Below are 72,089 nucleotides of genomic sequence, written 5' to 3'. Positions count from 1 at the left end.
TGGAATCTCTAGTGGTTGTAACAATCCACCTGGTCTTTGATGTTCAATCTTTACTTGTTGGCATACGGCACACTCCGATACGTACACCGCGACATCTCTTTTCATTCCGGACCACCAATAATCTCTTTTCAAATCTTGATACATTTTTGAAGAACCCGGATGTATAGTGAAAGCACCCTTGTGAGCTTCATCCAAAATCCTTCTTTTCAATAGCGCATCGTCCGGAACACAAATCCTCTGATTAAACATAATCACTCCATCCGTAGCTCGAGTAAACCCTGGTTGAACCAACACCTCTTGTAACTTAGCATCTGACACTTGTGCTTGTTGAACGTCATTTCTCAAAATAGAATTAACATTCAAGTTCCCCATCAATACTCCATTTTGGGTCCAAACAAATTGAAGGTTTAGATCTCGAAATTTTTCCAATAATGCATACTCTAACATCATCAATTCGGCCCTCTTTAACACCTTCCGACTCAAAGCATCCGCCACTTTATTCGCCTTGCCTGGATGATACTTCAAGTCAAAATCATAATCCTTCAAGTATTCCATCCACCGCCTCTGACGCATATTCAACTCCTTCTGATCGAATAGGTACTTTAAACTCTTGTGGTCACTGAACATTTCAAAATGAACTCCATACAAGTAATGACGCCACACCTTTAGGGTAAAAACAACCGCAGCCAATTCTAAATCATGAGTTGGATAATTCTCTTCGTGAACCTTTAACTGTCGAGATGTGTATGCTACCACCTGACCATCCTGCATCAATACTCCTCCTAACCCTTTCTTGGAAGCATCGCAAAATACTTCATAGGACTTATTTGGATCAGGAACAATTAAAACATGAGCAGTCGTCAACCTTTCCTTCAAACCCATGAAACTCTGTTCACACCCCGAATCCCAATCATAAGGACACTCCTTCCGCGTAAGTCTAGTCATTGGTAAAGCCAATTGAGAAAACCCTTTTATAAGTCTTCTGTAGTAGCCGGCTAAGCCCAAGAAACTTCGGACTTCTGAGACATTGCTCGGTCTCTCCCAATTAATTACTGCTTCAATTTTTGACGGGTCCACTGCCACACCTCCTTGAGATATGACATGACCAAGAAATCTTACCTCCGTCATCCAAAACTCACACTTGCTTAACTTAGCAAACAATTGATTTTCTAGCAATACCGACAGAACAATCCTCAGGTGTTCTTCATGCTCTTGTGGAGTACGAGAATAAATAAGAATGTCATCAATAAAGACTACCACAAATTGATCTAAGTAAGGCTGGAATATCCGATTCATATAATCCATGAAAACATCTGGAGCATTTGTAACACCGAAAGGCATTACCAAGAATTCATAATGACCATAACGGGTTCTAAATGCAGTCTTTGGCACATCTGAGCTCTTCACACGGATTTGGTGATAACCTGATCGCAAATCAATCTTCGAGAACACACAGGCTCCTTTCAATTGATCTAACAAGTCGTTTATCCTTGGCAAAGGGTATTTGTTCTTGATGGTTGCCTTATTCAACCGACGGTAATCAATACATAGCCTCATCCCACCATCCTTCTTCTTTACTAACAACACTGGAGCTCCCCATGGTGAGACACTAGGTCGCACAAAATGTTTAGCCATCAGTTCCTCCAATTTCCCCTTCAATTCTCTTAATTCAAGCGGTGCCATCCGATACGGAGAAACGGATATAGGAGCCGTTCCCGGTATCAGGTCAATAGAGAATTCCACTTCCCTTTCCGGGGGAAGAGAAGTGACATCCTCGGGAAAAACATCAGGGAATTCTCTAACAACAGCAATTTGCGAAACCTCTAACTTGTCACCCGTCTCCTCAGTGAGAACCAACAGAACAGACTTCTCTTTCTCAAACAAGAAATTAATCATACCTACCGTACCTTCTAGTATAGTAGTCAACACATCCTTCGGAGTAGCTTCTTCAGATGGAATAATGATTAACTTCTCTTCACACCCAATGAACACCGAATTAGCAGAAAGCCAATCCATTCCCAATACAACATCTACCTTCTTAAGTGGTAAGCAAACAAGATCAATCTGAAAATTCCTACCACCCACAGATAACACACAATTTTCACACACCAACGGTGTCTCTACCATCTCATCCATAGCAGTAGTAACCGCCATAGGAGGAAATAAAGGAGTGGCTTGCAACCCAAGTCGCTTCATACATTGCAATGACACAAAAGAGTGTGTTGCTCCACAATCAAATAGAACAAAACAAGAATGCCCATTAATGAAACACGTACCCGCAATCAAAGAGTTATCACTCTTGGTCTTCTTAGCATCCAAGGTATAAACTCTACCAGTACCCCTTCCTTGCACTTGATTCCTATTCTGAGGACAATTCCTAGCCATATGTCCTTCTTGATGACAATGAAAACATTTCACCCCTTCAAAGGTACACCTTCCAAGGTGATTCTTACCACAACTACGACACACCGGAGGTGCACTAGACCGAGAACCTTGCACTTGCTTCCCTTTGAAAGCTTGTGGCCTAGGTCGAAATTGTTGGCTTGGCCTTCCCCTCTCATGTTGATTCTTCTTCTTCAAATCTTCCTCAGCTTGAACTTTCTTCAAACTGGTCTCAGCCACATAACATTGTCGCAACAACTCCGTATAAGTAGTGAACTCCCTCTGGGACACACTATGTGAAATATCAGCCCTTAAACCAAACAGAAACTGGTCCACCTTCCAACCCTCATCAAGAGCATACGCGGTCTGCCTAGAGTAAGCAGCCAAAATTTTAAACTTCTCAGCATAAGTAGCCACTGACATATTGTCCTGCCTTAACTGTTGGAACTCCAACTCCTTCTTAGTCCTCAGTGAACTAGGAAAGTATTTCTCCATAAAAGTGGTCTTGAAATTATCTCATTCCTTAGGTACTCCCTGAGTAGTCATCAAAGCAGAAGCACCCTTCCACCACCTCATAGCTGGACCTTTCAGCGAATGAGAAGCAAACACCACCTTGTCCTCTTCACTACAATGCACGATCTCAAAGATTCCCTCTACATTGGCCACCCACTCATGCGCCTTTATAGGATCTAATCCACCATGAAATTCTGGAGGATTCATGCGAATGAAATCCCTATAAGTCCCACCTACAGCTTCGGGCACAACCACTGGAACATTATGACCGCCATTCATCTGTTACGTCATCTGCAGCATGAACTGATTCTGCTGCTGTTGCATCTGTTGCATGAACTGGGGCCATGGAACATTCGCACCGCCATCCGGTGGATTCACTTGTGGAGGTCGTGTGGGGGGTCGACCACGAGTCCTGCGTCCGTCCGCCATGTTCCTGGAGGTCATCAAAATGGGATTAAGTTGATCAGGCTCAATACCATAGTCATAACACAACAAAACTCATGGGAACACAACACATCTTGGACAGAAAGAAACACTTAAAATATCTCATGGCTAGGTCGAGGATACGACCTGCTCTGATACCAACTGTAACACCCATATATAAATACATACATCAAAGCATATAGGTATACATGAATCCAAGTATTTGGTACTGAAAATACTTATAAGTTCCTAGTCAACACATTATACATATTAATGCCCCAAATACAAAGTTCTAACAACGGCATAATACATACAAGATGTTCAAAACAAAATACTAAGAACTAGATCAACAATGATCACAAAAGAAAAATCCACAACGGAAGCTTCGCCATGTCCAAAATAAGCATAAGGAATAAGGAATCAAACTGCTTTCTCCTTACCCTTCGCGGAACCTGTAGTACCTGAAATCAATATATAGTGGGGTGAGATAAAATATCTCAGTGAGTTCCCTATCCTATGGATCCTCTCGGCTTTACAAGGTTCTAACCTATAAGTCTCAAGTCATAAAAGAAACTAGACCTTGAGTTCTCACGCTAACATTATATGGAATCATACTTAGAGTTCAACAACTCAAACACAAGATTACTAATCGGAAACCAATACCAAGGCATCCCCATATTCCCGTCCCCTTCTACGTCTAGGAGGTGGCACGAGTCATGGATCCTTTGGAAAATCTTGACATACGAAATGGATTCGGACTCATGAGCCTTTCCCCATGAATCGTCACTTCACATGGCCCGTACACCATCACAAGTCTCTACCCGTAGGTTCCATTCGTACACAAAAGCGGGAATCAAACCTGCCAAGATTATGTGCCTCTCTGCACAGTGCCTCTCTGCACGAAGAATGCCTGTTAGCATTCAAAGGAAAAAAAATAAAGAAATAAAGAAATACAACGGTTCCGATTAATACATCAACAATGGTGATCGCTTCCGCAAACCACTAGGCCTGTTAGCCTTTCCTCATAAGATTCCAACGCGTATGTTCCATATAATGTCTCATCCTAGGTTTCTTCGTTAAGCTACATAACCTAACAATTCCTAGTTTCCTCACTTAACCTTTACTCATATACAATGAAATTATTCAACCCTCTTTGATATAACATATATATATATATATATATATATATAACAAAGGTAATTTATCACAATTATAGAGTACACAAGCATCATACCAAAAGTATAGCGTTCACATGATTCCGAACGATAACCAACCACAGTAATCAAGCAAATTCCCGACTTTCGATTAAATAATTCTCCCCTTTTTCCCAAAACCTACACTACTAGAAAGTACACGTTTCTAGCTTCCTACCACTTCGAACGACGATTAAAACAGAATCACGATTCAAAAGTTATGGTCGAAACAATTTCTCATTTAAGCTAAAGAATTGGTTAAGAAAAGCTTCAGTTCGCGCCGCGCGACAGCTAGGTCGCGCCGCGAACCCTCTGGCAGAAGCAAACCCTCATAATTCTCAACAAGGTTCGCGCCGCTAACTGATGTTTGCGCCGCCAACCTCTGGCAGTGGCAAGTCTCTAAGGATTCCCAATATGTTCGCGCCGCGAACCCCTGTACGCGCCACGTACTGAAGGCAGAAACAAAACCCCAAAAAAACCTGCATAGTTCGCGCCGCGCAGCCCCGTTCGCGCCGCGAAGCGCGCGAAAACTGGGTTCTCAGCTCTGTTCTTCACACAACATTCATGGCTCAAATCCAACTAGAACTACCCAAACTTAATCCAGATCATACTAAAGCATAGAAACCACCTATATATGATATATTCATGGATTGTAAACACTTATTCATAATCATAGATGAATTTGGTCCAAAACCTAGGTTTGCATAAAAACCCCAAACCAAACTAAGATTCACATCCATAACAATCTATAAGTTTCTAACTAGAACCCACCTCGATTACGAGTCGTTGATGACAAGGATGAGTCGATTTGGCGGAGAAGTGATGAAGATCCAAGCTTTTCCTCTTCACAAGTTTCTCTTCCTCTTCTCTTCCTTCTCTCTACTTTATCTCTCTATCTTTCACTTCTTGTTGCAATGTGAGGAAAGAATTGGAAAAAGATATAAGTAAAGTATCATTAAGTCAGTACCGCTAACTTAACCGTCCAAAACGTCTATAATGCACCAATTAATAAAACCTCAGTGTCAGCTAATAACATTAGAGCATTTAATTTATTACGGGGTATTACATCCGGTGAGAACTAATATTTATGTGAGAAACGAGAACTATTAATATCAATCGTTGGATTTCATTAACGATTAAGATTTAAAATTTTTAATATGAAGATCACCTCACTGAATTTTATCTCTTATGCTCAATATTTAAACTTTCCATATGAAGAGATTCTTACTGAAAATAATTCTACTTGATGAATTAATCATTATTAAAATAATTTTTATAAATATACTTAATTTTATGATATAAATATAAAATATAATTTCAATATATTTAGTATTTTTATTTGAAATTAAAATTATTTAAAACTATAAATATTTTTCAAGACCAAAAACATAATCCCATAATAATTTTTAAAAATAAAATTATTTTTAAAATAATCATAAACATAAACTTTATACTCATCTTACTAGTATTAAAATTATTTTTAAATAAATATGTCATAAAATTCTTTAAAAGTATTAACTCTTAAAAATTAAAAAAAATTATTTTAAAGCTATATCTTGCATATTATAAAATTATATTTTTATAATTTATTTTGATAAATTAATTGTTGTAGACTTATTTTGAAAACCAAATAAGCCTCCCAATGTTTTAATAACAATTTAATCATCGTAAGAAAATTTACTAAAATTTCTTTTACAATAATCACTTAGCTCATTCCTGAAATTATTCCAAAAGAAAAAATCTAAAAAATAAAATTAGTTTTAAAATAATCAAAAACATAAATTGTTTACTTATCTTACTAGTATTTAAATTATTTTTAAATAAAACTATGTCATATAAATTTCTTTTAAAATATTAACTCTTTAAAATTAGTTTAATTTAAAAAAATAAAAAATTATATAGTGCATATTATAGAATTTTACTTTAATAATATATTTTGATAAATTAATTTCTTACTTCATAATATTTATTAAATTTTATACGATGATTAAATTGGTATTAAAATATTGGAGACTTGTTTGGTTTTCAAAGTAAGTCTACAACAATTAATTTATGAAAATAAATTATAAAAATATAATTTTATAACATGCAATATACACCTTTAAAATAGTTTTTTTAATTTAATTAAATTTTAAGAGTTAAGATTTTTAAAGAAATTTATGACATATTTATTTAAAAATAATTTTAATACTAGTAAGACGGGTATACAGTTTATGTTTATGATTATTTTAAAAATAATTTTGTTTTAAAAAAAATTATTTTGGAATTATGGTTTTAGTCTTGAAAAATATTTATAGTTTTAGATAATTTTAATTTCAAAAAAAATACTAAATATATTTAAATTATATTTTTTATTTATATCCTAAAATTAAGTATATTTATAAAAATTATTTTAATAATGATTAATTCATCAAGTAGAATTATTTTCAGAATCTCTTCATATGGAAAGTTTAAATATTGAGCATAAGAGATAAAATTCAGTGAGGTGTTCTTCATATTAAAAACTTTAAATCTTAATCGTTAATAAAATCCAACAATTGATATTAATAGTTCTCGTTTCTCACATAAATATTAGTTCTCACCGGATACGCTCCCATATATATATATATATATATATATATATATATATATATATATATATAGGGGTGGCAAACGGGCATGCCCGCCCCGTTTAGGCCCGCCCCGCAAAAGCCCGCGAAAAAACGGGGCGGGGCGGTGCGGGCTTTTTTAAGAGCGCGGGTCTAAAATCTTGCCCCGCCCCGCAAAAAAGTGAGGGCGGGGCGGGGAAAGCCCGCGGGCATTCGGCTTTTTAGGCCTAAAAATAGTAAAATCTATGAAAAAACAAATGCCCGCAAAAGCCCACAAAAAAACAGGGCGGGGCGGGGCGGGCACATTAAAGAGAGCGGGCCTAAAACCTTGCCTATATATATATATATATATATATATATATATATATATATATATATATATATATATATATATATATATATATATATATATATATATGGTGTAGTTAGTAAATTTTACTTCTTTTTGTAAAAGAAAATAAAGTGTCATGTTATTCTTCCATTATGCAATGGATGCAAAACTCATTTCAATTATTGATGACAATGAATCGTGAAAACTATCACCATGTTGATAAGTGTAGCATTCTGAGTTTGAATCCCACTCATAAGAAAATTTGGATAGTTACAAATCATTCTTTCAAGGGTAGTAATGTTGAGCTTATAGATGACACAACTGTCCAATAGGGAACCTTCAAAGCTGAAAAGGAATATATAGAATGTCTTTACAGTGAGTCACAACTAACTACAGTGACACCAAGGATTATTTTTTATTGCATTAAATTTCAAACTACCTCTTAAATATGGTGGTCCATCAAGCTAATAATTCATTTCTCTAATTGATTTAAGAAACCATGTGTGGTAGTAAGAGAATTAAAATTATTATATAGTTTAAAAATAAATATTTAAATCAATATATAAAATGGATAATTGAATTTATTGGCCGATAACAGTAAGACCCTAGGATTGGGTAAAGCTTTTGAGTAGCCAAGTTATTCTCTAAATTGCCTAAAGTGGAATTGTCGGCATTGAATATTTGTCTGGGTCATATTCTAGTGTACAATATCTTCATTAAAAGCTAAGAAAATATCTAAGGTACATGTTCCTATATAGAAGACGACAACGACCTATTCCCCGTTTCAAACCTCAATCACATATTCTTGCCATAGATTAAAGGGGGTATTTAGACTGTGAGTTAATGATTTAGATATGGCATAATGTTTAATATAAGATGGAATCTAGCAAGAGTGGCAAGAAGTTAAAAAAGAAGAAACAAAAGATCGCATGTAATATTAACATACATACATCTGGCAAATATGCATATTAGAAGAATCTTTGAATAAAAGAAAAAGCTGAATATTAATTAATCGGTTGAAAACATCAGAGAAAAACTGAATGCTATACCCTTCAGTGATGGACTAGGTGACTAATAACTGAGATAAAAACGGAAAGGTAACTAACCAAAATAGTTGGACAAGGAATTAAGAAAATTATACCCCGTACTCCTACATTTATCCCAATACCCCTACAATTTTAAAAAAATTCTAATTTTATCATTTTTTAACTTTTAACTTTTTATTTTTATTTTTATTTTTTTTTTCATTACTACTGTTTTACGGATGGAAACTGTTACGTTGCTTAAATCGGATATTCAAAAATGCAGAATTCCGGTTAGTAAAATCCAAAACCGGACAACCCAGGGGTGGGTGTTCCGGTTCCTCTTTTTTTTTCAATTTTCCTCAACCGGATATCACAGTAATGGGTATTCCGGTTTGTTGTGTGTCTCAACTGGATATCCCCTTTGTGGGTATTCCGGTTCTTTTTTTTTTTAATTTTTTTTTTCGTTTTTTATTTTAAAATTTTTTTTAATTTTTTTTTTAATTTTTTTAATTATATATTAAACTAAATTAATTTTATATATTTAGGTGTGGATCCTCCTTTGATGAAATACGATGTAACTCAAACATGTGTGGATACAACTGATGTTTTTGTAACTGGTCAAAAATTTGCTACAAGAGAAGAGGCGATAAGTTGGATTTAGGAGGTTGGAATCAGGAATAAAGTGACAGTTATAATAACTCGTTCAGATACCAAAACAGGCAAGAGAGGAAGAAGTGATAAATTAGTATTTGGTTGTGATAGAGGTAGAAAATACAAAAAAACAGATAGTGAAACCCAAAGTTCTAGTAAGAGATGTGGCTGTCCTTTCAATATTAGGTCAACACCGTCGAAAGATGGTTCTGGATGGAAGATCGATGTAAAATGCGGAGTACACAACCACGGCTTACCTGATAGATTTGAAGGTCATGCTTTCGTAAGTCGACTAAATACCGATGATAAGCAACATACTGTTGATTTGACAAAACGCCATGTTCCACCAAGAGACATATTATTGTCATTGCAAGAGCGTGACCCGGAGAATGTCACTCGGATCACGCAAATATACAAACATAAGAGTAAGATACAAAAAGACATAAGGGGTCCCAGAACAGAAATGCAACAATTGCTCAAGTTGGTTGAAGAATCGGGTTATGTTTACTGGAGTAGGAAAAAGGATGAGTCAGAAGTTGTGAGAGATACTTTTTGGGCTCATCCATAATCAGTGAAGCTGTTGAATATATTTCCTATTGTATTGATTATGGACTACACATACAAGACAAACAAGTACAGACAACCGTTGTTTGAAATAGTTGGTATGACATCAACTAAATTAACATTTGCTGTTGCATTTGCCTATATGGAATTTGAGCAGACAGAGACTTTTTGTTGGGTATTGGATAAGTTGAAACAGTTGTTTATCAAGCAGGATGATTGTCCTCAGGTAATCTTGACTGATAGAGATCTTGCTTTAATGAAAGCCAATGAAATAGTATTTCCAAAGATAACTAATTTGCTTTGCCGATTTCACATCAACAAAAACGTGAAATCAAAGTGTAAGGAACATGTTGTGGATGATATGCGAGAAAATGTGGAGAAAATGTGGTTTGAACTTACAAGGGCTAGTGATGAGATGGAGTACCATCAAAGGTTGAAACAACTTGAGGATGCATGTGTTGACTCCAAAGGTTTTATTGATTATGTGAATGACACATGGTTGACACCTCATAGACATCGATTTGTCGAAGCATGGATCAATCAAGTGTTACATTTGGGCAACACCACAACAAATAGGTATGTTTATGTGATTTTATCGACATTGTTTCTTTATATTAATATTACAGATAATTAGTTGTTTTGTTTTATTTAAAGGGTGGAGTCTGCGCATTGGAAACTTAAGCAAACGTTAGAGAATAGCTTAGGTGATTTATGCAAATGTTGGGAGGCTATGAATGACAATATCAAGATACAAGTGGGCAACATTAGAGCTTCATTTCAGAAGAGTTTTTATGAAGTTGAGCATGCACACACTAGTCCTTTTTATTCAAATTTGCGTGGTTCAGTATCAAGAGCTGCATTGAGGCAGATTGCTGAAGAGTGGTTGAGGATTGACATGGTAGGTACCGATACGCAAAAGTGCGGATGTACTCATAGAAAAGTATATGGGTTACCATGTGCTTGTGAGTTAGGGAGATATACATTGAGTGGTGATGCGATACCAATTGAGGCTATTCATATTCATTGGAGGAAACTAAGTATGGAAGGAAATCTATATATAGATGCAGATGATGGATCAGAAATAGGTATGACAAATGCAATCGATGAAATTTGGAAAAGGTGGAAGTCATTAGATTTTGTAGGAAAAAGAGCATTAAAAAGCAGAGTGTGTGAGATTGCTTATCCGACTACAACAAAGATGTGTCCACCGCCTGAAAAAATTTAAACCAAAGGAGGGGTTAAGAAGAAAGGGAAGATACTTGTGGGATATGATGTTTATCGTGACCCTTCAAGATATGAGTATGTTGATCAAGCACATTCGAGTTCTCAAAAATCTTCAAAGAGGTTATATTCACAACTATCCCAAACCTCAAAAAATAGAGAATTTGATAAATACATTGTACAATTTCCAGATTACATCAGACCATTTATTGATGACATTGTTGATGTAAGAGATGATGGAAATTGTGGGTTTAGAGCCATTGCATCTTTGCATGGTTATGGCACAGATGGATGGTCAATGGTTTGTCAGGATTTGGAGAAAGAAATTATAGGTCCTAGAAGTAAGTTGTATGAGGATTTATTTGGTAAACGCCTTCCAACAGTGAGATCATCGTTGGTGATAGAAACTTTAGGACAACAACCACCAAATAAATGGATGACGTTACCTGAGTTGGGCTATATATTAGCTAATCGGTATAACGTTGTTCTCGTCTCTTTAGGTCACCTTAGTTTGAGTTACTTTCCTATGACGAGTGCACATTCACCTAATGCATCCATTTACTGCATCGGATTTGTCAATGGAAATCATTGGGTTCAGGTAATTAGAAACACAATTTTGGTACATTCAATCCTTATTTGAGTTTTTCTGATATTTATTTTGTGTGCAGGTAAACATGAATGAAGGATTCCCGTTGCCACCTGTCACAACTGATTGGACGAAATATCGCACAAAAGATGCAACTTCTTGGATGGTAGGATTTGCCGGGCGGTTACAACATTGGCAACGGCTTATGCCTATACTACCAAAATATGTCAGCTTAGATTGATTTTATGATATTACAACATTGGCACTATTTAGTTTGATTTTATGATATTAAAACATTGGTACTATTTAGTATGATTTTATGATATTGGATTTTAATATATTGACAAATGGATTATAAATAGTTAATCTCAAACTATAAGTCTTAAATAAATATAAACATAAAATGTGACATCAATCTAAAACTATAAGTCATAACAATACATAAGTCTCAAACTAAAACATAAATATAAACATAAAATGTGACATCAATCAGACTCATTGTCATAAGTAATTGGACCTTCCCTAGGTAATGGTCCGCCTTGTGCAAGTCTGAGTGCTCTAAATATCTCCAGAAACTGTTCGTCTTCAGGAACAGCCTGATGACGCTGTAAGTAATGATGAAGCTCATGAGATATATATGATAATCTCGGGTCTGAAGGTCCTTCGTCATAGACAGGCACTGGTACCTCCATCGGCTGATCATCCTGTGGTGCTCTCAAACGAGGATGTGACACCGTATAATACCACGGCAAATAATCATCGTCTGTCTCATATGGCATGGTGGCAAACGCAGCTGGGGGATCATCGTGGGATCGGATCACCTGCAACATACTCTGCATATATGTAGCCCACTCAACATCCACATCAAGTGTGTCTACACTAGGAGGAGCAGTCGGTATGTACTGTCTGTATCCAAACTGACGCATGCATTTGTCAGGTAAATATAGAACTACAGTACCATACCACTTCAAACCACCCCGGTACAAACAGATATCATCAAAAGGACGGTGCACCCTATGATCCTCAAAAGGGCGCCAAACGATATCGTGAGGAGTCAACTGATCTAACACAGCTCGGATGTCAGCCACTTTTTGCGTCCCCTGCCTATATTCCCATTTCATCGCCCTAGCCATCGGACTATCAATGCCACATAATCCAGAAGTACCTCTCTTTCCAACAGTTGGAAAATACTCATGAATCCAACACTGTAACAAAACATTACTATTATAAATTAAACTAAATTATAATAAACAAAATTAAACTAAAATAATAGATATTAAGTATAACTAAATCATAAGTAAAATTTTGTACCTGAAGAAGAGAGGCATAACCGCTAAGCTGCTTGCATGAGTAAAATGAGGCGTCCCCTAAGTATCTGTACAGAGTAACCAGTGCAGCTGCCCCCCAGCAATATCTTCCACAAGTACTCAAATCTCTAAACAGTGGTAGATATTTTGCCTCGACAAGAGTAAAAGTCTTGTCGGCAAGAATAGTACAACCTAATAGCAACATCATGTAGGCTCTCATAGCACCCGTAAAGTTATTTGCCGCTCTTTGTTGCTCAAAAATTTGCTTCAACCAATCCAATTTATAGTAAGGATCCCTAACAGTAGAAGCCTCCGTAGTTACATCACTCAGTGAAACACCAAACAACTCAACAACTAGATGGATAGCATCATAATCGGTGACAACAACATCGGGGTCAACCAGCTCGCCCCTAATCGGTACATGAAGAAGACATGAAACATCATCTAGCGTGATGATCATCTCGCCGAACGGCATATGAAATGACGATGTTTCAGGATGCCATCTCTCAACAAAAGCAGATAACAAATGTGTATCTACCTTGGCCAAACTAGTATGCTGCAAAGATGACAGACCAGATGCAACTAGCCAATCATTCATCTGCCTTGGGAGCATTGGCGGAACCCATCCTATTAATTTCTTGCCATGTGCAGCAACCTTTAAGGTTGGCTTTGGTCGTCTCTCCTGAAAATAATTTGTAATATATGTTAATATATAAGTACATGTAATTTAAAAAAACATTTAAGAAAACATTTACGTACCTTGCCCAACCATAAATGATAGGCAACATGACTCTGATATCTAACCAATAAAGACGTATCAGTAGGTCCTCCGGGAAATGCCGGATGCTGCGGACCAACCTTGGGTGTAGCTCCCTGCTGTCCCTCGCCATCAGCGTCTCGACGTTGTCTTCCTCTTTGACGTATTCCGTCGATCGCACCTCCTCTTCTTCGAACCACTAAAAAAAATAGTTAACAATTAAATAAAATGTTATTAAAAATTAAATATAATATTAAAAACAAAAAAAAAACTAAAAATGAAAAAAAAAATAGGAAACGGATACCCCAAGGGGGGGTTATCCGGCTGAAGGAAACAAGAACCGGAAACCCCATCACTGGGTTATCCGGCTGGTAACGAAAGGAACCGGAAACCCCATCACTGGGTTATCCGACTGGTAACGAAAGGAACTGGAAACCCCATCGTTGGGTTATCCGGCTGAGAAAATTTTTGGAAAAACTCACTATTTGCTTGAAATAAGAACCGGAACTGCAGAGACTGGGATATCCGGTTTTGGCTGAAAAATTTTTTCTTCTCTCCACTGCTAACGGAACGGTAAGAATGAGGGAAAAAGTTAAAACTTTTGGAATTTTTACTATTTATACAGGGGTAAATTTGTCTGAAATTTTTTTTGTAGGGGTATTGGGATAAACGTAGGGGTATGGGGTATAATTTTCAGGAATTAAACTCAATAAACTAGGTGAATTCTTATCTACCCAACTCAAAAAGTTGGGTAAAATTACCTCCTTTATAAAATGCTTTGAAAACAACAAACATTTTTAGTATTTTAATAAATAATTAAATGTGTTAAATGAGATGGAATCATGTGATTGGTTGGAGGTAAACTACCCAACTTTTTGTGATGGGTAGAGAAGTTGTCCCCAATAAACTATAACACTTGTAGTTTAATATATAACACCAATCAACTATTATTAGAGTTTCTAGAGAGAGAGAAAGTCTCACTTCTCTCTAAAAATTTAGCGTGTTATCCCTCTTTTCCAATCTAATCTAGGATTTGGGTTTCTTAGTTTTATCTAGTTTCTCATCTAAAATCTTTAGTTCTTCATCTTTTCTCTAGTAGGAGTCTTTTGGTTTTTTGATTCATCTATGTGGCGCTGAAGTTTCTGTTTGCAATAGATAAATGAAAACACAACAAGAAAATTGTGTTTTAGTGTCGCCTAAAATCCGTTGCTAAAAAGCAAAAAATCGACGCTACAACACGTTAGCAACAACTTAGCGTTGGGGTCGGGGAGGAAACCCTTAAGGTGGAAACAAAGCATAATGATGAGTCGTCACTACATGTAACAGCGACTTAAGGAACGCTAGAGAGACGCTATAATAACAAAACGATGTTAAAGTATAATAATTTTTGTATATTGTCGCCCATGATCGACGTTAACGTTTACGTAGTGGCGTTTTAAATGGTCACTTTAATAATATATATTTTTTACATAGCATCGATTTTTATCGACGGTGCCTTCCATGTAGTGCCTGTTTATAGCATCACTTAAATATCATCTTCAATGTGTTAGCATCAGTATTTTGGGACACTCTAGTGTTGCCTACATTGAGTTAGTGTTGGCTTTGTTAAACGCTACACACCTAAACCTAAAGTCGTCCAATATGGTGTTGCTGAACACCGACGCTAATGGATTTTTATTTTAAATCAGCAATCTACACTAATTCAAACAACTCAACATAACACACAGATTAATCAACTCATTCTTTTAGGATCGATATGTAAAAAAAAATCTAACATGAACTATAAGATAGCATAAAATAAGCATCAAGTCTTTAAAATAGTTTGAGGTCCCTTCCTGTAAGCATAAAAGCAATGTAAAAAGAAAAAATATGTTGTCACAGACATGACTAATGGTGTACAAAGAATTGAGTTCTTTGCTTTTTCTTTTTCTCTCTAAGTGAACTTAAATAAATCTCAACAAGCCTTATAGAAAAAAGAAAAGTTGAAACGATTTATACTACCATGACTAAACTATAAGTAGTTTTGTAGTTTTTATAATTTTTTCTTGTTTGGATTATTACTTTAACGCTGGCATATATGGTGGAAATTTTCCACACTTCAATCTTTACCCATATTCAGAGTGAATTTCTCTATTGGTTTCATATTTTTTGAGTATTTTGGTTCGAGTGTTGAGTTTTCTATCTTGGATTTCACCTAAATGTGAATTGCATTGAGCTTTTTGTTTTGATTATTTTTCTAACCACTATCTTAATTTCATATTTAGTTTTGCAGCAGTGGCTTCAACTTTCTAGACAACAAACAACTACATGGTCATTCTTGGTTTCTAGTTCTCCTTTTGTGAGCGTCATACAACAAGTATGTTGAGACCCCTGCTTCTAATTCACAACATATGGTACCACCTAGTTACAATACATCAGGAACTTTATTTTATATGCAAGACCACCTTTCATAAATACTACTAGTTATCCTATCCTAAATATAAATCCAAAAAACAAACCATTATGAGCTTCTAAATAAAAATGGCTTGGACTTTTTTTCAGAGATTTCAGTTACGGAGTTTTTCCATATCAATATTCATCTAATTGAATCTCAAAAATCACTGTAATTCAAACTGAACAGATGAAAAATATTGTTTATCTATTTCCTACTAATATTGTTAACCAATTTCACATTATTTTAAGGACAAAATCAAGAAAGGCCTTACATGTGTTTTCTCTGCACGATGGTCAACCCAGTGTCTATTCTTCTTTTTGGGGTTAGCCATGAGGAGCTCGTCCGGATTTAGTGGTCTGCCTAACTTCTTCTCCTATAAATAAATATAACATAAATATGGTTACAATGAATATCAGATGAAAATATCTTTAACGCATTGTAATTAAAAATATAACACATACCAATTCTATAGCAACATCATGATGAGCTCTATGTCCCGTGGTATGGACCCCCTCCCTCTGGTTGATTCTCGATTAGTCTTATTTTGTTGAGAGAACTTTTTGAATTCTTGCATTTGCCACCCATCAAGAATTTACGCTTAAACATTTTCAACCATCCAATTCGGCTTTGTCGCCTTTTTCCTAATCTTACTAGATATATCAGATATTCTTTTACCACAAGCTTTATGAAACAAATATTGTATTTTGGCGTTATCACACGGCTCCACTGAACAAGAGACTGTAAAAAGAAAAACATTGTTGATTAAACAGTAAAAAATATAAATTATCATCATACTATAGTAAAAAAGAAATTATATGTCTTACTTTAAAAATGTGGAAAGTATTCATCTCTCTTCTATCGCGTGCCTTAAGCTCACTATACTGCATGAAATTGCATGATAAAGTGTCATTAAAACTTTTCTAATAGCTTCAGCAAGAAAACCGATTAGAGCCAACCAACAAAATAGAATTAAATTTTATCAAAATCTGATACAAAATATGCATCCGGTAAGCCTATCTAGGACCAGAAACATGACCCAAATTCTAAGTCAAATAATAAAACTTCCACTATAATAATCCATATACTACAACGATTAAAGTAAATAAACTAATAAATAGGATTAAATAACATCATTAAATTATAGGTGTCATTTTGACACAATCCAACAATAATTTGATTGGTTAATGCACCTCAAAGTATATTGTTAATTACAACTGTATAAAAGATCCCTAATGCAGCCTATACAAAACCTTAAACCTAACTTACCAAGCATTGACGGAACTGGTTCACCAGATACACCCAAATCAGCCTTTTTACTAAATACATTAGAGATTAAACAACATCAAAGCTATTTTCCAAACAAGTGCAAGCCAGAATAAAGTTAGTTGCCCGAAATATTAGAACAGATAGAAAGATAAAAAAGATGCAAAAGCATCAGAAAAATGCATCAACTTTATTTAAACATAAGGGGAATAGATAATGAAAACATGATCTAATAGTCTGTTAGGTTTGGAAGCAATAAAACTCATGAAACATGGAAGCTACCATTTGTATCTTCATTAAAATCATACCTTTTGAAACAAGGCATATCTTTCATCTCTTTTCATTCCATTACTGTCATCAGTGAAGTTCTGAAATTAACTAAAAAACTACTACTATAGAGAGTCTTTAGAATATTTAGAGACACATAATAAATTGAACGACAATCTTGAAACTGGTTTAAGCAAAACAAGCCGATAACAAAAGTTCTGAAATTAACTAAAAAAACTACTACTACGGCTTAAGATATGTGTGCCAACAGAAGTGTGAAGAGCATGTGTGCCAACAGAATGGAAATCCTCATGTAACATCGTAACTTTCATCCCATCAGACTAAAATGTGATAACAGAAGTGCGAAAAGCATGTGTGCCAAGCACAATCCTAATTTCGTTTTAGTCATCTTATGGTTTCTTGCTCATCGGTGCTCTCTTCTTTGAAACCTTCTCCTATTATTTCAACGTACATCGACCACGAGCTGCAAAAGCTATGGATGGTCAAAAATCACAAAACAAAAGCAAAGACTTGCGGATGCAAAAGCTATAAATGAGATACGGATGAAGGAAGTAGCCTCAGATAAAACAAACTAAACATTTTCAATCAACATTGATGATCCAATTCCAAGATGTCAATCCTGTTGATATATGTGAATTGAATAAGTCAGCTCTTTAACCAAGTAATCACCTACATATAAGATGTAATGTAAGCCTACAATTTACTTATTGATACATAAATTACACCAACATCCTGTTGCTGCAACATGTGATAAGAAGGGGTGATCCTCTACCTTTTTGGAGAAAAAGGTAGAGTTACTTTAGACAAAAAGTGAATAACATATCCAAAATTCGATGAGAAGGGGCATTATAGATCACACAACAACCATATATTAGAGAGGAAATAAATTGTTTATTTTTAACACAAAAACCTGAGATCCAATACAAAAAGAGACATCATCCATAAACCTGTGTGGCTTTCAAAAACAAACTGTTTAAATTTATCATAACACAACACTAGTAGTCAACAGTTTCAATTACATAACCAAGCCAATCAAGGTACACTATTCAATTATTCTAAACAAGGTGTTATTACTTGATATTGGGAATTATGAACCATAGTATAGTACTGTCATACCCCAAAATTTTCCCACCATATTTTCATGCAAGCATCAAAAGCTCAAGGCTCAATTGAGTACACGCTCTCCTAATCAACTACCCTCCAACTAGGGTTTTGTTCTTCTCAAGGAGAAGTCAACTTCTGATACCTCAAGTGGACTCCATGATCTCTCATATGATTCAAAGAACCTCTATGCCAAGTTTTAAGTCCTGATTCAAAAGATTGCTCACTCAATGGCCCAAACAATCAACAATCGACTAGTTGACCTAAAAGTCAAACTATGGTCAAATCACAGTCAAAGTTCCTGATTTTTTGTCAACAACTTTACTTTGAAGTATAATTCATCATTTGATCAAGGATTGATCATGATTCATCAAGGAAAGTTCAGAAATCAACAAATTCAAAAGTTTCTAAATTAGGGTTTTTATAGGATAAAGTCAACTGAACTTTGACCAGCCATAACTCCTACATGGAACATCTAAAATTTCCCATACAATGCTCATTTTGAAGGAAATTGAATTCTATACAACTTTGTCTCTCACATGCCAAGGCTAAAAATGCATTATTTGAGAGATATAAGTCAAAACATTACAGGTCCTTCTAGAAGCTCGCAAAAAGCAGTTTTTTCTCAGAAGCCATATCATCAAGATAAAATCCCCAAATGAAAAATATATTCCAAAGTGACTTGTAGAGGACATCTTGGGCTTTCCAAAAAGTCCTAGAACATCTTCATATTATAAATATTGAAAGAGTTATGGTTGGTAGAAGTTGACCAAATTTTGAGAAAATGCATAAAGTGAACATTGGGCAAAAGTGAATTTTTTCCAAATGGGCCTATCCTTTTATGTTTAAAACTTATTTCTAACATGGTACACGACCCCTAAGCCCATTCATGCCTTATTCCCTTATTTATTTTATTTATTTTTTGATTTTTAGTCATTAAAAGTCAAAATTAAGTAAATAAATAACAAGAAATATAAAAGATATGATTGATATTTGTTTTCCAATCAATCATGAGCCTATATTCACACATAAATTTAAAGGATTTCGTTGGTTTTTGATTAGTACAAGATTGAGGCAAAAATAGAAATATCTCATGCATATTTATTCAAAATTTCAAGTCACCAGATATGGAAGGATCCAAGCCCAAGAGTAAACCTAATTTGCTTTCTTATTTATGTTCATAAGGTTCAGAACGAAAGGGGAGGAAAAAGGTGTAAGTATGAAGTGCGCCTAAGAGGGGGGTGAATTAGGTTCTTTAAAACTTTTATCGGTTTTATAGAGATGTGTGGATTATTTTTCTGGTTTATGTTAAAGATTATGGAAAGCGTAAAGTGCGGAAAAATAAATGACACAAGGATATATCCTGGTTCCCCTCACAATCTGAGAGTACTCCAGTCCCCTTACACAGTAAGAGATTTTCACTATTGTTGGTAACTTGTACAACACACAACAACACTTCCAAGAACAATCCTCTTGGACCAAGAACAATCCTCTTGGATTTTACACTAAGTCCACAAAGATAACAATCCTCTCAAAGTGACTCTCTTGCTTCCAACAATCCTGGACAACAAGGTAATTACAAATTTATCATAAACTGATAATTACAGATAATTGATGATTGAAATTTTGTGCAGCAGGATGAAACAAATTCTATCAGTAGAATTTTTCTTCTCTTTCAATATAGTATATCACACAAATATATAACTAATAATGCTCAAGAACTTATGTTATTTAAACATGAAAATAATGCACAGTTCTTGACACTTTGAAAATTGGACAGAAGGAAACAATAAAAAAACTTGTGTGAATATTTTTTTTAAGAAAGAGAGGTAAAAACGTGAAAGAAATATTTTAGAATAAATATAGTATTCACACCCTTTGGAAACACGACATATCATTTGAAAATAAATGTGATGAGGTGTGAATTCAAAATGAAAAGATGTAATATAAAAGTGTCATGAAGAGATGTGTCTGGTAATAAAATAAAATAAAAAATAAAATGGAAGAGGATCAATCTATTGTCCAATCTATTGTTCCAAGATTTTAACGTACATATTTTGAAAAAGTAAGCAAGACAATAGATTGTTCCAATATGAAAATCGATTGATCTGTTTGAAATAAACAATCGATGGTGAGAAAAGAGCAATCGATTGGTGATTGATTTTTATATGAGAAAATATTTTTAAAAAAATATAAGAAAAAGAAATGGACCACAACCAGACTAGAACCCAGGAGCTCTTGAATAAGATATTTAGACTAAACTATCAACCACTAAAGCATTTGTATAATTCATTTAAAATATGCATAACAATTATCATATCCTAAAATCATTTCTTAAAATGAATGAATTAAAAGCAAATTTTTTATGGTTGAAATTAAATGAGAGATCTTGAGCACTAAAAATTATATATTTAAATATGAAATACCATATTTACCATCTTGTTGAAATATCTTCTTGAAGCCATTGAAATTCCATTTTCCTTTCTTTTGCTTTGATTATATACTTAAGTCATGTCTTTGTCTTCATCAAAATTATCTTTGAAAATGAGGGCTTGAATTCACAAAAGGGAGAGAAACCCTAGTCTCCATAGCCTTCAAAAACTTCAAAGGAACTAGGGCTGAGGATTTCTTCGTGCACAGCCATGCTCCACTAATTCCAAGCTTTGAATCTTCATTCTGAGGCCTCTAAAGGTAAGTGTGGACCGTAAGTCAAGCCTTCTAACGTGAGGATTTGACATACTATGTTCACAACTTACATTCATGTTTCAATTTCCGTATGTTATTCATCCTTGCGTTTTAATCTCCACTAATGATTTCTTTGAGTTTCTGGAACACATTAGAGAAGGTTTGGACCTTTATCCCAGAACTCTAACGTATAGAATCAGATCCACCATGGATGAGTTCATAAGAAGCAAGCTTTCGTTCTCAGCCTTGTGTGTCGTTTCTGTCCCAAACGAAGGCGCCATGGTTTCCATAGTAGTCCACCTCAAAGATCTGGGCAACTACTTTCCTCGTTTAAAGTTGTTTTTGCAGGTTTTGGTTTTCGAAGGATTTTTTGCAATAAAATCCGCAGCAGATTCCACGGTAAAATCCGCAGGAAATCTGGAGATGGAAGATGAAGCGCGTTGGAGACTTGTGATTGGAGGGTCAGCGGCGCATAACTTTTCCCCACGCGTGTCTACTTGGGAGTGGACAGTCAACGACGCTGTCATTCTCTTCCCTCTCCTCATTGGCCATACGCGTAACGCTGGGCCCCAGTTTGAATCTCTCTTTTGAATTTGTCATTTATGATTTACTTTTTCTATTTATTATTTAATGCTCATTGTGTTAACAATAAAATGTTTCAGCGCAACTGGCAAGTTGTGTTTAATTCTTCCTCAATGTCCTGGGTTCGAACCCAGGCGGTGTCTAATAGTTTTTTTTGAGAATTTCCTTGTTCACAGATACAGTACTCTTCTCCCATGAATGACCACAATGAGTCCTCATGCCAATACCATTGGATCTCCACTACAATCAGATGTGAAGGGCCAAAATCTGACGCTCCATGATGCACCCTCAGAATCCTACCCACACTGAATCAGAGCCAGGTTTTTTTTAATTGTTTTCTTATTTATTTGTTTTTTATTACTTAATTTCTTTTCCTTTTAATAAAAACCTTCTTTTTAAACAAAATCTATTTTCTTTTCTCCTTTTAAAAATTCTAAACAAAATCTTTTTCACAATCAATTAACTTTTTTTAGTTTTAAAATTATTTTAATTAATTTAGTGTGTTTAATTTTAGGCTAATTAATTAATTTTAGGTTTTCAAACTCTGATCTTGTTTTTAGGCTTGTTAAAATTAACTATAATAATAATTTTAGGTTTTCTCTAAGATTTAAGATTTATCACCATGATTAACTATAATAATTATTTTTGGTTTCAAACATTGAATTTCTTTTATGCGCAAATTCTCTTATCATCTCATATTTTGTGATTGTCGAATGCTTCTGTTTAATATTTTTGCCTTTTAAATTTTGCCTTTTAATTTCGCCTTCTGCCTTTTTTTTTTAAATTTGTGCCTTTAATTGTAATTATTTATTTATTTTAATTTCTGCCTTGCATTGCTGGCACATTCTATTAACTATGGGTAACTTTGCCTCATTAGAGTTTGCCTTATGCCATTCGCCTTGCCTGTTTAATTCTTGCAATAGTATTGTATTCCTTCGATATTTTGCCTCTATTTTCCCTGCAGGTGTTTATTGTAATAATTTAGATTTATATTTCTGCCTTTAAATTTCCGCATACAGGTGTTTTTTTGTAATAGCGTAGGAACTTTTATTTTTGCTTTTATTTTATTTTAATTGAGTGGTTAGTAAATTAGGGAGTGCAAACCATGAACTGGATCTAGAATGAATAACTTTACAAGATAAATGTAATCGAAGTTAACCACGTGATTGTGCACCCACACACCTTTAGGGTAATCCCTCTGTTGCCTTGTTGCCTTATTACTGTTGCCTTATTGATTATGCCTTAAAGTAGTCAAGTCCCTCGATTCTGAGGATACCTAAAGCAAAGGTTGCCTTATTCATTGATATCATCAATTTTTTCCCTCGAAGTTGCCTCGGTAAAACATGATGATTGTCCCAATTGCTAAGGTATCCTCGCATGATGCCTAAAAAGATTAATGACTATTATATCCTTCCCTTAGACTACCTGCCCTCTTTATGGCAAGGGACAGTCTTATGGCGAACGATATCTCGATGACCCTTCAAACATCCAATTGAAAGACTTCCTGCCCTCTCATGGTATGGATAGACCCTTTCGCCCGAAAGACTAAAAGAACAATTTTTCTAACTTAGGGTAGTTGCTACTAATTGCTTGCTCTAAATTCAAAAATACTTTTCACACCTCCTTTTCAAATACTTTCAAACAAGGCTACGCTTATTTACAAGCTAAAGTCCTTAAAAAATCTTTTCTAAACACACACGACACTTCAAACATTTCAAACAATTCAAAAGTGAGCTAAGCAATTAAGAGCTCATGGATAACCATGGATGCAAAGGGTGCCTTACACCTTCCCTTTGTATAACTTACCCCCCGAACTCAATCTCTTTCAAAAAGGTCTTTTTCTGTTCTTTTAGCCTTTCTATTAAATCGGATAAAATAAAAGTCGGTGGCGACTCTTGCTTACCGCGACATTTCAAATAAAGTCAGTTCACCGTATTACAAGTACAGAATTGGATATTAAAATATCCAATCTGTAGAAGTAGGAAATGGCCTCTGGTTTTGCTGTGTAGACTATATTATTGGTGCTAGAACTTTAAGCATCGATTAAATTGATAAATAGGATGATGCTTTGTATGAGAGAACCAATGCGGCACAAGTGCAAGCTTCATTTGGCACAAAGTACAAACACATCAATGTTAACATGTTTTGCAAACAACTATATCTATTTCAAAGTTCTAAATTCCCAATAATATCAACTTTGTAAAAATTAATGCGGCAATAAAAAGGTAAGTCAACAGAGAAGGCATAAAAACATCAGCAAACATATAAATATGAAATCTCAAGTCATTCAACAGTAAAGTCACCAAGCCACAAATATGCCACAGTGGCTACAGAGGATGATATTCCAAATACATATATAGTAATATTATGAAATTTCTCGTGAAAATAAAAGAACCACCAATGAAATAAAAACATAAACCTTTCGATTTACACGTTACATTTGAAGTTAATGTTGATGAGGGATGGCATCATGGCACTACTACCATGGCCTATGATAAACTAAAACTACAGTTAATTTACATAATTTTTATCTTCATCTTGAATCATTGGATTATTTGTCACTAGTACTGGCTCGACCTCATCAATGAATCCTTCATCGGCTAAACCACGTATTTGTTCAAGTTTTGTAATAAGCAAAATTGGTGAATTTCATCAGATTGATAAGGCATTTCATCCTCGATGTTATCTATCTCCACATAACCCCTTGGTTTTGTGGTAATTGCAGCACACCATCCACGCATGTTTCTTGTATATCTGGATATAGGACATAATACACATGTTTTACTTCTTGTGCAAGAATGAACATGTCATATTGACGATATCATTTATCCATCTTAATGTCAACAATAGTGTACTCCTTATTAACTCTTGTGCCACTATTATTAGATGTACCAAACCAAGCACAATAAAATTGGGCAATATTGTTGCTAAAGCCATGATATTCCAATTGAAGTATACGTTGAATGATACTGTAAAAATTATCTTCTCCTCCATTTGTAATTCATTTTACATGTACCCCATAATAAGTAGTCTTTTTACCACGACTCCATTCTTCAGTATGAAACTTGTACCCGTTAACAAAGTAGATGTGCCATGATATTGTCGTAGGATTAGGACTGAGAGCTAATGCCTTCATGTATGGGATAGATGTTCCATTTCTCTCATCATTCACCTAAAAAAAATACATCTAACCTTAGAGAGAAAGTGTTGGTTGGAAACTCTCATGCTATGATCTAGTATCGTTTTTGAAACTTGTACTTGGCAACAAACTAACGATCTTGAAATAGTGGGAGCAAAAATAAGTAGTTTCACGGTGCAAGTAGGCAGTGCATATTGAACCTTCAACCCTGGATTTATTTTTCACTCAACGTTTGTAGTGTCCCATCAATCTAAGAGTGAAACGGTTAAAAGATGTTATTTCATTAAAGTAATCTACAAAAATTGCGCATTGTTTACATTTCAAATGGATACATCCAACGAAAAAGCAACTGGAAGCAAACACTCTATGAATACATGGCATTCATGAGATTTCATCCCCTTCATCCTACCGTTGATGACATCAGCACACCTAGAAGGATTTGAGGCATAACCATCAGGCATTTTTAGTTCCTTAATCCATCTACAGACTAGCTTTGCCTCTTCGGATGTCAATGAAAAATTTTCTTTTGGCTTAGCCATCTTTCCATTATGTAGAGGGCGCAACTCTAAATTCCCACATAAACAGTTAAGAGGTAAATCCAATCTTGCCTTTTCATTGACCTTTGTTTCTACAGGATCATTCAGGATAGTGTTAAACATATCATCAAATACATTCTTATCTATGTGCTTCATATCAAGGTTGATAATATGTTTAACCCTAAACCCTAAAAATCGACGACGACAATTGAACCAATATTGTTTTCCCCCATATCCTAAGGTGAAAGCCTTTGTACTATCCATGCAATAAGAGAATGCTAATTTACCTTATGTCCCTCATTTAGACAACATACCATATGTTGGAAAATCATTGATTGTCCATATTAAATGCACATTCATTACAAAATTTTGCTCCATATAGATATCATATGTCACAATGTCATCTCTCCACAAGCGCACCAAATCATCAATCAAAGGTTGCAAGTAGACATCTATATTAACTTTTGGGTTGTACGGTCCTGGTACAAGACAAGTCAAAAGTATGTATGGTTTGGTCATGCACATTTAAAGAGGGATATTTTAGGGTGTGACTATTATCGGCCAACATGAATATGGAGAAATAGACGTTTGAATGTAAGGTGTAAACCCATCCGTACATAAACCCAATCTTACATTTATTGGGTCACTAGCATAATCGGGATAAACTTCATCAAAGTGTTTCTATGCTTTTCCATCAGATGAGTGACGCATAATATTTAGATTTCTTGTGTTCTCACTGTTAGAACAAGAATTGTTCTGATCAAATTATCTTAGTTTTGATGATAACAATGTATATGAATTTTGCTTAAGATAATGTGGTACTCTAATCCAATGCAATTTCCTTTTCAGGAAATATATAAAGAGTATGCACAAATCAGCGCTCAGAAGCTTTGACTCTGAAGGTTCAACATGCAACATCAGAACATGGTCTGGCAAGACATCAGAAGATGGTCAAGCAGAATCAGAACATGGTCTATGGAAGCATCAGAAGGACTGGAGTTCAGAAGCAGAAGCACTGAAGTAATGGTATCACGCTCAGAAGCACTTCAAGGTCAGAAGATCAGAAGATGCTTATGCACCAAGCTGTTTGTACTCTGATGATATTCAAACGTTGTATCTACAAAAGATCAATCAGAATCAAGTACAAGATGGCAGGCTACGCTGACTGACAAAAGGAACGTTAGAAGCTATTAACGGCAACGTCAGTAGTCACAGCAAAAGCAAGGCTCGAGGTAGTTGATAAAAGTGTGAAACATTAAATGCAATGTTGTACGGAATACGCAAAGCATTAAATGCTCCCAAAGGTCATCTTCTCATGCGCCTATAAAATGAAGTTCTGAAGAGAAGCAAAGGTTAACGAAACTGCATACAACTCTTAACAAAAACTTTGCTGAAACGCAGTTCATTTTGAAAGCTCTCAAACTTCATCTTCAACCTCACTTATTGTTGTTGTAATAATATAGTGAGAGTAAGCTTTAAACTGTAAGAGAAATATCACAATTGTGATTATCGCTTTTAAGAAGCATTGTAATACTCTTAGAATTTGTTTACATTAAGTTGTAAAGGACTAGAGTGATCAGTTAGATCAGAAGACTCTAGAAAAGTCTTAGAGGGTATCTAAGCAGATTGTTCCTAGAGTGATCAGGTTGTGATCAGAAGACTCTAGAAGACTTAGCAGTGTCTAAGTGGAAAACCATTGTAATCTCGTGTGATTAGTGGATTAAATCCTCAGTTGAGGTAAATCACCTGATAAGGGTGGACTGGAGTAGTTTAGTTAACAACGAACTAGGATAAAAATAATTGTGCAAGTTATTTTTATTTTACAAGTTTTGATACTACACTTATTCAAACCCCCCCTTTCTAAGTGTTTTTCTATCCTTCACTCACGATGCAATATCATTTGAGCTGCATATTCCTTTGAAGCATAAAGTTATTGTAACTTAAGAACGATTGGAAAATAGAACATTATCTTCACTCCCATATCTTTGTATTTTCACTTAGGGTTTATTTTAGAAAATGATTAGGTTAATGTACACATACCTAAACCCTAATCTCAAGATCCTTTGATCTTTTGAGTCCAATGCAAATATCATGTTAATATTAGCTTGACTGCCAGTGTCTTTCCTTGTTTATCCACTTGTACATATGCTTGTTGATTTACATCTTGGTACTTTACAACTTTGGTTATGTTATTATCCTTGTACATATATAAATTTTTTAGTAACCCCACATGCATGAGATATTCATCCATCATCACATCATATTCATACATACATGATATGATCTTGAGGTATGTCATCCCTTTTATTCATCAAACTTTCATACTTGAGTTGCTTGCATACATTGATATCTTAACACACTTTTGTTTATATCCATGGTACACATAATATGTTTCACACACCACTTGAGATACTCACCTTTAATGCTTGCTTGAAATGTTTGATTCCTCATTGTTGCTAAATTCCAAAGGAGTGGGATAGTATTGACTAAAATTGTCAAGGTACTCACTCTCTTTTATCCTCTTTTACTTTGTGCTTAGTATTGTTAAATCTTAGCACCCTCCCTGTTTTAAATATGGTTATGTATTGTTAAAGCTCAACCTTTTTTAAATCAACTCTGGTTTTGTATTGTTAAATCTCAACCTCTTTCAAATCAACTCTGGTTTTATATTATTAAAGCTCAAGCACCACTCTTTTAAATCACCCTTGCCTTGTATTGTTAAAACTTGGCACCTTTTAAAAACCTGTTGAGTATTGTTAAAGCTTAACACCCAAAAAGATTTTTTTTTCCACTTTGGCTCTTTATTTTCCTTTTAAGGGGAACTACAAATGCTCTGACTACCCTATTGCACTTAAAGGGCATGTAGGCACAAGATGCAATGTCTTTCCAACACACTTTTAATAAAAACTTCTTTTCCCACCATCGCACTCTATTTCACAAAACAAAAATAGTTTATAACAACAAAAAACAATAATATATTTTCAAAAAGGTTCCTGTAGAGTGCTAAAGATGTGAAGGATACTAATACCTTCCCCTTGCACAACCAACCCCCGAACCTAAGATCTCTGTTTATTTTATTAGTTTTGTTTTAAAAACTTCTTTGGGTTTTATTTTGCTCTTTTTCCCATTTTCTTTGGAAACAATAAAGCGTGGTGGCGATTTTCACTAAAATATGAATCAAGTCAATCAAATGGCCTCCGGTCTCAATTTTTCACCGCTACAACATCCAGAGGGACATTTGGCCTCAAGAAGCACCCATAAATGTTAATAATTGAGAAACTTATGTCCTTTTGACCAAATGGTGTGTGCCATACTTGATTTTAGGTCAAACTAACTTGTACCAACTTGAGATTTTTGGTGTTTTCTTGCCTTCTAAGGCTCATATGATCAAATGAGTACCATATGAATGAAAATTGATTGGTCTTGAACTAATATTGATGATTGCTTGAGAAAATGCATGGAAAAGTCATGGAAATAAACCATGAATCAGACTTGAGTCACTTGTACAAATAAGCCTCAATCTTGAACTTCTCTTGATCCAATGATGTTGAATGAAGTTTGACATACATATGACCTAAGATTATAGGTCATGCCTTTAAGAAAAGTCCATTTGTTCAAGAGTTGACCACATATTTGACTTTGAGGAACCAAAACCCTAATTTAGAAACAATGCTCGACCTTTGAGAAAATTTCAACCACAAGCCAAGTTACTTGGAGCATTTGAACATATTTGAACATGAAATAAGATCCTCTTTAGTAGTAGAAACTCCCTTGCCTTTTGATTGCCAGCCCTACCTTGCAGAATAGGAGAAAAAGAAAGCAACATACAAACATGTTTTTGTATTTCGAATAAAGGTTAGTGAAAGATTAGATGATGAAACAAAAGCAAATAAGGATACAAAAAGAAACACACAGGTGTTTGGTGATCTCCTACAAAAGGTCAAACCCAAATACCAAGGAGATGGAAGATAACCATACTTGTGATTTTGTTCAAATGAAAATGAATAATAGGTGAAATCTTAAGGATAAAAATTGGGGTATGACAATTATAATATATTAAATCTGAAACAGTGAATCATATTGTGACACATCATATACCATATAATTCTACACTAAAAAATATGTGTTTCAATAATTTTATTATTATTAAATCTACAAAAATTATTAAACATAACTATCACCCCTTAAATTTTTAATTTCATTATAATAATTTTTTTACTCTTTTTCATTTATATCATCAAGATTCTCATTTTTAATTATGCTCTACTGCATTTCCTTTTTGCTTTCTTCTTTATATATTCAAAAATAAAATAAAATAAGGGAAGACTAACAAAAAAAAATCATAATAAAAAATTTAAAATTCTTCTAAAATTTAATAATGAGAATAATAACATTTTAAAAGTTTGTTTTGACCGAAACAAACTTAATTCATATCAAATAAAAATTAATGTTCAATACAAGGAGGAATAAGATAAAAAACACTAGGCCTAGTCCAAGAATTGACCGCTTTTGCTTGCAAATGACCAACCGAATTTCCTTGGCGCTTTATAAACTTCACCTCAAAGTTAGTAAAATTTAGTAACAAGCTCTTAATAGCCAAAATGATTAAACTAAATTCACAACTACCATAATAATTAGAGTGAATATCTTGAATCATCCGTTGAGAATCACTTTCGAAAGTCACATTATCGAGTAGCGTACCTATGGCTGAGAGAATACCAATGTCCCAAGTCACACATGTAACGATGAATCTACCAAAATGATCTCTAATGCATCAGCCCCTATTCGTAGTTTCCAAATGATAATGAAAACCCGTATCAATGTTACACTTCACCATCCCTGCACTCGGCGGTGTCCAGGTTATTTGAGGAATTTTATCATGCTCTCCATTAGTTCCTTTTTGATCCATATACTAGTCATGCTAATTATAATAAGCTTGCACACCTAACTTTGTTCCTTCTTCCCGTTCATTATTCCAAATCACATTGTTTCTATTATTCCAAAGCTCATAAATCATAACGGCAACTCTCTCCGCCATCCTCTTATCTTCTTTACTACAAATATAAAAAAATAAGGTCCTTAGCACTATTAAAGGGCTGAACTCATGGCTCAACAATAGAAGACAGCCCTGCTGCCCCCAACAATGGCTCGTAGAACTACAACCAAAAAACACGTGTCAATCATTTTCATCAACATTATTACACATATGACAATCTGAGGGGCACTCGACATGATGACTTTGAAGTATAATACGCGTCGAAAGGCAGCCCCTACAAATTCTCCACAACAAATGTTTGGCCCTCGGTGGAGCTTTAATGTTCCATAAACTACATTAATCCCCCTCCACTCGATACTCCGAAAGGTTAATTTAAGCATTCCTCCATAACATGTACCCATTCCTCACACTATACACAAGACTTTGCTCTTCCTTCCAAACCAAACAATCTTCCCCCACTTTCTCCACCAATGAAACCAAAAGGATTTCTTTAGCGACTTCATGGTCAAACAAGTGTCAGATTTTGTGAACATCCCACTGCTTAACATGAGGTAACATAATATTATTAACTATAAGCTCATATGCCCCTTGACCTTCAGGCCCTCCAACACACCCTTCTCCCTTCCCTCTTAGCCAAAGTTCATTCATAACATTAACCTTGCTCCTATCCCCGATGTTCCACCTACAACCAAGAGTTAGAACATTCCTAGGGTTCCATAAACTCCTTAACACAAAACTCAGATTACTACCAATATTAGCTTCGGAAAAATAGGATATAAAATAGTACATTGCTTTGAAGATTCTGGCCACCAACGAGTGAGGATTTGACAACAAATGCCAACCTTGTTTAAATTATGCATTATATAATATAATCAATTTGAAACGGAAAATTGCATTGCGACACATCATATGTCATATAATTATATATTTGCCACATTAGTTAAAATTTAATGTGGCACTTAGGACTGAATCTAACAACAAATTTGCACAATTGCTCCCCATCCTTTCAACTTCTTTTCTAAAAAGCATATGTTAGAGTAATTATATTATTAATTCTACGAAAATTACTGATAATTAAATAGAGCTATTACCCCTTAAATTTTTAATTTAAGTATGATAATTTTTTCACTCTCTTTCAATTATATGTCATTCAAGATTCTCATCTTTATTTATGCTCGGCTACATATCCTTTTTTTTCTTTTCTTGATATTAGATTATCTAAAAATAATAACAATACTATTTTATTAAATCAAAAGACTAACACAAAAATAAATTGATAACACCATTCAAAAATAAAATAAAATAAGTGAATGCTAACAAAAAAAAATCCTTATATAAAAATATTTAAAATTCTTAAAAAATTTAATAATGACAATAATAAATATTTTAAATTATGCATTATAAATACCATTAATTAACCAGAAACGGCGCATGACTTAGCTAGGTCTGCAGCCAAAAAACAGAGAAATTAATCTGTCATCTCCCAAGTTTTATCTGACACCCCCGCCCCCCCAAAATTATATGAAAATACCAATATACGCAGACTAAAAAATTCAGCATTTCACAAAATATATAGGCCAATACCAAAAATTTTAAATCTCAGGAGCGATACCAGAAATGTCGAGGCGACTACCAGAAATTTTACCAAATAGCAAGTATTTCCAGTATTTTTGCAGAATTTCCGATAAAAATTCACGGAAATTTTAGAAATTTCCTTTATTTGTTACCGTAGATTTTAAAATTCCAGATACTTTTTAGAGATTTTTGTACAGGAAATTTTGAAATTTACGTTAGTTCAATTTTTTTGAAATGATACCAGAAATTTCATAATTTTCGGTAGTTCATTCTTTTCCTTATTTATTTGTTTCAATGAGGACCAGTGGTAAAGACGGTATAAAATTTTTCGGTAGTTCATTCTTTTCCTTATTTATTTGTTTTAATGAGGACTAGTGATAAAGACAGTACCATTGTGGGTAGACTGACTAATGGAGCGGAAGCTCGGGCCTGGAGGGATGAGGTAGAGGCTTTCCAGTTACAGACTGAAAGACATCCTCTAACATTCTCACTGAAAACGGTTGGCTGAGCAGATGCAGTACCGTGCACCGAGTCGCCGGACTGCTGGAGTTGATATTATAGAGGAGGAACCTGTACCTGTGGTTGAGCAGGTACCTGTGGAGGAGCCAGTTGTGGTTGTACCGGTTGTGGAGGAGCCAACTGTGGAGGTACCGATTATAAAGGAGTCAACTGTGGTGGTGCCTAATGTGGAAGAGCAGGTATCCGCTATAGAGGTTATTGTTGAGGAGACTCTTGCGGCGGTTGATGAGGTGTCTCCTGCTGATACAGACGCCACGACACATGCATCTATAAAGCCATCAGTTCACACTGATGGAGCCTTTCCAGGAGGAACCACTAACAGGTTTGTGCTCACATGATATGTTGGCCATGTCGCATTTCGTATATGGCAGGGCGAGATATGTATGTTATATTTTTTATTGCAAATTATTCATTATTGATTATTTTGGCTCAATTGACTATTTGGAAGTTTATTGATTATATTTTTAATTTTGTTTCTTACGGGAGCATCCGACATTGAAGGTCGCTTCCCATGGCTTGAAGTTAAAGAACTTCCCAAAGGAGGAGATGCCTATGCAGGTCAGGCGTATTATAACTGATTTTAGCCTGGTGGATTTTACTGAGTGCTCACTTACCATGTTCGACGCCTCCATCCTGTCAGCTTTTGTTGAGTGGTGACACCCTGAGACATCATCCTTTCATCTTCCATTTGGGGATATGACTATCACATTGGATGATGTCTCCTCTTTATTTCATATTCCAATTGCTGGTACATTCTTCATGGATCCCTATATTAACTAAGGGACAGCGCTGGCACAGATTGTAGAGGATCTGGAGGTTGATGAGGGTAAGGTGCTCGAGGAGTTTGCCTTTAATAGAGGCTTGCACCTTCACATGTGTTGGCTGAGGGACATGTACGAGGAGCTTGTGGTGGTGGACAGCTATCTGCAAAAGTTTGGTTTTGTTCAGGGCATCCCTTATCCAGTACCTAAGGCTCTTGCTGATGGGATTGACAAATGGTTTCAGAGTTACATCATCACCTTTTTCACGTGAGATTAGAGCTAGCACAGTTTCGGTACAACATCTTTCACAGTGCGAGGATGGTTACTTAGAGTGGTATCGTAGTATATCACACACTCGCCTCATACCACCGACTACAGGGTCTTCTGATGTTCCAGGGCCTTTTGGTGCTAGGGTTTCTGATGCTAAGGTACAAGCTGACGACGTGCGAGCACCACCACCTCCACCTCCCACCGGGGACCAGGATAGCTAGGATAGCCGACATAGCCCGTAGGAGCTTTGTATGTGTATTATATTTTGTTTGTATTATATGTATATTTTGTGACACCGACTTGCTATGACCGTACTTATTTATTGCATAATATTTTTAGGGATTACATGATTCATTGATGAACACAACATAAACAGTACAACAAATATAAATTTATAAACACCAAACATGGAAACCTAGGTACTACCAGATGATTCTAGACGTTTCAAAATCTTCATTATATCATCGAAGGATCTTGTTATTTGCGCATCCAACTCGATCGGACATTTAGTTATCTTGTGGGGAAATGATTTCCACATGGCCTTAACATCTTCTTCGGTCTTCAACTTAATCATGTTGTATTTCACCCTTCCATTACTATCAATCCAATCTTCGCGAAACTCAATATTTTTCACGGCTCTATTATCGGTGTCATGTACCAACTCATTCAGCCTGTCTGTCAAGTTGGTGAGGGATCCAACGTCATATGGAAGCTTGAATTCAACAGGAGGGTTGTTTCCGTTGAAATATACTTCTACCTTAATCCAAAATTCAGGAAGAGACATTTTTTTAGATGTCTTTCTCTATAACATATGCCCCTATTTATACAAATCAAGATTGATTCTAGACCATACAAATTTGTTGGTGCAATCAGAACCCTCCAAATATATCGGCAAAATCCTGATCGTTGAAAAAATCCAAATGAGAAAACTACCGAAAATTTTAGTACAACCGAAATTTTCAGCAATTTGAAATTTCTAGTAGTTCATAAATACCGGAAATTTTAAAAACACTACCGAAAATTTCAACTACCGAAAATTTCGTTTGAAATTATCGTTCACGGGCATTTATGAAATAATTCAATATGGGGGATACGATGTATAATTTAAAGGGTAGCAAGTTAAATTCTCCAAATAAAACATAAACATTGGGCTGGATAATAATAATTAAAAGCCCAATAAAAACTCCTGTAATACGTATTAAATTCTAATACATGGTCTTTATCTCAAAAAAAAAAACCTAAAATATTAGAAAAAAATGTATAGACTATTTTATATTAGAGTAATGCTATTTAGTACGAAGGAAATTGTAGAATAAATGCAAGAATGAACACATGTCACTATATTATAGGAAAATTTTTAATTTATTTTTAATTTAATTTCCTTTTTAATAGGAATCATGGGGTGGTGGTGATAATGAATGGTTGAGATTTATTCTTGCCTTTCTTGTTTTGATGTTTTCTTAACAATTAGCATTTTCCTTTATATTATAGATACTTATTTAATGACAAACACAAAATGATATTCTTACACCTCCTCAATTATGTGCATTATCTCTGATATTATAAATAACAACTGTACTTAGATTTTTTTTAAAAAAACACACATTAGTTAGACTACTAATTCCTTTTAGTCCGACATAAAATTTATTGAAAGATGACAAAATAATTTTTAAATTATTTTGTAAAAATAATTAAATATAAGACCATTATAAAATATAATAATATTAAGAATAAATGTCTTTAATTTGACACTTTCAATATTACTAATTAACTAAAAAAATTTAATAAATAAAAAAACAACATGCGTTATATCTTATAACAATAACTTATCCTTAATAACAGATATAAAACACTTGGTTAACACCTCTTCAATTACATAGAATATTCACAAGAGTAATGCTAACGAGTGCCCCAGAGCACTGGTTAAAAGTCTACAAAAGCAATGTTTTGTTAAATATACTTGTATTTAATACATTAAAAATAGAAATAATTGACTTCTTTTAATGAGCAAAAATGCATATTTCATTAAAAAAACTTGAATTGATTAATTTATTTAGAGAATGTTTTCTTTATATAAAATAGTTTTATTTATATAAAATTTTATATAAAATTAAATAAATGTGAAATGTCATAGAAATATGTGTTATTTATCACAAAACTATAATAATAAAAAAAAAACATAGAGAGAAAAAAAAATTGGAGAAGATTCTGACTATCTAATACATGTAACAAACAACAATCCTAAAAAAAAGGTTATTATTAACTAAATGGACCACCATATTTAAGAGGTGGTTTGGAAATTAATGCATGCAAATACATTCCATGGTGATAATATTTTGGTGTCACTATAGTTAGTTGTATATCACTGTAACGACATTCTATCCTTTTGAGGATTCAAGATTTTCTATTGGACAGCTGTGTCATCCATAATCTCATCATTACTACTTAGGATGTTAACTTCACTATTTCTTTATTGCTGTCTTTGTAAGATTCAAAACACATTTTCAAATAACCATCAATAAGTAATAAAAACAGAATAATATAATTCACAACATAATTAAATAAGATAATTGAATATTTGTGACACATATCAAACAGACATTCTAGTTGAATAGTAATTTTGAAGCATGTGGTGAGTTAGAGGCCTGCAATGCTTGTTGTCCATGCCTTGTTTTTGCATAAGACTTTGTCTCTCCTGGAAACCTTGCAACCTGAGGACTAGTATTGTTTTTGTTTCTGTTACTAATGTTTGGACTTAAACTTTGTTTCCCATATGTTATGAAAGCATCACCAGCAACTCTAACAGCTTTGTGGCTCTTGCATCCCAACAAGATACCCGGACGCCGCCTCGGTACTTCCCTGGTGATCTTTATTGGACTCCTTACTGTGAACTCAGACATTTGATCTTCACAATCTGACATAACTGCTGCACTAGCAGTAACCACACTCCATTCTATGCTCGCCTCACTCGGCGCGTAACAAGTCGGGCTAACGCAACTTGAAGCCGCGTCTGATGTCTGTCTAGTATGAAAATTGTTGGAGGATTTTCCTTTGAGACTCTCAATCTCAAACAAATCAGAACTTGCATCGCTTCCAGCATCATCATCATCGTCGTCATAGTTTGCATCAACAATTTCTTCCATTTTGGAAGGAAGTAACAACCTTTTATCAATGCTCAAGGAACTTCTCTTGTTATTGATCAATATTGGATTTGGTGATCCAAATACTTCAAGTGATTTTCTTGGTGTCTTTTCTTCATCTAATGGAAATTGCATTTTGACAAGATGATTTCTTGAGTTAGAAGCAACACTATTCTTTTCACTGTTTGATCCTACACTTAAATTCTTTTGCTTTTGAAAGAAAACATCTTTCTTGTTGAAATGTTCTGAACTAGGCTTTCTTATTTTAACTGAAAGATCATCATCTAGACCAAGATTGAATACTTTTCTCGGTGTCGTTTTTCCATGAACTGCACCATAATTAGAAGTTTTGTTATTAAAACTGATTTCACCTGCATGATCACTGATATCAACAGAATTCTTATCAGCACAATAGCATTTGAGACCAAGACTTGATAGAACACTCTTAGCATGCACCTTATCTTTGCTATTCCTCACAGAATCTCTCTTTAAGAGTGGATTTTGGCTGTTCAATGTTGATATAGAACTAATACTCGAAGTTCCATACTCAACTTGGTACTTTCTAGTTTTAGTATCCGTTGTTTCATCCCTATGATCAGGAAGGTACTTTGTAGCAGCTCTTGGAGATTCAACTACTTTTCTGTTGAAGTATTTTTCAGCTCCAAATACTCCAATTTCTCCACTCTCTTCTGTCTTTTCCACTTGATGAAGAGGAGAGTTTCTGCTGCTAATAAAGGGGTTAGTTTTTTGGCTTGATTCACCAATTCTTTCAATAAATTTCCCTTCATTGGTGTTCAAATATGGAGAGAAAATACTATCATGAAGGTTTTTGTTATTATTGTTGTTTTCAGAGGTGAAAGCGAACATAGTTGATAGAAATTTTGTTGAGAGTACAAAACAAAAAGAGAAAACGAGCCAATAGAAGTTGTTTGAAGAAAGGTAAATAATAGAAAAACAAGGATAAGGAACAGAATATTAAAATAGAAAAGAATAGAAAGACACTCCAACACTTATGGAAGTAAAAGAATTAATATAAAGCTTGAAAAGAAAAGTAATCATATGTATTGACAAGGCTAAAGGTGGAGAGAGGAAAGGAAATTGGGCAAGAGAGAATGTAAAGTGAAGGGTGAATGGATGAGTATTAAGGGGTGGCACTATATGTAGGCAAGTGGAGTATGCAAGTGTTAAGTAGGTAGGGCCATGACAGTTGATCATCGTTTTCAGGTGGATTTAATACTGATAAAACTAATTTTTTTTAATTATTCTTTGTCTTCCTAATAACATGATTTAGAACATATTTAGGGAGCAATATGGATAATGAGCTGGTGAAACTGTGAAAGTTAAACTAAAACACCGTTGAAGAATATTGACCAATTAGCATTACATTGATAGAAACAAGAATTACAAAAATATATTGCTAAGCTATTAACTACTTATAGCAACTATAGTTAGTTAGATTTGGTAACTAATTTCTAACAACCTCTTAACTATCTAACAAAAAGTAGTTATATTAGTTACAACAAAGCTCCACTTGATAGTTTCATCCATAGTGAAGTTAACTTGCCGGGGAAGTAACTTCACTAATCTTTACTATCTTCTGATGTTTCTCCCTCAAGTTGTAATAGATATCAATCATTCCTAACTTGTTTTGAAGATTATTGAAGGGTCCTATGTGCAAAGACTTGGTCATTATGTCTTCTACTTGTTCCTTCGATGCAACTGGAAACAAGTGAATTGTTCCTTCCTATACCTTGTCTCTCCCTACATTGAAGAAGGGTGCTCTATGTGAAAATCTTTCAGCAAATACAAGATTCATTGCCCTTCACATGTTGCTTGGGCCAAAGCTCTGTTGGTGATTTTAGTATCATCAATGTATTTTGGTACTAATGTGATTTACTATGGGCCAATGCAATTATGCGTTAAGTTTGAAACGAGTTAGGGTAGTGCGGAGTGCACGCTCGTCGAGGCAAACGTGTAATTGAATACGAATAATAGAAATAGGGTTCCAAGGGGCGTAGCCCCTGGCGGGGTGCGGGGCAGCGCCCCGTCGGGGTCCAAGGGGCAGAGCCCCTGACGGAGTGCGGGGCAGCGCCCCTGGCTGGGGTCCCGCTGCCAGGTCAGCGGGCGGGGTGCGGGACAGCGCCCCGTTCGAAAAATTCGTTTGAATAGTTGCACCCTTTCCCAACTGACATAACTGTTTTTCCGAAAAGGTGTGTCTGTTCGTTTTCTGTTATTGATCTCCTATATAAGGAGTCTTTTGGCCTCGATTTTGGGACACGAAATTATACTTCCTCTCTACATTCTGATCTGTTCTCTATTGTCAGAAACAGATTGTTCTTCGAGAATTATCCCCGCAAAGATTTTGGGGTACAAAGCAATTCCTTCTTGATCTGCTCACTTCAAAACCAAGAAAGTATTTAAGTTTTCCTAAATCTTTGATGCTAAAATTGTCACTTAGGAGGGTCTTAATAGAAGTAATCTCATCAATGTGAGTCCCCCTTAAGACCAAATCATCTAGATATACAAGGATAAGTTTCAATAAGTTTGGTATTCCATTGCCTGATAGCCTATTTGAGACCATATAGGGAGGGAGGGACCTTTGAAATTTCCACACCATGTCAAACTGAGTTAAAACAAGACCAGAAGAAGCCTTCATATACTTCTTCATTGAGGTCACCATGCAAGAAAGTTGTGTTGACATCTGAGTTGAAATAATGGCCAGTCTTGAGCAGCTGCAATGGCCATGAAAATTTTGACATCTGGACCAAAGGAATCTCAGTTGTTTTTAAAATCTAAAACATACTTATGAAAACTTCTAAAAGAAACTTCTAAAACATAATTCAACAAATGGGCTCATAAACACCAATACAATTAACAAATGGATTGGCTACAACTTCAAATCCATAAATATAATTACTTTTGGTACAAAGCAAAACAACTAATAATTTAAATAAAGAAAGAAACTATTAAGGCACAGAGAGAGGAGGGTGTCTATTCTTGAATGTAACATTCTAAACTGTAAATTAATTCAACAACAAAATTGACTTGGACCAAGCTCTGTAGACCCCTCTCTCTGCCACAGTTGTGATGGTAAATCAAACCATATGAACTCTCTGACTATTGTATATAGAAAGGTAGTAGCAGCTTGAGGGTAGGACTGCAATTTCAACTTGTTTTTCAGTGATCATTGTGTTGATGTAGAGTTTCCATCAGTAACCCAATATTGTTTGACAGCAATTAGTACTTTCTCAGGAACAAGAGGACCATCTTCATGATCAACCAATTTAAAACTCCATCTCATTCCCGCGATTAATTTCTTTACCTTGATTAATACATCGACTTCGTCGCGGATTATGACAGCGCCTTCTGGTCGCAAAATCCTGTCCATCTCGAGAAGAATGTCTTCCGTATTGCATCTGCATTCAATTACATCGCACACACGCGTGAGGCACAAGATAGAACAGAACTAAAATAAATAATTCGAAATGTTTAAACACTTACTTATCCTGGTAGAGAGTAAAGAGGCCATTGGCGTGAATGAGATCGTATGTCCTTGGATACGTGGAAAATGCTTCACACCTGGATCGAAAAGGATCTAATAGTTAAAGATTGAGATCTGGCGTGTGAATAAAATAGGATCAAATAGAAAGAAAAACCGTACCAATCATGATAGATGCCAATCAGTCCTCGCTCAAATACTACACCGAGAGTACTTTTCTCGGCTATAGTTGGCACAACATTCATGACCCATGACTTCGATGAATGAATAGCTGCAGCAAAACTACCCAAACCAGCATTCATATCCATAATATTGCGATATCTACCAGAATCCAAGAGTGAGTTGATTTTCTTGTATGCGTTGACATGTTTTTTCCATGTTTTGTTATCGTCCTGGTATGTCTCAGAAGAAACTCCAGGAATAGAGCCGCTAGAAACTCTAGGAGGGATTGCATATAGCCTGTTTGGAAATGGTTTAAGATTTCCGCCAGAAGCTTTAGGAGTCGGAGTAACGCATGCCTCCATTTTCTTATACCTATAGCCACAAAATAAAGCCACTCCGAGTCAGTACACCTCCATTTCGTATGAAGTTAAGCATTAAACATTGCTCATATTAATAGGATTTCCATCATCGATAGAGACAATATCAATACGATACAATACAACAAAAGAGGGAGAGGGTGCATACCAGACATCATTAGGATCAGAGGATTCGCAAAATTCAACACTGGAGTCATCTTGTCTGCTACGGCACGATTCAGAGTCGGTCATCTTTTGCCATATGGCAGTTTCAGCCTTCTCCGACTTCTTCTCCCAGCAAAGTTTCTTAGCAACCTCTTCAATCATTCTTTGTTCTTCCTCGAGTTCTTCCTTTGGTCTCTGCCATGGTTTGTAGTTTACTTTCCAGTTGATTGGAGGACCAGAAAGAACCCAATAACCACCGGGTCTTAGAACTCTATCAACTTCCATCATATAAATTCCACCTGCAAATGAAATGCCATTTATTATCATCTCAAGTAGTGAATGGTTTGTAAATAAGAAGATAGTGTTTAGTTTAACTTGAGAGTGTGCTTCTCTCTCAGGTTCGAATCCCGCTAAGTGCTAACGATCCCTATGTTAGGCCAGTCCATACAGAGCTTTGCTCTGGTTTTGAATGGGCCCCAGCTAGTGGACGGTGGGATTGATCCCCTTGGATTAGTCAGTCGCAGGGCCGAATACTAAGTTTTCAAAAAAAAAGTGTTTAGTTTAAGCGTGATTTTCTTACCATTTGCTCCCCATGGAATCAAACAGCGAGAACAATGAGCCATATCGAAAGCCCTTGATGGATATGGCAACTTAATGGTTCCAAGAACACCAATAACCGCAGGTACACCTCTTTCAAGAGCAAATTGTACTTGTGCTTCGTGAGAGTCCCTCGGTGCAAACGACATCGCAACAACATTTCTGCTCCACAGATATGCACCCCAACTTGCAACCTGATACAAGGATACATACACAGCTTAAAACCCTGTTTGGATAAATAACTTAATGAAGCACTTATCATACAAGTGCTTATGTATAAGCTATTTCTAAGACAAATGATAAAATAAAGTCAATTTTTTTTCATATAAGCTACAGCTACAAGTTGTTTTCTTAAGCTATTCAAAAGAATTTAGAGAAATAAGCTGAAAACAACGTATGGATAAACATACCCCACAACCGGTATCAAGCGCGGTCCTCACTGTCCCATCATCAATAGGTATAACAGAAGCAAGTTGATCAATATATTTATCAGCACCTTGAGGAAATTGTGTTCCACCACCAGGGAATCTAAACACATTTCCCTCGTACTGGATCCAATTCTGAATAGCCTTCTCAACTGTGAGACTCTTGTACGGCGCATTTGCATAAGGAACATAATCCCTACTCTTAGGCCATGGAAAAGGCGTTACATACCCTTTTGGCGCCGGGATCATACAATGCAACTTCTCTTCCTCCGGAGGGCAATGTCTCTCTCTATAGTTCATATTCTCTCTCGGAAACGTCATAGCACGCCGTTGGTCTTGACACGGAGTGTAATCAGTATAACGAGCCGCACACGGTTTAAAAACCTTAGTCTTCGAATCAGACTCATCGATCTGACCAACTTCTCCAGCATGGTGTGAATCGAAACTTAAATTCGGAACTACGTCACATTCTGCATTATTCTTGGTAATCTCTAATGCTATGCTATCTCCTTTTCCAAAACCACTTCTCTGCCAAGCTCCCAATATATAAAAGAAACAACACAGACCAACTACTATAAAGATCTGCACAGAGCTTCTAGTCCTATTATCAGCCGCACTTGGTTTCGCCATCTAGAACCTAAAAAAAAAAAAAATCCTTTTAAAAACACGAAAGTTACGAAATCGAATCCACTCAAGATTCAATTTCTAATATTATGATCCAAAACATCTACTCAAGATCTAGCACCAAAATTTCAAGTCAAATCAAATCAAACATAGTTTCTTCAAAATGAATCAAGCTAACTACTAAGCTAATATGATACACATAAACAACTTATCCAACTATGGATCACAAGATCACTTTCCATATTTGTCATAATCATAACTAATGTCACTTTCACTTTCAATCACAGCAACCAAACAAAAATTACGCTATTAAAAGAAAAGTGTAAAGCTAACTTCAGATCTACATAACAGTGTTCTTAGTTCTATTATTGATCCAACAACAAAAAATGCCAAATTTAAAGAAAACAAAAAGATATGAACTAGCCCAATAAGTGAATTTCAAAAATAACCAAATTAAGAGTAATAAATGAATACCCTTTAAAGCTAAACAAAAGAATTAACCATAAAAACTGAACCTTTGATCCCAAAAATAAAGTTGAGAAAATTTAGATGATGGATCGAAAATTGAGAGATCTGAGATTTGAATAGTGAGAGAAAGAGAAAAACCTGAATTATTAAATAGTGAGGAACCAAAGAATGATGATTCTCATATATGTATGTATGTATGTATGAATGAGAGTGAGATGAGAAATAGCAATAAAACGCGTTTAGCTTGAGTTATATAGAAGAAAGAAAAGAAAGGAAAAAGGAAAAGTGTGTGATGTTGTTGTGATGGTGGCGGTGCTGGAAATTCTTTGAGACTGTTGTTTGATTTTACTAGTTTTCAATTTTAACAGTGTTGGGTAGATTAGATGATTGGTTGGTAATGGTAGGTGAATTGAATTTAGGATTGGACAAACATGTAGATCGTGTACACACGTTGCTTGTCACTCCTAGTATTTGTTATTCCTTAAGTGAGATTCTAGGTTTTTTAATTTATGATACCCTAACTAGGTATGTTTTTTTTCTTTGACTTAGTATCCTAAGTAAGGTGTGTTTAGGCTTTCATTTTTTGTTTTTCATTGACTTGGTAACCTAAGGTGTATTTTTTAGGCTTTCATTTTTTGAAAATCTATTATTTTGCTAGCAATTTTTCATCAGGTCATCTAATAGGTAGATTATGACCTATTTTAAATTTTTTTAAGAGCTTTTATTAATGTGGGCATTAATAAAGGAATTATTATCCTACTCTAATAGGTAAAAAAGCACCCTAAAGAAATCATAAAATGCTCTTTTCTAAAGAAATTATAAAATGTATTTTTAACGCACCATTTTCTCACCAACACATGTTCTAATGTGAGTCTCACCACCTAACCACATATGTTTCTTAAATGTATAGTACACAATGAAGTCAAAATAAAATGCAAATGATAATATTGCTCCTAATACAAATACTATATATTATTGTGTTTGTTAAACTCGGGCCTTCAGTTCCTGCACTACCTCATGTACTGCAGTACCGCTCATGCCTCCCCCATGATGACATCTAGAATGTCCCTCGCCTTAGAGCCGTAAGGAAAAACTCCTTTGCCTATACATGTTTGCCCAAGCTCCATGATACGGCAACATCTAGGCAACATATCAACAGCATGATTTGCCTTAGTTTGCTCCTCATCTAGTATCTCCTTATGAGCTGACATAGGTGGATCTCTTGGAACATTTGGTGTAATATAAGGATGTGACACTCTAAAATACCATATGATGTAGCCGTATGTTACATTCTAGTCGATAGAAGCTAGGGTACCACGTGTTGCATATGATACTGGATGATTAAGGCAATTATCATGAATGGCACTGGCATTTCTGTATGTCATACCGAAGGAGCAGACTCGAATGGGTCTTTGGGAATAAACTGCATGTAGCCAAATTATCGAGTGACATGCTTAGACATATGTGGATACACCATACGTGACCCGAAAGTCAGCCATGTAGAGTAGAATGTTATGTCTTACAAGGGACATGTCTTACGGTTATCTATGTATGCTTGAAAGTGTATATCCTCTGCTACCAAGGAGTCAAGATACATTCTGAATGGCTACGTCACCTAATTCCCTCTAAGCGGGATGAATGTAAAAGCATGTTGCATATCCTCAGTGTAGGTCGGAACACATGACCAATCTAATATGCAAGGGAAGTGCTAGAGGATCCAAGCCTGAAAATGGTACATATGAATCATTAGTAATAGGATAGCACAGGTGGTATAACATTCTTCCCTTAATCAGAAGATGCAACAAGCATTAGACATCGTCTAGTGTGATGGACATCTCACTATGTGGAAGAAGAAAAAATGATGTCTCCGAGTGACATCTCTCTACAAACGCGCACAACATACCATGGTTAATCCTAACATAATCGTTAATGCACAAGTCTCATAGCCTAAATAGTTGCATCACATCTTGAAACCACTTCTCAGCGAGTTACGGCAGATTCGTAATCTTTCAACCATGATTGATGCATTTTAAAGCATCACAATTAGGTAGAAAAATAAATCATCATCGTAAACTTTGAATATTATAACAAATGTGTTTCAAAGAATGAATACAATTGAATTTTACCTCTCAGACCAATCCAACATCCAAAAAAATGCATTGATCATTTAAACTAACTATCAACCACATTACTCATGTAAATAACATATCTAAAATACCTATAATATAACCTAATGCTCAATTTCTACAAATATATATTGAAGTAAAAGTATATAGATAAATAAAAAACATTCCAAATGTGAGTTTGATGTTGACCCTTTTGATCGATTGGATGTAGATGGTAGAAACTTGAAAGTGTGTTGAATGAGTTTGAGAGTTTGTGAGATGAAAGAGTTATAAAATTGAGAGGTTTTGAAAGTTTGAGAGTTTGTGAGGTGAGAGAGTTATAGAATTGAGAGGTTTTGAGAGGTTTTGAAAGTTTGAGAGTTGTAGAAGTAATGAAGTGGAATAGACTTTAGTGCGTATTTGATTAAAATAGTGTTTGGAGATACATCCCTATAAGTCATGCGGAGATGCATTTTTGTAAAATAATTTGACATAGCCTTAGGGTCTGACTGAAAAATTAAGTGTGTCCGAAGATGCATTTATCTATTCTAGGTGTAGTTTTGATTTTTCACTAGATGGATTAAATAAATATAATTTGTTGGTTCATGGTTCAATCTCTAAAACAATATTTATTTATGTTTAAATAATAATGTAAACAAATTATTAACCTTAGAAATGCTAGACACCGAGGCTTTATTAAATGTGGATATACCACGTGGCTCATTTTAAAAAAAAATAGTTACTTGGATACATGTTCACTAAATTTAGTTTTTTTCAAACACTAATCAATTGTTGTGTTTTGTTTGACAATTTTTAACATAGAATTAAAACAAAAACAACTTTACTTGGGCAGATTAAACACCATCAATCATCGTCACAAACAACTATACAACATCCTCTCTCTGGGACTAATCATCCTTAACAATTCTAACTTCTCTTTCCAATTGTTACAGTTGTAATTCAAAAATTAGAGAAACGGTACCATTATACATTTTGTTTAGCGTTCCCATCTCTATTTTAAGAAGAAGAAATGGAAAGTCAGTTGAAACCTAGAAATTCATAAAGTGTCAAAGTGATTCTGAAGTGGTGTCTTTGTTTTGAATTATGCATCTTCTGATAGCAATTGCTGTAATTAATTTCTATAACTAAATCTTGCACGATAGGAATATAAATTAATTATAAAATAAACTTAACTCTGACGTTAATCTTTTTTAAAATAACTAAAATTTTTAAAAAAATTACGTAAATGACGAAAGTTTCAAAAAAAAAACAAAAATGACCATTTTTTCATTTTTTTACACATTGTCGTCATCCTAGATTACGACTACACTTAAAAAAGAGACCAAGTCACCATCCCAGATGGCGACTACATTTAACATTTAAATTTTTTTAAGTTGTGGCCGTTCAAAACCGACATAAATATATATTTTTTAAAAAAACTTTTTATGACAGTTTTGAGCCGCCACAACTTTAAAAAAAATTAAATTTTAGGTGTAGACGCCACCTAGAATGGCGACAATGCGTAAAAAGAGTGAAAAAATGACCTTTTTAAAAACTTTGGTCATTTATGTAATTTTTTTGAAAAACTTAGTTATTTTTAAAAAAATAAACTTAACTCTGACGTTGTTCTTAGCTAGTATTTTATATTTTCTCTAATTTATTTATTCAATTTTAAAAAAATGTTAATAAATAAGATCATAGTAACAAATTTAAAAAATTAGATATAAAATATGAAAAAAGAAACTAACTTATATTTGTGTTTCTGATATGTGTAGTTTGATAAATTGGTGCTATTCATAACATATAACATCAAATAAAAATAAATGAATGATAATTAATAATTTGTAGTTTTTCCTAAGTAAAATCTACTTTAATATATAAAAGTTAATTACCATCAAAAATACTTTATTATCCTAACAAAATCAGTTTTAAGAGGGTTTTTCATGGGCAGAAAAGTCATTTTCATTTATAAATCATTATTAATTCTAAATAATTGCATTACATTTATTTAGTAAATTTTATTTAATTATTTAAAAAAGTTATTTAATTTTCATTGGCTCATGATTTTCCCCATACAATCTTTCTCTTTCACGCTTTTGAATTTGATAACCTAATATTAATTACAAATCCTATTTTACTACTCCCTCTGTCTCATAATAAGTGTCTCATTTGCACTTTTTTCATGTCTCAAAATAAATGTCTCTTTAGAAAACCAATGCAACATTTATTAATTTTTTCCACTACTATACCCCTATTTATTAACTTTCACGTTTTTCAACTACTCTACTACCTATAAGAAATAAGGGTACTTTCTAAGACCAAGTGCAATGGGCAGTTTAATTAAAGTCAACATGGGGAAAAGATGTGCAATGGGGAGTTGAATGTGGTGTTGAGTGTGTGTTGGAGGAGAGAGGTGTTGAGAAAACTCAACACCAATTAATCTGTCCCAGAAGCTGACGTGGCAGCGTGTGAGTGGTGCAACGCAGGCGCGTGTGGGCCACGCGCTGGGAGTGAGAGTGGGAGAGTTTGCACGCGGAGAGAGAATGGAAAAGGAGATAAGTGCAGCCACGTGGCTGTTTCTGATTGGCTGGCCAGATTTTTATCCATTTAATACTTTGAACTCAATTATTTCGCTGCAAATTAATGTTTTTTTTTTTTATACCAAAATTCATGATTTTTTTTTCTCTATAAATAGAGACTTGGTTCATTTGATTTGGACACAGAAAAAAAAACCAAGTTTTTCACTATCTTTCTCTATTATTATCTTTCTATTAGTGTTTTTTTTTAAGTTAAGTGTCTTTTTTTAGTGAAATGGATCCCAATAATCATTTTAACACTCAAAATTCTGCTAATTTTCCATTTAACCAAAATCCCAACAATTTTCAAAATCCCAACAATTATCAAAATCCCAACTATTATCAAAATCCAAATCAATTTTCCAACCAACATCCTCAAAACATACCTAGTTTTGGTTTTCCACCAAATTTCAACCAGTCATCCTCTGTTCCAAACTTTCAACCATATTATGGATCTATGCCGAGAAATCCATCTCAAACACCCCCGTTTAATGGTTATGTGACAATGGCGAATGCAAATTTTCCAAGTGGTGGTGTACCTGAATTTCCCGAGTTTTCAACACAACTAACTATTGGTGGCATGATAGTTTCTAATGAAGTCGCTCCAAATTCAGAGGATTCAACTCCTAAGAGCAGGAAAACTCAGCAACCAGCATGGAACACTGAACAAAATTTGGTGCTAATTAGTGGGTGGATTAAATTTGGAACAAGCAGTGTTGTCGGGAGAAACCAGAAAGGTGAAACATATTGGGGTAAAATTGCTGAGTATTGTAATGAGCATTGCTCATTCGATCCTCCGCGTGATGGACCTGCATGCCGAAACCGTTTTAATTATATGAACAAAGTGTTGGGTAAATGGATTGGCGCTTATGATGGCGCTAAGCGTATGCAAGGAAGTGGTTGGTCGGAGAATGATGTTTTGGCAAAAGCGCAGGAATTATATGCATGTGGGAAGAATGTTAGATTCACTTTAATGGAAGAATGGCACGCTCTCCGTGATCAACCACGTTATGTTAGTCAAGTAGGAGGAAATATTGGCTCAGGAAGTAGTGGATCTAAGAGATCTCGCGAGAGTGATGCATGTGGCTCAAACACTGTAGAATCCAGTGCTCGTCCTATAGGAAGGGAGGCAGCTAAAAAAAAGGGTAAAAAGAAAAGCAAGGAATATGCCTCGGAGGTGGTGGACAAAGAATGGGCTGAATACAAAGAATTCAAGACGAAAGAGCTTGAACGATTGGACAACATAGCCTTGATGCAACAGCAGGCTAACAATATAGCCTTGGAAAAGACTAAAACCAAGAAAATGAAGATGTATCTAAAGCTAACTTCCGAAGAGCATCTAGATGACCGGAAGAACCAGCTGTTGAAAAAGTTGGAGGCAGAACTGTTTGATAATTAATTTCAATGAAGTATTTGTCAGTGTAGTGTTTGCTTTAATTATTGTTGTTTCAATATGTCAGTGTAGTGTTTGCTTTAATTATTGTTGTTTCAATATGTCAGTGTAGTGTTTGCTTTAATTATTGTTGTTTCAATATGTCAGTGTAGTGTTTGCTTTAATTATTGTTGTTTCAATATGCCAGTGTAGTGTTTGCTTTAATTATTGTTGTTTCAATATGCCAGTGTAGTGTTTGCTTTAATTATTGTCGAATCTATTCGAATATATTCCTTATCTGATAATTAACTCTATACAATAAATTATTTCAAATCCGTCAGTGGTCCACCACCCACATCCAATATATTCCTTATCTGATAATTAACTCTATACAATAAATTATTTCAAATCCGTCAGTGGTCCACCACCCACATCCAATATATTCCTTATCTGATAATTAACTCTATACAATAAATTATTTCAAATCCGTCAGTGGTCCACCACCCACATCCATTTATATATAGGGACTCATACATCCATTTATGTACCAATATCCCAAATCCCATCCAATCTACCTCCAATATCACAAAAAAATGGATCCATCACAATATCATTTTGATATCGCAGCCTACAATCAAAATCGTGAAATTGAAGAAAATTATATAGTCAATCGATTTAAAGAGCGTAGAAACAAAATATCGGAAGATAATGCACCTCGTAGTAGAAAATATCTCAATAGAGATCATGCAGCGGCAAACCAAAGACTAATTGACGACTACTTTGCCAATGAGCCTACATATGGCGATGCAATGTTTCGTCGTCGGTACCGGATGAAAAAAAATGTTTTCCTTCGAATCGTTGGGGACCTTTCAAGTAGTGATAACTACTTCACCCAGCGAGTTGATGCAGCCAATAAAGAAGGTATATCACCCTTAGCAAAATGTACCACAGCAATGCGAATGTTAGCATATGGTGTTGCAGCAGATGCGGTCGATGAGTACATCAAAATAGGAGGTACTACAGCATTGGAGTGCTTACGTAGATTCTGTAAAGGAATCATACGCTTGTACGAGCAAGTGTATCTGAGAGCACCAACCCAAGATGACCTGCAAAGAATATTGCATGTTAGTGAATGCGGGGGTTCCCAGGGATGATTGGGAGTATTGACTGCATGCACTGGGAGTGGAAAAATTGTCCTAAAGCATGGGAAGGACAGTTTACTAGAGGGGATAAGGGAACCACCACAGTTATTCTTGAAGCAGTTGCATCTCATGACCTATGGATCTGGCATGCCTTTTTTGGATGTCCGGGAACGTTGAACGATATAAACGTTCTAGACCGGTCACCAGTGTTTGATGACGTGGAACAGGGAAAGGCTCCAAGTGTGAATTTCTTTGTGAATCAACGTCCATATAATATGGCATACTATCTAGCTGATGGTATCTACCCTTCTTATCCAACTTTCGTCAAATCGATTAGACTTCCTCAAAGTGAACCCGATAAATTATTTGCAAAATTTCAGGAGGGATGTCGGAAGGACATCGAACGTGCATTTGGAGTGCTCCAAGCTCGATTTAAAATCATCCGTGAACCAGCTCGCTTGTGGGACATAGCTGATTTGGGTATCATCATGAGGTCATGCATCATATTACATAATATGATTGTTGAGGATGAACGAGATTCATATTCTCAACGTTGGACCGATTTTGAGCAATCTGAGGAAAGTGGATCTAGTGCACCACAACCATACTCGACCGAGGTGTTACCCGCTTTTGCAAATCATGTGCGTGCTAGATCAGAGTTCCGTGATCCAAATGTTCATCAAGAATTGCAAGCTGATCTAGTGAAGCACATATGGACAAAGTTTGGAATGTTCCGTGATTGAATTATTTGTGTGTTGTATTGCATTTTAAATTATTTGTATCGTACTAATTACGTTACTTGTGTGTTGTATTGCATTTTAAATTATTTGAAACGTACTAATTACGTTAATTGTGTGTTGTATTTTAAATTAATTTAAGATGATTTGTATCGTATCCAATTATTTAAATAAATTTTGTTTTTATTACAAAAAATTAAAAAATAAATTATTAAGTATTTATTATTTTAATTTAATTTTAATCGATAATTGTAATTTTATGTAATCATAAAAATAAAAATAAAATTTAAATAAGAATATGAAAATAAAAAGTGGTGGGGTAGGGTGTTGAATGAAAAACCATTGGAGAGGGTAAAAGTTGAATGGGTGTTGAGTTATTAGGTGGAAGAAAGAGAAAATGATGTGGAGTGTTGGGAGTTGAAAAAGAGGGTGTTGAGTTTTTCAACCATTGTAAATGGTCTAAGTAATGAAGATCATATCACTAGTTTCTCCTTTTGCAAACCACTAAGTATAATCGCACCCAAAAATTTAGTTTTTCTACAATTGACTTCACCTCAGATCTTAATAACTTTCTTTGTTTTCGATTTTTCATTATGATGATTTGAATTAATGTTGTTATTTATATGTTCTTCTTCATTGTTCATCCTTTTACATGTTTAAAATATTCCTATTTCATTGTGAAAAAAATTATCTTATTTATGTTTTCTATTTCGTGTTAACAAATTGGGATCTGTCTATCGCAACAAAAATTGACTTTGAAGCGTGTTAATAGATTGAGATCTGTGCATCGCATCAAACTCTCCCTAAAACAAATACAGAAATGCATCCATTATAACATACAGATTTATATATACAATGATAAGTGCGCAATGATGGTAAGAAGAACAGATTGACATTGGTTTTGATGAGTTTTCTTTTTCATTTTTCTTCTTCTATTATTTTGTTCCATTAAAATAATGGATTTTTCTTCTTTTATTGTTTTGTTCCATTGACCGACTGATTTTATTTCATATAACAGATATCACAAACATCTTTAACAATAATCATATAAATATACAGATATCGCAAACATCTTTATTCAGCTATTGGGATGTTAGCAAATGATTGTAACCAATGACATGGACGTTGATTTTGGATAGTTATCAATATATTATTGGATTTATTGTAGTTAAAATTATTTTTTTACCTCAAATTCGATATTTATATTATATTTACTATAAAATCTATTATATTTATATATTATTTGTACTGCATCCTTCAATAATTAATATGATTTACCTTTTAATAATAAATTATTTTAAAATCTCTTCTTTAATAATTAATTTATTCTTCAATATATTTTGTTTACTTAGAAAATAATACATTTTTCTTCATTAATAAATTTATTTTTTAATAATATATTATTTTTTACTTAATTCTTCAATAATTAATTTATTTTTGTTTACTAATAAAATCAAAACAATATTTATACTAAATTGAACGGCTTATCATCCAACTCCTATAACAAGTATCTATATTATTTTCGAGTAGAGATCCTCTCCATTTTCTAAAAGAAATGGACATCTCCATTACTATGCTTTTTGTGTATAAATATCTACTTAATGTCACAATTTCCACCATTTCTTTAGAGAAATGGAGAGGATCTCAACCCATTATTTTCTAGAAAAGACAATGACAATATGAAGGAAAGACAATAATAGAATATGAAAATATTAATCCAATGATAATAAGAAAAATATTAATTGAGTGATAATAAGAAATTGGAAAACAATAATTTTTTATAAATTAAAATTTTACAAAAACCATGACAATAATAATAGGTGAATTTACATTTAATATTATTAAATAATACAAGAAAAAAAATACTTATAATATTATGACATAATACAAGAAAAAAAATACTTAACTCATTCTAATGAGAATTTTCGATGATTAATTTTTAATTCCAATTAATAGATAAGAAAATATTTATTTAATATTTAATCTAAATTATCTTAAAATAATTGGAATATTCTTATATTACCACTAATAAATAACTAAAATATAATGTGTTTTTTATATATGCAATTCATATAAGTACTTATTAATAGAACGTTAAATTAATGAATTCAATTTTATTTTGATTTTCAAATTTGTTTTTGATTTAGAACGTCAATTTTTTAGGCAACATCAATTTTCTTTTATAAAAATTGTTTCAATCAATAAAGTAGGATGTCTTTTATAATATTTTTAAACAAAAATATAATATACCTGATAAAAAAATGAAATATGATATTATTACATGATACAAGAAATAAAATTGACATGAAAAATTGTTAGCATTTATTTATGATAAAGTGTTAGCATTATTTCTAAAAAAAACATGAGAAAATTATGATTTTATGAAAGACACAAATTTATTATATTTTTATATGTATAACAAATTTATTATATTTTTATATTTAAATAATAGATTTATTATATTTAATTGAAAAAAAAGAAGGATAAGATTTCACTATATATGAATTTCACGGAATAGTTTGATTAGGATTTTCTCACGTAGACTATCTGACATTCCAATAAATTAAATATATGATTCACTGAATTTCACGGGAGAGTTTTAAAATATTAGGATTTTATTTTTTCCATAAATTATATATGATTCTTCCATTCATTTATTTCAATCTAAATAAAAAACTAACTACACACAAATAATTATAAAATGCATTAAATTTACTTTATTTGTTTTTCATGAAAAACTCAATTTTAATGCTAATAGTAATGTTTTGATTTTTTAATAAGTGGTTTTTTTATCTTATATATTGAGATGGATATAGTATAAATTAACAATATACAAAATAAAAAATATCATAATAATATTCAATAAATTTATAGTTATACGATTTACATCTACTAAAAAATAAAAATAAATTTCACAAACTTCTATAAAAATAAAATTCAATAAACTTATAATTACTATTAATTCTACTTAATTTATATGTATTTTATATACAATTCTTAATCATCACTATATATATTTTTTTACTATTTATAGTGACAACGTGCGACCTATGCGAACACACAGGTAGATGACTATTTAATTGTTTCATTTATTTTTTATAGAGTAAAGACTCATTTTGGTCCCTCACAATGATTATAAAATTCAAATTAATTCCTGACAAAAAAAATTTGATTTAATCTCATACAAAATTTAACCGGGCCTTATTAATCTTTTTTTTTTTTTTGAATCAAAGGATATATTATTAATTCAAAAAACTGTCTAATTACAAAGGTGATCAAAGATCCAACCATCCAATGAGACCAACAAGACTAACTAACACATTAAGGTAGCTATGTGTTTTCTTAATTTGGGTGAATACCACCCTCTATATATCACTTTCTCTATGATTCTATCTGCAATTTCTATAATTGTGCTTCTATAAGTATTACCCCTAAAAATAACATCATTCTTATATTGCCAAACACCATAGACGGTTTCGGCCAGAGCAATCTTCAGGACCCTAAACCGCCAGCCTTTCTTTCCAATCATACGGATAAGCCAAACAATCTCAGTGGACCAAGGTTGAGGATCATGTACAATTCCCAGTCAATGGAGTACAGACTTCCAGATTTCCTTCGCAATGCTGCAGCCAAACATGAGGTGATCAAGTGTCTCATCATCAACATTGCACAAACTACATACACGATCAGTTATCAAACCAATCTTTCTCAGTCTATCCTTAGTGCCCAATCTACCATGGCATGCCATCCAAGTGAGGGTAGTGGCTCTAGGTCTCGCATGGTTATCCTGTACTAAGTACCTCCAGGGCACCCTGTCAGAACCCATCATCTTTACATACAAACTATGCATACAGAATTTCCTCTTCTGAATCATGTGGTCCCATATAGGTTGCAGGCTAGGGAGTTGCTCTCTCAATCTCAGAATTTTCTTAATCACCCATGAGCAACTATTTCTAATATCTACCTCCATTAAAGTCTTCTTCTTAAGGTAATGAGCATGCACCCATTTGACCCAAAGGTTATCAGCCTTTAAACTCAGATTCCACAAGCACTTTAATAGAGCTATATCATTCCAAAGAAAGAGATTGAAAATGTTCATACCTCCCATATTCTTTGGCTTGCAGACAGACTCCCAAGCAATGGGACTTTTCTTGCTGACAATAGCTTTACCAGTCCAAACAAAGCTTCTACAAATACCATCTATCTTCCTTATGACATGCCTTATTAATCTTTTGGTACATATTTTTAAAATCAAATACTAAATTGGTTTTTAATAAATATAAGTTTTAAACAACTCATATTTAAAAAAAAAATTGTTCCTAAAAAAATCAAACCAAAAACCTTTAAGGCACTTCATATGCTTTGACTACTAGGCTAATATGCATTGGTGATAAATTATTTCAATATTTGCAGTAATACTAAACATTTTTGAATTAATTTAATAGTAATTCATGTAAATATTAATTTTTTTTATTTTATTAATTATATTTATGATTTATATTTTATTAAATTTATTTTAAAGTTTGTGTATTATTTGAAATAAATAAATAACTAAATGTTTATTCTTAATTATTAAGTTAAGTATTCATCATTAGAAATATTAACAACTGAAACTGATTAGTATAGTTGTAAAGTAACTACCGTTTAACCTAAAGGTACTTTGGTTCGTATTTTTTTTTTAAGTTCAAAAATGTTTAATATTATGGCATATCATGAAAATTATTTGTCACTAATGTACATTAGCTTATTGGTAAAAATACATATGATGTGGCTTAAAGGTCATTGGTTCAATTCTTTTAGGAACAAACTAGTGTCTTACCCGTGCGTTCGCACGGGTACCCGTCGTGTTCGCGCATTGTGGTTGAGAGAAAAAAAAGGTATTAGTAAAAGACTAAATGTTGATTAAAATGGGTAAAGTTATAAAAATACTAATATTAAAAAAATCGAATATTGAAAATAAAAAAATAATTAAGAAAATAAAGTTTATATTGTTTTAGAAGGATGCACTTAAAAAATTTAGAGGTTCCATTGAGAAATAATATGTGTAAAGAAAATGTGTGATTTCGTTAATATTAAATATTTTGATGACTAATTCATGTTCTCGTTAATATTCAATATTTTATTAAGTAACTTCATGTTCCCGTTAAAATTCAATATTTTGATCAGTAAATTCATGTTCCCGGTAACATTCATTATTTTGATCAGTAACTTTGTATTTTCGTTAATATTACAAATTTGTTCCCGTTAATATTCAGTATTTTCATCAATAATTCCATGCTCTCGTTAATATTTATTATTTTGATCAGTAACTCCGTGTTCCCATTAGTATTCATTATTTTGATCAATAACTCCGTGTTCCCGTTAATATTTCAAATTTGTTCCCGTTAATGTTTAAAAAATTTATCAGTAACTTAATGTTTATGTTAATATTCCAAAAAATTATCAGTAACTTCGTGTTCTATTTAATATTCAATATTTTGTTAATAACTTTGTGTTCCCGTTAATATCTTCCCGTTAATATTCAAAAATTAAATATTTAGATCAATAACTTCGTGTTTCCGTTAATATTCAAAATTTGGATCATAACTTCGTGTCCCCGTTAATATTTAATATTTTAATCAATAACTCCGTGTTTTCGTTAATATTCAATATTTTGAAGATTAACAGGATACCCGTGCATTCGCACGGGTACCAGTGTGATACGCTCATTTGTTTAAAATGATTTATTTTACATTAAAAAAAATAAGATAGTTAAATAAAAATTATATGAAAAAATAAATAGAAAGATATGAAGGAAAATTGATATTTCCGTTAATATTCCAAATTTGTTCCCGTTAATATTCAACATTTTGATTAGTAACTTCATGTTCCCGTTAATACTCATTATTTTGATCAGTAACTCCGTGTTCCCGTTAATATTCATTATTTTGATCAATAATTTTGTGTTCCCGTTAATATTCTAAATTTGTTCCCGTTAATATCCAAAAAATTCATGTATTTCAATTAGTTAATTCACCTTTCCGTTATTATATAATATCCAAAAATTTCATGTATTTCAATTAGTTAATTCACCTTGGATTGAGTCAAATAAAAGGTAACAAAATTGTTAATAAAATTGTAAAGTAACACTAATTTTTAAATTTTATTTTTAAACTTCAAATATAAAAATTTGACCCGTTTCTAATATTTGGCTCATTTTAATAAAACTGTATAGTCTTAAAAGTTCTTAAAAGTAAAATAAGAGATGTTAGACAACAAAAATAAGAGACAAAAATAATATCATTTATACAAATATTTGAAATAATGATATATTATTTTCCCGTATGTTGACATCATTTATAAGTATTCTGTAACGATAGTTATTTTTAAAATAAGTATTCAGAATACGCATTGAAAATTGATAAATGTGAAAAATAAAAATTAATTCTATGTATTATATTATCTTAAAAAAGATTGTATCTTAAATGAAAACCATAAATATTAAAATATATAATTAGAAAGATTTATCACTTAAAGTCAAATAATCAATTAGAAATTTGAAAGGTAGTGCAATTAAAACTAAATAATATATAATTTATTGTATCCTTAATGACAAAATATTTATACAAAATAGCTACGGTTACGAAGAATGAAAAGTTAAATCCCCTTCACATAATAAGTATTAAATTCATATATTTAAGTATTAAAATCATACATTTAATCATCTTAAATAAAAAATAATCAAAGGATATAATTATTAAGTATCAATAATTATTATTGCTTTAAGTTGAAATTAATTTAATTTAATTTTTTACTATCAAATTCCTCATAAAAATTAGTTTCCGTTATAATAAATTTGAAAAGATAATTGGTATTACAATAATTTTGAAAAATTTTAAATAATATTGTTGCATATTTAATTGGAATAAATTTCGTTCAACTATTAAATTATTAAAAAAATAGTAAAATAATAATTAGAGTCATGTGTTTGAACATAAATAAAAAATTTGTCAAGCGTAAGGGACAAAATTCAGGTGCGTGCAATTATTTGAAACAACCGTATTCCATATATCATCAGTTAAAAATAATAAATCCTATATAGTAATAATAGAAAGTTGATTGTTTTATCCTTAATTTTAGTTATTTCTTCTCGTATATAAAATTAATTTAATCAATATAGTTATTTGTATATAAATATTTTTTTGTCATTAATTATAAAAATATTTCAATCATTAGTAAATTTGTTATATATATATATATATATATATATATATATATATATATATATATATATATATATATATATATATATATATATATATATATATATATATATATATATATATATATACTTGAAAAATGTCTCCCTATTTAAACTTACATTATATTCTTTCCTTTTATATATTATATAAAACCCGTTTTCATAATTATTCTTTCTTTTATTATTTTTTCAAATATTAAACTATTTTTGCTTTAATATATTAAAGAAAAAATATAGGCACAACCAATTTAAAAAAAATATATATCAAAATTATATTAATTATACTTAGTCTCAAAATAAAAGTTATACTATTCTATGGTCAATAATATATTATTCTATGGTCAATAATTTGAAATATTTTGGTATGTTATCTTGAAGACAATAAATGATTTTGACTTGTTTTTAATATTAATTTGTTTTCATTCAACTGTAATATACAAACACAATATATACATATTTTTGGAATGATTTAAGGCCAATTAATATTTTCATAACTGTTACAGAAACGGTCCTATATTGTTAATATTGCTTTAAATGCCAACAATAATTGATATGTGATTTTAAAAATATATTAATTTTATATGTATTAGTAAAATAAATTGATAAACTAATGTTTTTAGATGAAATATAAATATTTAAAGAAATAAAATATTTTCTAACTTTATAGGAAATAATTTAAAATCATCAATTATGTGAACAAACGTGAGTTATAACATGTAGTACATTAATTACAATTAATTAAATTTAACGATTAAAATAGAAAATTAATAGAAAAAAATTATGTATCTTCGATATTTTTATCTTTTTATCACATTATTAATATTTATTATTATAATATAGTATTATTTTTAATTGGTTGATAAAAATATATATGAACCAATTTATTTCAACTTTTCTAATTATTATTAAGATTTGTTATAGTTAGTTTTTATTAAACTCCTTAAAATCATTCTTAACATTGCATTAATAAAAGGTTCAAAAAAAATTCAAAGGAAAGGAGCAAAAAGGCAAAACTCGTATAATACTTCTCTGAGTATTATTATTACTATCATAAGTTCATATTTTTACATTTTTTTAGAATCTTATAATTAGCTTTAGGATTGTATATAGTTATCAGAAAAATAGATATTTAACACATTATTGTTACTACTACTGTCATAAGTCTTAAAAAGGAAAAAAAAGAGATATTTATTTTGGTCATTGTATTTTTTTCTTAATCATAGGCTAATTAGTTTTAGATGGCTAAGTCAAGAGCCTTTTGTGTATATTAGTGTTTTGTCTTGTTTTCAGTTTTAATTTCTAAAGACTATTTGTGGATAACTATCATTATAATTAATTTTATTGTTGATATTATTAGCTAAAATAATTATAAAACCAAGAAATCACCACCTGCATACCAAAACTCCAGGAAATATCATATCTTTTATTTAAAACTACAATTACATTCAATCTGCACAATCCTCAAATTAGCAGAATCAACTCACATACTGTAAATAAATCAAATTAACATAAATCAAATAAAAAATTTCTTAATCTAGAGATCAATCTTCAATGTCCAATGATACAGAAATATCAGATCTTTTTCACACAAAGACTACAACAATTTATTTCAGAATCAACAGAGAAGGTTTTTCACCCTGCATCACGTGGGAAAATCTGCAGCATTCAGTTTACCATGGACATCATGTGCCATGCTTTGCTCTTGTACTCTAAAAAAGAAACATGTCCATGAGCCTTGATTCTTCTTTTCCAAGACAGTTCCAAACTTGATTAAAAAATCCATGCCATTTTCACTTTGTTTCATACCAACGAACCTGCTGAAATACACAAACCAAATACGATTTGGTTCACAAAATGCACCTGAAACTATACCAACCTTGCACCGAACAAAAACCATGCACACCAGGTCCATAAAAAAACACCCTGCATAATTAAAACTTTCAGCTACAAATTAAACCATACACAATTCTGCAACATAAAAAATATGTCAATAAACCGCCCTGCTACCAAACCGACCTGCAGGCCTGCAGCAAAACAAAGCTAAAGAGAAGATGCGAGGGAATCGACTGTATCCATAAGCCATAAACTACATGATTTGTTTTTCAACTTCGTGCAAATCAGTAACCTGTAAAACAAAAAACATAGAATGATCAATAAACAAAATACAGGATAACAAAGATCACCTTAGAATGAAATCATACAACAACCATCACGTTCAATCAACAACCATCATCTCCTTTAATCTGCAACATATTCAACCACATCGAAGAACAACATCAACACGCAGAAATCGCAGAAGAATCGAAAATAAAAATCAAGACAGGCCTTGACATGATAATGCAAATTCACATTGCACTGAATGATAACCGCAGAAGTTAGCAAGCATGGAAAGAGAAGAATGAAATCACTGATAAATAGGCAAGCCATTTAAACAGGTAATTACTGCAATTGTGCAGTTTGGAACGTGGATAGGCACACAATAATGGACCTTACATAACTGCAACAGCATGAGAAGCTGGGAGGGTGAAACTCCCACAGCAATAACTGCCGCCAAAGCTGATGTGGATTAACCATGGAAAAGATGCTGATGTGGATAGCCTAAGAATGTCTCAAATGGTAGACTTTTCTTATATGATAGATTTTAGCTTTTTTGTTTGTTTTTAAATATGAATGTTTTAAAAAATTAAAATTAAAATTAATAAGGTATTTAAAAAAATGAAAAATGAAAAGTTAAATCCAACATGGCAGTCCAATCATGGTTTAAAAGTAGGAAAAAAACTGATTTGAGAAAAATATTGACAGAGAGACTAATATGACCTGGTTAAATTTTGTAAGGGATTAAATCAGATCTTTTTTTTGGGGATTAATTTGGGTTTTGTAGTTTTTGTGAGTGACTAAAATGGGTCTTCACTCTTCTTTCTATTAAAATATATATTTCTGACGGATCAAGCCTCCTTAATTTGAATTTCTTATATATATCTTTTTTAATCACTATTATACTATATTCATTTATTATTTATGATGATTTACGCGACCCGTGCGAAAGGACGGATAAATGACTCAAAAAAATTTTCTACTAAAATATACAAATTTGGACATCTTTTATTGTAACCCGTGCACGGGTAGATGAAAATTTAATTACTTCATTTATTTTTTATTAAAATATATATTCTCAATATACCAAAACGACTTAATTTGTATATCTTTTATATATATTTCTTAAACATCATTATATTATATATATTTAATATGTATAGTAACATTGCGAGAACCCTACAAACGCACGGATCTCAATATTATATACATAATATCCATTATAATCTTTTTTACTATTTATTTATAATAAAGTAGAATATATCTATATATATTATATTTATTTATGATTTTTAACAAAAATGCGAGACTCGTGCGAACGCACGGGTACTTTACTAGTAATATATAAACACATAAAGATGAACACAGTTCTTGCAAGCTTTATAGCTTCTATATAATATTAATTAACAATTGAAATCAGTGTTACATCAACGCAATTTATTAAATCATCATATCCCACATCCAACGAATGCAAAACCTACAAATTATGTTTGTTCGATGTGTTTCATCTAAACACATATTTTTCATTAATCATATTTTATAGCAAAACCAATGACATGCAAGAATTCTCAAATGTCTCGACAAAACTAAAGGACTCACGATTTAAGTCACTAACAACTTTCTACCCTCTTTGTGGTCGAAGAAAGGATATTTTCTCTATTGATTGCAACGACGAAGGTGCGATTTACGTGGAAGCTTCAATAAAGATGGAAATGGAAGAGTTTTTAAGTCTACTAAAATTGGAATTAATAAACAAATTTCTTCCTTTTTAACCAAACAAAACACATCCTTACAATGAAATCTTGCCACAAATATTAGTCCAAGTAAACATTTTCAAGTGTGGTGGAATAGCTATTGGTGTATGCAATCTCTATACAAAACTAGATCCATATTCTAGTAGTATATTCTTGAAAACATGGTCTTCTATTTGTAATGGGTCAATGGATGAAATTTATGAACCAAATTTCTCAATTTCTTTTTCATTCTTCCGAGAAACCCTAGTGGTGTTAAGAATGGCGTGTTAAATATTAACAAAGGTTTAGCGATAGAACTGATATGCTCTACGAGAAGATTTTTATTTGATAACAAATTGATCAGCAAATTGAAAGAAATATCATCGAAAATGATGAGATCAAAACAAAATTACATACAAGTTACAAGGTAGTGTCTTCATTTATATGCAAACACATGATTCTAGTATGCATGAAGGAAACTTGTGAAGAAATCAAAAGGCTAGTGGTGTTTTTGCATGTTGTCGACACGAGGAGAATGATGGGAGGGAGTTTGTTCCAAAACTCAATTAGAAATTTACTATGGCCAACTATTGTTGTTTGTGAATGTCTAAAGGGACACTAAAATTAGTGATATGCTTAGAATATTGGGAGATGGAATTAGAAATGTGAATGAAGAATTGTATTTGAAATTGAAAAATGATGCTAGTTTTTTATGGAGTGATGAGTGTGGTGAGTTACTGCTCGAAGGTATGGAAAATAAAAAATCCAATATCTTTTGCGTTTTCAAGCTAGGGTAATATGGGATTTAAAGAGATTGATTTTGGTTGGGGAAAGAGGTGGTACAAAAGAAACCATTCCAAATACAGTTGTGTTGATGGAAACATTTGAAGGAATCAAGGCATGGGTGACAATGGATATTAAACATTTAGATAATTTGGAAAATGATGAAGACTTTCACAAATTTGCTATACTTAATCCAAATATTAATTTCAACCGTGTAGATATTTAATATACAAAATAGAATAATAATAATAATAAGAATCAATATCCATTCCAATTCTATTGTAGCACGCATGACCCTATCTAGAAAAATTAGTGTCATAGTGCATAATTTATATTTAAGACCTTTTTTCAATTATATACGTTTTTTATCTTCTTTATTTTATTATTTTAAGTTTTGTCACAAAATTCTTATGCAAAGTTGTATTTTTAAAAACATTTCCAATTTAGTGGTTAGATCTAAATTAGTGGAATAGTCGTGTTAAATCGAGAGGGATGCATTGTAGTTCGTGAGATTCGGCCAAAATTGGTGAAAATGATAACTTAAGATTTAAGGTAAGTTTGGTTGGAGTGAAAGAATATTGGAAAAAAGTTTAAGGAAAGAAAGCTCAAATTTCAATACTTTTTATTGTTTGTTTTGCACAAAGAAAGGAAAAAATTATTTTAATAAAACTCATCTTAAAAATGTTTTCACTAAAAAGATGGAGAGAAAGTTGAAAAAGTGATAAAGTTAAAAAAGACATAAAAAAACCCTAATATATAATTCTCCATACATAAGAAATTTGAAATTAATATTTCTATTTCTTCCATTTTCTATTCACTTTCACTTCTAGTAAACAACTTAAAAATCATATTACTTTCCACCCACTTTCTACTCTTTTTCACTCCTCCAACATTATTTTCTCTTACTTTTTTCCTTCCTTTGTCCCTTGGATGCAAACAAAACCTTAATGAATTCGAAATAGTCAATGCATAAATTTTATTTTTGTAGAATCGTCAAAACATTGTCCTCCAACTTCAATTCCATTGGGCAATTTTAAAAATAAAACCTCCATCAATTCTTTTATATCACCGCTATATAATCTTCAAGCATCTAATTAATTTCCACAAAACTGAGATTGCTTTTACTTTGAAAGAGTATGTGATTAGTCACATTATGGATCAGATGACTGTTGGGGAAAATGGACTCTACAATGAAAGAATTGAGTATCAATGATGACGGGTTTTTTAACAATGAGGATGCAACAAGTTTGAAGTTGAATTTGTCACTTTGTTCTCCTGGTTCAAAGATAGGAACTTCATGGAGAAGATCCAAGATATCTGCAAAGTCTTTCAATGATAGAGATATCATATGTTTTCTTACTTTAGAGTAAACGATTCCATCTGGAAGTAGAGATTTGAAAAGAACACTTTGACCAATGATGGGTACCCTTTTCTTGAGGGGTTGTAGAGGAAGCTGGAAAAATATAACTCTTCAAAAATCTTAAAGAATAAATATTATTTAAAATCTTCTAAATCCAAGGTTTAAATTCTCAAGACAATTTTGTTAGTGAATTCTTGGAAGAGTCTCCCTTCTTGTTGAGAGGTGAAATCATCATTGAGAGGGATATAGGCAGTTCTCATCCTTTAGGTAGCCATGATCATGATGGATGTTTTGAAAGAATAATCACATACACGCACATACACAAATAGAGAGAAGGTAAAATATGCAATGCAAAAAAAGAATGAAGGAAGGTTACGTATTAATAGTGTAGCTTCTGACAAATCCGTGTGTGTAAATGTTGCAAGAAATCAATGAAGATCGTGTACATTCAAAATTAGAGTAAAATATTTCTAAAAGTAGTTTCCCAATCAATTTAATTTAGGCTACAATCGATTGGGTGATCAAATCTTCAAAGATATCGAGCAATTTTCATAAATGCGTGGATTTTATTGACTTGGAGGTGAAGCTTCAATCATATTGGTTTTAAGGCCTTAAGTTGGATTTGGTATTGGCTTTCTTGTTTTTGCACCCCTGCCTAACTTATTTGCATCCCTTTCTAGAAACTACTAGAGAGCTTATCTATTTGGTTTACAACATAATTTTAATTGATGAGAAAAATATTAAACCCACTATTTTAAGGGATTGATCGTATGTTCACAATCATTTCAACTTTAAAATAATGTTCTACCTCAGTTATCAAGAACCCTTGATAAAAACTCCCTCTTTCAAAGGATTTCGAACACAGTGGGGTATATCTTTATCTACGGATTGATGGATGCAAGAGATGAATAAAAAACTAGATATATATGTCCACCATAGACATATCTATGAAGGTTGAGAAAACACTTAGAGGGGGGGGGGGGGGGTTGAATAAGTGATACTTTTTCATTTGAAGGAATGACAGACAGAACACAATTATTTTTATCCTGGTTCTCCTTCTCAATAAGGCTACCTCCAGTCCACCCTTAACAAGGTGATTTGCCTCTCTCAACGAGGACTTAATCCACTATAATCAGAAACTGATTACACTTGCACGACCAACCGTCGTGACTCACAATAGAGTGCACGAGCCGAACTGCTGGTGACTAACAATCCTGCACAAACCAACTGTTTGTGACTAACTAACTTCTAAGAATCAACTAGTCCTATACTTCTTGAGACTTCTGACCCAACCGGTCTCTCAAGGACTCAGTTACTACGTAACTTCTGATGATAGTGTATATGATTGCTTCTAAAAAGCTGTAATCACCACTGTGATATTTCACTAAGATTAAGTACAAAGTTATGAACTCATAATATGAATATGAGAGTTTTTGCTTCACAAAGTTTTCTTCACACTTGATGATTTTTCAGATTAATGATTTTTTCGTGTGTGATTTTTTGTTGTTTGATTCAAGAGATCATGAATATATAGCTTCAAGATTTTTGCCCGTTAACTTCAACTCTTGTACGCATCATTAAATGGTTTGCGTGTTATCTTAGCTTTTGTTTTCTCCAAGGATTTGCATGTGGATAGCTTCTTCAATCAACCTTGGGAACTGCGCTTTTAGAGTGTTGCAGACGTTTTACTAATGATTATGTCTTTCACGGTATTATTTTTAATCATTCTTAGTGATCTTCTTTTCAGCCTTACATTTCATCTTCTGTTATAGATGTGTTCACAGCGGTTTGGTGCAGTATCAGAAGTTGCCTTAAGACTTAAGTATCGCTTGCATTTATCCAGCTTTGCATATTTTCCAAGTTCTGATTGTGTTGTTACTGGTATATCTTCTGAAATCAGAATTATATAATTAGAGTACCAAGTTTTCTTATACAAAATTTATTTGCTTCTTATCATCAAAACACTAAAATATGATTAGAACCAAACTATGTTCTAACAATCTACACATCCTACTATGATGTTAGTTGATCATTCAAGATCAGAGATGTTGAGATCATTCTCAAAAAGAAACTTTGCTTTGATCACCATCATTGGTATCCACCATAAGCGATCATTCTTGGATCAAAGAATTTTAATTCAAAATCCATTGTATACTTAAGAGTATACTCTTTGCTTTGTAGAAATTCATTTAATATGTACTAAGGCTTTGAGATGCAAAGCCTCCCGGCAAAACATACTAGGTTTTCACCTTTGTTACCCAAATTCTCTTGGGTCTCAGTGTGTTAGTCCTTATAGAAGGTATATGTTTATTACCTTTAGACCTTTTAAACTTATCAAAATAGAAGGGCTATAAATGGCCAAATACATTGCAATCTGAGCATTTATAAACATGATAGTTCATTTTCTTCCTATTTATCTTTTTATTATATGACGTATCAGATTTAAAACATAATCCACTTTTATTTAAGGAAGACCTTTGACTAGATAGAAACAACGAGAAAAAGTCTCACATGTTCTACTTAAGTTTCTAACATTAGTTATTTAGAACTTAAGTGTTTTATTACTTTCTTCCATAAATTCAAAATAAATTTTGAAGTCTAAGTTACGTTTTCTAATTTTATCATTTTCTTCAATCAAACTTAATTTCAAGATGATCAGTTCCTTCTTCGATGTCTTTAAGTACGTCTTTTGAAGGTACACCTGCTTCATGAAAATAAATACCTTTCCTGATATTTCTAGGATAAGATTCATCAAAAGTGACATGTACGAACTCAGTAACAATAAGTAACAATAGATTTAGCAATAGAAGAGGGATTACCTACACTACCTTTATCAAGTATAACATCTTTATTTTTGTCTTGGTAAGTCACATATTCCTTTTTCTTTGACACCAAGTCTATGAATAAGGAAATATCACTCATCATATGCCTTGAGCATCCACTATCGAGAAACCACATTCTCTCCATAGAGCCAAAACATTTAACCTACAAGATCAATCAAGAGTAATTGGTACCTAACTTTCATTGGGTCCTTGAGAGTGAGAGGAAACTTCATTTAGGCAACCATTGAAAAACACCTTTATGAATAAGAAATCTCCTAAATTTTCATTTTGCAATGGTATGACCTTTCTTGCAACAATACTGACAATTTAAATGATGATGAGAATGATTTTTTCTCTTTGATTCCTTTTCAAAAAAAACTTTACTTTTTGTATGGTACTATTAAAGATGTTTTAAACTTTGTTGGATCAATAGCAAATTTAACTTTTGGTTCTAAAGCCTTATTCAATTTGGCTTTTAGGGTATTAACCTCTTTTTTCTAAACGTGACAAGTTTCATAACCAAACCAAGAAGGCTCCTCATCCTCAATTTTAACTTTTGGAACCTCTAACATGGTATGCTTAAGAGTTTCCATTGTTTTTCCGTTTCTAAAACCTTGGCTTCTAAGTGTGAAATTATTCTTTTATTTGAATCCAACATTTTAAAAGCGTATTTAGCTTCACCATATATATTTTCAAAAGCAATTTGTGAATAAAAATAATACATTTTATCAATAGGTTCATATTTAGAATTACTTACATTCTTCTTCTTTTGATGGGCCGCGAGGCAAAAATTTGTCGTTTGATCACTATCCCTTGAGCTATCTTCAGTTGAGGATTCACTATCACTTTCCTAAGATATGCATGCTCTTTTGTACTTACTAAAATTCTTGTGTTGACCCTGTCCTTTATCCTTCTTAATGAATGGACAATCTGGCTTATAATGACCAACTTTTCCATAATTATAGCATGAACCTTTAGATTTTTATTTTTTAATGTCATCTTGTTTTGAGGTATTTGATTTCCTTCTATAGTTTAAAAGATTATTATCATAATGCTTCAATCCATTTCTCTTAATATACTTATGGTACCTTCTAACAAACAACTCAATTTCTTCACCATTTGAACACTCATCATCACTAGTTCCATTATCATCTTTCTATATAGTAGAGGATTTAGAGGTAGAAGTCATAAGAGCAATTTACTTATTTTCTATCTCCTTTACCTTGTTCTTATCTTTCTTAATCTTCTTCTCATGCTTCTATAAGAAAATGAGCTCCTGCTCATGTTCTTCAAGCTTACCAAACAAAGTAGTAATATCCAATATCAATAGATCATTAGCTTTCTTTATTGCGGTGACTTTAGGTTATTATTCCATATTAAGACATCTTTGAACTTTGTTAGTAGTAATTTCATTGGAAACAGGCTTACCAAGTGCATTCAAATGGTTTATAAAATGAGTAAACCTCTTTTGCATATCGGCAATGGTTTCACCATACGACATATTAAAGAGTTCAAACTCTTGATTCAAAGTATTAATTCTAGCTTGTTTGACTTCATTAGTGCCCTCATGGATAACTTGCAATGAGCCCCGCATAACTTTAGCAGTTGTACAATGAGAAAACAATAATATGAGAATATTCCTTGCTTTCCAATCATACAACCACTTTTTCTCATCTTTTGTGTTCCATTGTGCTTTCGGTTTAGGTAAAACAACACCATCTGCATTGGTTATGGTAATTTCAAATGGAAATTCTGCACGGCTTTCCATACATTCCTATCAATAGAATTAAGATGGGTACGCATATAACCTTTCCAATAACCACAATTTTTTCCATTGAAAACAGGCGCTCTATTATATGCCCCTTTAGGTTAGAAATCCATTATCTAATAAGCTTTTTCAGAGCACGATAGACTACAATCTAGACAGGGGTGAATAGATCGCAAATGAAATTTTTGTATTTAAAACTTTGTTTTGAAAATGTTTGATTATGGCTAGTAGAAACACTATCGGATCGACAATCGTGAATCCCGAACCATTATCGAAAAATATCAAATATGCGTTAAACCTTATAGAATGTATATGTTAGATGAGAAACTTAATCAATATACTTTTAACATTAATGTTTGAATAAAACCACGCAATAGTAATTGATTTCCAATTAAATAACAAACAAAAGTTGACTTTGTTGATATGAGAAAAAAATTACAATCACATAGATTACAGCCAACTCAACAAAGCAGTTTGAAGTATTAGACAAATAAATTATCTCTATGTATCAATTGCATATATATATACTCCAAGAGTAAGTGTAGAAGACTTACTCCAAATCTTAACCATTGATTTTCATTAATCTAACGGTTTTAATTGATCATTTAATCTAAGTATTTTTGGAAATATTTTTCTATATAAACAATTAATTTAAGTCGTTAGATTAATGATAATCAATGGTTAAAATTTGGAGTAAGTCTTCAACACTTACTCTTGGAGTAAATATATCTCTCCTCATATATATATATATATATATTTATATATATATATATATATATATATATATATATATATATATATAGAGAGAGAGAGAGAGAGAGAGAGAGAGAGAAAGAAAGAGAGAGAAAAAATTGAGATAAAGGAATAGAGATAATGAAAATTAACCTTTGTAAAAGTTGTTTACAAGAGAAAAAATAGCAACCCAACTCTCCAAACTCTATGTTTGAGGTTGATCCTAGCTTCTTCTCTTCCCTTGATCTTGAGATCAATCAAGTAACTCAATAGTTCTAATTTGATCCTCTGAATACCGCTACTCTTTATAAAAAACTCTTTTCGTCGAAGCTTTCACTCGGATGAATCCAAATTGCAAACTATTGTGACCTAAGATTACCAAAATCATCCTCTAGTTATCGTTACTCCTTTGACAAAAAATTCTTTCTTCAAAGCTTTCACTCGGTTGAATCTAAATTGTGCAATCTTGTCCCACTTCTTTCAATTAATCCTCCATTTACCGTTACTCCTTCGATAGGACCTCCGATATTCAAAGTTTTCACTCAATTGAATCCAAATTGCAAAACCCCTAAATTAATCCTTCATCTTAGAGTAAAACCCCAAATGTATTTATCTTGAAACCCCCAAAGAATTTCCAACCCAATTCAATATGACAAACCTAATTTAACCTTATCAAACTATCTCTTGATCACACAACAAAAATGATTATGTGTAGTTGTTGTATTATGCAATGAGAGAGGATGAAGATGATGAAAAAAGATTAGAAATGATTCATGAATATATATATATATATATATATATATATATATATATATATATATATATATATATATATATATATATATGCGTGTGTGTGTGTATGTGGTGTTAGAAAGCAATAACAGAAGAAAAAATTAGACTTGCAAAATTAAAAAATTGGACAAATTTAAGTCAAGGGAGTCGACCTATTCAAGTTAGGAGTCGACTCCAAGAGGCAAGAAGATCTTTGATGAAAAAATGCTTTAATAGGAGTTAACACATTTGAAGAGGAATTCGACTCATAGGAGTCGGGGAGTCAACCCATGTTGCCTGGGAGTCGACTCCAGATGGACTGAAACAAAAGAATAAAAAAATGCTATAGAGGGAGTCAATCCAGATCTCGAGGGAGTAGACCCATTCGTGTTGTGTGTCGATTCCAAAGGTCTATGTGTCGACTCATTCACACTAGATTGTTGTTTTTATTTTTCATCAGTGGAAAGTAACTCATAACATGCATGTGTCATCTCCTAACATAATTTTTCATAAAAATTCATATTTTGAACTTACCCAAATGATTTTGACTTGTTCTATAACCCAAGATGAAAATTCAACCTATACATAGTAATATAAGGTCCAATGTACAAATAAAACATATTATTACCTAGTTTTGACATCATTCAAAACATCTAAGTTTTGACATTATTACCTAGCTTTCACGGGAATTACCACTAAAAGGCATAACCAGCTAACACATATCCTTAAAATTATTAACACTATATGTGTGTGTCGCACGCTCGCGAAAAATGAACAGAGTCGCCACCAATATATTTATCCCATAAGGGAAAGGAATACCAGGAAACCTAACTCAGAATAGGAACAAGGTCTTTCGACCAGAGAACAGGGCACGGGAGTCGGTTACGCGAGGGGAAGGTATTAGCACCCCTCGCGCCCATCGTACTCGATGGTATCCACCTATGTTTGTTTCTATCTAAAGGGTGTGTACTATGTCTACCTATATGTGAATGCATGCAAAAGAAATACGGGGAAAAGAAGGAATATTTACAATTGTGCTCGTTCAAGCCCTGCGACTTGATGCCTACGTATCCTTTTCAGGAATCAGAACGCCGTAGTTCGGCTCAAGATTTTCTGTTTGTTTTTGTGTTTTTTAGTTGGGCGGAGTTAACGCTCGCGCTCTTGCTTAAGGGGACAGCCTAGGATGCAATAGAGCGGAGATAACAATGCCCTTAAGAAAGGAGAGAAAGAGAGAGAGTTTGAGTGTTTCGAGGAAATCCCTAAGGCAAGGGAAACTCGAGTTACTCTTTGGTTTGTGTCTTTTAGAATTTGGGAACTTACGCCCGAATGGTTCCCTAAAGCAAGAGAGATCCAAGCACTCGAATGATTCCCTAAAGCAAGGGAGATTCAAGCTTCCATTCCCTTTTTAATGATTTTCACTTTGTTTTTTTAGTGTTTTCTTTGTATTTTTTAAAGGGGATTTTATTTGAATATTTGTTAGATGTTTTAGTGTTGTAAAAGAAAAGGAATGAGAAAGTAGGGGACTAGCTTAATTTCTAAGCCTAATTGTTGATTGCTTCTAATAGAAGTGAGGAAGAAGTTATTTTGGTATTTCACAATATAAGAAAATATTCACAAAAATAAAAGGATTAAAGTCTAAACTATTCATGAAAGTATATGCACAAACAATTGCATTTTATTCATGTTAGAAACTATTTTTGAATTAACTAAAAGAAACAATTTATTATT

At 33.1% G+C, this 72,089-nt stretch overlaps 4 protein-coding genes, 1 long non-coding RNA gene and 1 pseudogene across 7 annotated transcripts; 2 read left to right on the top strand and 4 right to left on the bottom strand.

Moving 5' to 3' along the window:
- Nucleotides 1-11,962: 11,962 nt before the first annotated feature.
- Nucleotides 11,963-13,894, bottom strand: LOC131618881 (protein MAIN-LIKE 1-like). Its single transcript, XM_058890036.1, has 4 exons — nt 13,846-13,894; nt 13,544-13,740; nt 12,789-13,466; nt 11,963-12,682 (listed from the first exon to the last, which is right to left on the bottom strand). The coding sequence occupies exons 1-4, from the start codon at nt 13,892-13,894 to the stop codon at nt 11,963-11,965; spliced, it is 1,644 nt and encodes a 547-aa protein (XP_058746019.1).
- Nucleotides 13,895-15,889: 1,995 nt separating this feature from the next.
- On the bottom strand, nt 15,890-16,841 carry LOC131617112 (uncharacterized). Its single transcript, XR_009288428.1, has 3 exons — nt 16,800-16,841; nt 16,437-16,713; nt 15,890-16,348 (listed from the first exon to the last, which is right to left on the bottom strand). It is a non-coding gene; the product is annotated as an uncharacterized LOC131617112 (long non-coding RNA).
- Nucleotides 16,842-36,017: 19,176 nt separating this feature from the next.
- Nucleotides 36,018-37,964, bottom strand: LOC131617110 (protein PHYTOCHROME KINASE SUBSTRATE 1-like). Its single transcript, XM_058888486.1, has one exon. It carries the CDS (start codon nt 37,695-37,697, stop codon nt 36,294-36,296), a length of 1,404 nt encoding a protein of 467 aa, XP_058744469.1. The 5' UTR covers nt 37,698-37,964; the 3' UTR covers nt 36,018-36,293.
- A 1,702-nt stretch (nt 37,965-39,666) lies between these two features.
- Nucleotides 39,667-43,534, bottom strand: LOC131620446 (probable methyltransferase PMT2). 3 transcript variants are annotated; one of them, XM_058891526.1, is made up of 7 exons: nt 43,174-43,534; nt 42,020-42,671; nt 41,593-41,803; nt 41,017-41,311; nt 40,492-40,863; nt 40,332-40,409; nt 39,667-40,246 (listed from the first exon to the last, which is right to left on the bottom strand). In XM_058891526.1, exons 2-7 carry the CDS (start codon nt 42,662-42,664, stop codon nt 40,015-40,017), a joined length of 1,833 nt encoding a protein of 610 aa, XP_058747509.1. In that variant the 5' UTR covers nt 42,665-42,671; nt 43,174-43,534; the 3' UTR covers nt 39,667-40,014. The 3 variants fall into 3 exon arrangements, with proteins under 3 accessions (XP_058747509.1, XP_058747507.1, XP_058747508.1); XM_058891524.1 differs by having other exon boundaries at nt 43,265-43,533; XM_058891525.1 differs by having other exon boundaries at nt 43,133-43,264.
- Nucleotides 43,535-48,264: 4,730 nt separating this feature from the next.
- On the top strand, nt 48,265-49,206 carry LOC131618880 (uncharacterized). The gene has a single exon (XM_058890035.1). The coding sequence runs from the start codon at nt 48,265-48,267 to the stop codon at nt 49,204-49,206; it is 942 nt and encodes a 313-aa protein (XP_058746018.1).
- Nucleotides 49,207-49,512: 306 nt separating this feature from the next.
- LOC131617109 (uncharacterized) lies at nt 49,513-51,121 on the top strand (annotated as a pseudogene).
- Nucleotides 51,122-72,089: the final 20,968 nt, after the last annotated feature.

Source organism: Vicia villosa, linkage group LG7 (assembly GCF_029867415.1).
Source record: "Vicia villosa cultivar HV-30 ecotype Madison, WI linkage group LG7, Vvil1.0, whole genome shotgun sequence".
In the NCBI taxonomy this organism is placed as follows: Eukaryota; Viridiplantae; Streptophyta; class Magnoliopsida; order Fabales; family Fabaceae; genus Vicia; species Vicia villosa.
This window is presented reverse-complemented; position numbering and strand designations above follow the sequence as displayed.

Coding starts and splice junctions, on each gene's coding strand:
- LOC131618880 (XM_058890035.1), top strand. CDS start 48,265: ATGCCGAGAAATCCATCTCAAACACCCCCGTTTAATGGTTATGTGACA.
- LOC131620446 (XM_058891526.1), bottom strand. CDS start 42,664: ATGGCGAAACCAAGTGCGGCTGATAATAGGACTAGAAGCTCTGTGCAG. Junction 40,410..40,491: donor ATTGGCATCTATCATGATTG/GTACGGTTTTTC, acceptor TTTTCGATCCAG/GTGTGAAGCATTTTCCACGT. Junction 40,247..40,331: donor TTTACTCTCTACCAGGATAA/GTAAGTGTTTAA, acceptor AATTGAATGCAG/ATGCAATACGGAAGACATTC.
- LOC131618881 (XM_058890036.1), bottom strand. CDS start 13,894: ATGGGGTTTCCGGTTCTTGTTTCCTTCAGCCGGATAACCCCCCCTTGG. Junction 13,741..13,845: donor CCGGATAACCCCCCCTTGGG/GTATCCGTTTCC, acceptor TATTTTTTTTAG/TGGTTCGAAGAAGAGGAGGT. Junction 13,467..13,543: donor ATCATTTATGGTTGGGCAAG/GTACGTAAATGT, acceptor AATTATTTTCAG/GAGAGACGACCAAAGCCAAC.
- LOC131617110 (XM_058888486.1), bottom strand. CDS start 37,697: ATGTTCGCTTTCACCTCTGAAAACAACAATAATAACAAAAACCTTCAT.